The sequence below is a fragment of the Trichomycterus rosablanca genome, chromosome 5 (assembly GCF_030014385.1).
Source record: "Trichomycterus rosablanca isolate fTriRos1 chromosome 5, fTriRos1.hap1, whole genome shotgun sequence".
Classification (NCBI taxonomy): domain Eukaryota; kingdom Metazoa; phylum Chordata; class Actinopteri; order Siluriformes; family Trichomycteridae; genus Trichomycterus; species Trichomycterus rosablanca.
In genome coordinates this window covers 23,442-87,500 of record NC_085992.1, presented here as the reverse complement: position 1 = coordinate 87,500, position 64,059 = coordinate 23,442, and the positions used below count along the sequence as shown (strand labels likewise).

The 64,059-nt window shown below is 39.6% G+C and overlaps 4 protein-coding genes and 2 long non-coding RNA genes across 7 annotated transcripts in view; 5 read left to right on the top strand and 1 right to left on the bottom strand.

The window, feature by feature from the left end:
- Positions 1-2,118, top strand: part of ndufb6 (NADH:ubiquinone oxidoreductase subunit B) — a 10,567-nt gene extending 8,449 nt beyond the window's left edge. The window contains exons 3-4 of the mRNA XM_062995453.1: positions 994-1,038; positions 1,978-2,118. Coding sequence (XP_062851523.1) covers positions 994-1,038; positions 1,978-2,049 — 117 coding nt within the window. The 3' untranslated portion in view covers positions 2,050-2,118. The remainder of the gene's footprint in view (positions 1-993; positions 1,039-1,977) is intronic.
- Positions 2,119-3,331: 1,213 nt separating this feature from the next.
- toporsa (topoisomerase I binding, arginine/serine-rich a) lies at positions 3,332-7,878 on the top strand. Its single transcript, XM_062995452.1, has 3 exons — positions 3,332-3,373; positions 3,799-3,893; positions 4,338-7,878. The coding sequence occupies exon 3, from the start codon at positions 4,338-4,340 to the stop codon at positions 6,954-6,956; it is 2,619 nt and encodes an 872-aa protein (XP_062851522.1). The 5' UTR covers positions 3,332-3,373; positions 3,799-3,893; the 3' UTR covers positions 6,957-7,878.
- A 452-nt stretch (positions 7,879-8,330) lies between these two features.
- Positions 8,331-14,943, top strand: mtap (methylthioadenosine phosphorylase). Its single transcript, XM_062995451.1, has 8 exons — positions 8,331-8,420; positions 9,662-9,748; positions 10,724-10,782; positions 10,878-11,045; positions 11,466-11,568; positions 12,056-12,295; positions 12,545-12,667; positions 13,740-14,943. Exons 1-8 carry the CDS (start codon positions 8,397-8,399, stop codon positions 13,776-13,778), a joined length of 843 nt encoding a protein of 280 aa, XP_062851521.1. The 5' UTR covers positions 8,331-8,396; the 3' UTR covers positions 13,779-14,943.
- A 3,572-nt stretch (positions 14,944-18,515) lies between these two features.
- cxxc4 (CXXC finger 4) lies at positions 18,516-21,735 on the bottom strand. The gene is made up of 2 exons (XM_062994734.1): positions 20,953-21,735; positions 18,516-18,772 (listed from the first exon to the last, which is right to left on the bottom strand). The coding sequence occupies exons 1-2, from the start codon at positions 21,733-21,735 to the stop codon at positions 18,587-18,589; spliced, it is 969 nt and encodes a 322-aa protein (XP_062850804.1). The 3' UTR covers positions 18,516-18,586.
- A 4,001-nt stretch (positions 21,736-25,736) lies between these two features.
- Positions 25,737-36,323, top strand: LOC134314190 (uncharacterized). Of its 2 annotated transcripts, none has more exons than XR_010012350.1 (3): positions 25,737-25,827; positions 33,401-33,451; positions 36,280-36,323. It is a non-coding gene; the product is annotated as an uncharacterized LOC134314190 (long non-coding RNA). The 2 variants fall into 2 exon arrangements; XR_010012351.1 differs by having other exon boundaries at positions 36,277-36,323.
- On the top strand, positions 29,909-30,451 carry LOC134314189 (uncharacterized). Its single transcript, XR_010012349.1, has 3 exons — positions 29,909-29,958; positions 30,049-30,116; positions 30,260-30,451. It is a non-coding gene; the product is annotated as an uncharacterized LOC134314189 (long non-coding RNA).
- Positions 36,324-64,059: the final 27,736 nt, after the last annotated feature.

The window sequence follows — 64,059 nt, the reverse complement described above, 5'->3', positions numbered from 1 at the left end:
TGACACACACACACACACACACACCCAACACCCTGATACACACACACACACACCCAACACCCTGACACACACACACACACACACACACACACCCAACACCCTGATACACACACACACACACACACACCCAACACCCTGACACACACACACACACCCCCAACACCCTGACACACACACACACACACACACCCAACACCCTGATACACACACACACACACCCAACACCCTGACACACACACACACACACCCAACACCCTGATACACACACACACAACCTGAAACTATCATAGGAGATCAGAAACTGTAGCTGCCAGACGTGGATAAATCATTGTTTAAAGTATCAGACTCAGTGGCGGCGCTTCCTTCAGGATCGGAGTGTCGCTGGAATAAAACGATCAGATCTATCTACTTACAAGATGCTGGAGAAGAAATCATCAGCATTTAAACTCTACTGACTGTAGATCATAACGGTGGATCTGTTACACCGTGGACTCTTGTGGCAGCCGGTGACACTGGAAACATTGTACTGGGAGATAAAAGCATTCCAACCAACATCCACCTTCTGGAAGTGAACGTGACTCAGTCAGTCAAACGTAAACGAGGCTGCAGCTACAACTCATCCACAAACCCAGGAGTTTCAGTATTAACTTTATATTAATGCTCACAGAATGGCATCCCCAACACGGCCACATTCATCGAAGTCAAGCAACTCCTGGACTCCAGCATTAGAAAGAACATTCTAACAACTGTGAAACGTGGTGGTGGTGCTAGTGTGAGGGCGTGGAGGTGCTGTGCTGTATCAGGACCTCAGTGATCTGCTGAGGAGCTGAAAGATTCAGAACATGTTCAGTTACAGCAGAGATTAAATTTGTGGTCACTTGTGTTTCTCTCGGTGATAAAAATATTCCTTAAAATAAAATATTTGAAATCTTTTGCTTTGATGAATTAATCAGAAAGGGTGTGAAAACTTAATCTGTGATGACTGTGTTACAGAAAACCCCGTACAGTGTGGTGGAGCTCAAACCTCGACTCTTCCCAGTAAGTACCACACTCACACACCCACACACACACCCACACTCACACACCCACACTCACACTCACACACCCACACTCACACTCACACACCCACACACACACACACACACACACACCCACACTCACACACCCACACCCACACACACACACACACCCACACACCCACACCCACACTCACACTCACACACCCACACCCACACACACACACACACCCACAAACACACACAGAGTTCCCTTCATTCACAGCAGGAAGTTTCAGTATCAAACATACCGACCGAAGGTCCTAAACACTTACAGGAACGATAGCGCACAGCAATATCAAAAACTGTGAATAAAAAAGTAACCCAGTCAAAATAAAACAATTATTAATTTCTTTAAAACATTTGGTCTAAAAGAACTCGTATAAAAAACAACACACTAAACATTTATTAATGGCTTAAAAAATCACCTCCTCTTCCTGCCGTGAATAAGCCGTTATGTAAACACGACGTAAATCATCTAAATAAATAATAATTTTTTAATTAGCTGAACCAGTTTCATTAAAACTTTGATGCCCTCCTGATTTTAACTTTTGGAGCAAATGATCGGGTGATCTGGAGGATTATTTAAATAAATGTACATTGAATTAAATAAACAGATCCTAGAATGAATAACATTTAAGAATTAATAAGTTAATAAAATCATAATAAAAGTTTCTGTTCCTGCAGTTCAGTCTGTAGTAGAAAACAGAATATTTAAGATTCTTCACCACACAGAGAACGAGAGAAATGAAGCAACAGATCGAGCACAAGAATGAAGTACCAAAACACTCAACCAGTTCAGCTCTGATTACACTGGAAACAAACCATTAACAAAGTAAACATGCTGGAATAAACCTGGGAAAACCACGAGGATCTGGTTTATCTGATCTGTTGTGTGTGTGTGTGTGTGTGTGATTTGCAGGGTGATACCATCCTGGAGACGGGCGAGGTGGTTCCTGATCTTCCTGAGACCCACGACCACGCCCACCATTAAATATACCAGCTGTAGCTTTCAGACCTCTGTGTTTATACTCCTCAATCTAATAAAGACCTGAAACATTCACACTGTAGTCACCTCATGTTTATACATCACTCATCCATACAGTGCTCAGTTTGTGTGGATCAGATTTACTGTCAGGTGTCCAGTTCTATCTGATCAGTGTAGGAGCTTTAGAAGGTGGACAGGAGATGCATGGGGACTCTGACTGGTACAGAAGGGTTTGATGCTCTGTGTGTCACCAGGATTAAAATCATCTGCAGTTTGATCCACAGTGGATCTTCTGTTGGTTCGTACCGGACACCACCCGTCCCTCCTCGGACCGCCGTGGGTGGGGACTTGCCACGCCCACCTGTGACACATCTGATCATAACGATCTGGTCCTGAGCAAAGTTCCTCAGGTCGTTATGCTAATCAGATCAACACAAGAACTACGAGGAACCTCCATCAGATCCCTCACCTGCACCAGAGCTAGAAATTAGGCGCGGCACTGTGCACGTTTTGTGCGAGTCGTCATGTTTTGGTTCATCAGTGTATATTAGGAACAGACTGATCCTGGATCTGTATCGGTACAGAACAGGATCAGTGACAAAAGCAAATTAGTTTTAGTTTCTGTTCTAATGGTGAAACAATTTAATAACACTAGAGAAAACCCCCAATTTATTACATTTATTTTATTATTAATCAATAAATCAACAATCCAAACTCTTGTATCTCCACAGGCTTATACAATAATGAACTCCGTCTGTAATGAACCCACTATAGGTGTGTCACTCACCTGATGGAGTTCAGGTTGAGTTTAATGAAGAGTTGAAGTTCCACTCAGTGTTAATCACCTCAAACACAAACTTCTGGATTGGAACTTTAGAACAGCTCGTACCCTGCACCGCCCCCTAGTGTTGGGCATGTAAACAGTAGGATTGAAATTCAGTGGTTGTAGCTTCACGTTCACATTTAGTCTGAATTTTCATAACATGATTTTAATAGTATTACTTTTATGTTAATTATTATGAAAATGACCGTAGTCATTTATTTTTATTAATATTTTAACAGATCATTTATGTGACTCCTTTAGACAGTAAAACAGTAACCGGTCATAATGATTTTTTTTTAATCTAAAAATATCCACATGTAGTTGTAATCAGATCACCTTCAATTGTATTTGTTTAAAAAAAGCAACAAAATTCCGGCTATAAATAAGAATAAAGAAATTAAGTGAAACCCCAAAACTGATCTGATGTATCGATACTAAAGGACTTTTATTTTGACAGTTTGTAGCGGAAGTAGCAGTGGTATGTTTAGCCTCAACACTTCGGATACAGTAAGATTACTTTATAAGTTGTAATAACAGAGTAGTTAATATTATAATGTGTAGTTTATAAAATATTTATTAAATAGAACTTTAGTAATCTGTTATCTAATAAAGATGTAGTTTTATCTCGGAATGTTTTAACCGCACTAGCTAACTCTCCATGTTATCTAACAACAGTGAGTCACAGTGTTCCGTACAGCTGATTATAAACACCGCTGTGATCATGCAGAAGGTGGATTAATCCTCCAGTTACAACATTTAAACAGTCTAAGAGCTTTTACTACAGTACAGTTAACTTTAACATTTTTGATCAATCTAATAAAAAGTCTGATATAAACGACCTAAGTGTGGAACAGTGTGGAACAGTGTTCCGTACAGAGCCGCCGGTTAGAAGCAATCAGAATCATTCATAATGATTTTAATTCTGTTTTCAGTGTTTGCTGATGGCTGTATAAATGAGGCTTTATATGGAATGTGTGTCTGAATGATCCTCTGTTGGATGTAGAAGAACTTTAGGAGAGCTGATGAGGTAAAGTACAGAGGTTCTGACGTCATAAAAGGATTATAGCACCAACATAAAGAATCTGAGGAGGGTTTGAGTCTACATGATCAGAATAATCCTGCTGGCTGTAGTTTTATGCAGTGTTGCATTTTAAGAAATCTCAACATCCTGTAAGATTTATAAAATGTTATAATCACAATTATTTACAAAAACCAAAATCCTGAGTAACTGACAAAGAAAAAGCGCTTACACTTCACTGTAGTGCTCGAGCATTTAGCGCATTTTTTTATCTGCTCGCAGATTTAAAGAAAATGATGTTGTTTGGAATAGTTTGGGGAAGGCCCTTTCCTGTTATGAAGAGACATCAGTGACCTCAACAGCATTAAACCCCTGTGGGATGAATTGGAATATCAGTATAATAACTGTGCTCCATGATGTTCTGACCATGTGATGTCCGTGTGTGTTTTGTAGATGGCGTCAGTGATGGACGTAGACGTTCTGGCTCTCAGCCCCGTCTCTGCAGCGGCGGAGTCTCCTCGTAAAGAGTTGTCCCCGGACTCCAAGTGTCCGATCTGTCTGGACCGGTTCAGAAACGTCTCGTACGCTGATAAATGTTTCCACCGGTTCTGTTTCTGCTGCATCCTGGAGTGGTCCAAGAACAAAGCCGAGTGTCCGCTGTGCAAGCAGCCCTTCAGCTCCATCTACCACTCGGTCCGCGCCCAGGACGACTTCCTGCACTACCAGCTGCGCCCGGGGGACGCCGGCTCCTTCGGGAGCGTGGACGGACGGAGGTTCCGGTACCGGACCACGCTCACGGTCGAGCGGCGCAGAGAGACCTGGAGAGTGGGGAACCAGCGGCAGCAGGAAGTGATGCGTTTCCGCCGCTGGTTGTACCGGCGCGGGGTGCGGGTGCGAGGGGTTCGGGACGGCGGCCGGTCTCGAGAAACGTCGGCCGAGTTTTTCCGGAAGAATCCGGCGTGTGTGCACAGGTTAGTTCCGTGGTTGAAGCGCGAGTTAACGGTGCTGTTCGGGCCGCGCGATTCGCTGGCGGATGTCGTCCGTCACGTCGTTTTGTCGTTGATCGTGCGACACGACGTTCAGGGTGAGGTGGTGAAGCAGGAGCTCCGCCCCTTCCTTCGCTCACGGACCGAACACTTCCTGCACGAGTTTCTGAGCTTTGCTAAGTCGCCCTTTAACATGGAGGCTTATGATCGATTCGCCGTCTACGACTGCCCCGCCCCCACACACCTGACCTCTGTTTCCGAGGACGATGAAGATTTAAGCTCCGCCCCTTATCCCTGGGATGATGAAACTCCAGGTCCGTCATATTCCAGCGTGACGCAGAGCGTGGTGACCGTCGCTATCAGCGACTCGGACCTGGACAGCGACGCCGAAGAGGAGGAGGCGATAAACGCTAACACAAACGCTAATGCTAGTTTAAACGAGGAAGATGAAAGCAGTGATGATGACTGCATTGTTATCGGCGTCGTTAAACCCACGGCTGAGAGAACACCGGAACTCATCCAGCTCTCGTCTGATTCTGAATCTAAACCCTCCACCTCTAACCAATCAGCACTCAGGCTGCCGACCAATCAGAAACTACAGAAATCAGGTGACACGCCCGCTCACGGCTACAGGATGCGCTCTCACTCACCGAGCAGAAGAACTGAACCGACCAATCACAGTTCTTCATCCGACACACCCTTAAAATCACACCCACATACACGCTCAAGGTCGAGGTCACACCGCCGTGCACGCTCAAGGTCGAGGTCACACCCACGTGCACACTCAAGGTCACACCGCAGTGCACGCTCAAGGTCGAGGTCACACCCACGTGCACGCTCAAGGTCGAGGTCACACCCACGTGCACGCTCAAGGTCGAGGTCACACCCACGTGCACACTCAAGGTCACACCGCAGTGCACGCTCAAGGTCGAGGTCACACCCACGTGCACGCTCAAGGTCGAGGTCACACCCACGTGCACACTCAAGGTCGAGGTCACACCCACGTGCACACTCAAGGTCGAGGTCACACCCACGTGCACACTCAAGGTCGAGGTCACACCCACGTGCACACTTAAGGTCGAGGTCACACCGCCGTGCACGCTCAAGGTCACACCGCAGTGCACGCTCAAGGTCGAGGTCACACCGCCGTGCACGCTCAAGGTCGAGGTCACACCCACGTGCACGCTTAAGGTCGAGGTCACACCGCCGTACACGCTCAAGGTCACACCGCAGTGCACGCTCAAGGTCGAGGTCACACCCACGTGCACACTTAAGGTCGAAGTCACACCGCCGTGCACGCTCAAGGTCACACCGCAGTGCACGCTCAAGGTCGGGATTCAGTCCTTATTCACAATCTCGCTCTCGTTCATGCTCCCACAGTCACAGTTGGAAAACCCACAGCAGGTCTAAGAAAGACTTACAGGACTGGAGTGTAAGCCCCGCCCCTTCCTCCAACAGAAGGTCCCACCATAACCAGACCAGTGAGAAGAGGAACCACAGATCAGCTCATGAGAGGGTGGCGCCTCCAGCTGGTGAGAGAAGCAGGAGCAAAGAGAGACGCCACAAGAAGAAGAGGAAGAAGAGGATGAGGAGTCGGAGCCACAGTGGGGAGATCAGGAAACACCACAGGAAACACAAACACAAGAAAAAAAAAAGCAGAAGAAAGAGGAGTGAACAGAGACCAGGACCGGCCACGCCCTCCATCATCACCATCGACACCGACACAGACTCCGAACAGGACCGGACCCCCCCGACTCTTTTATCTCATACTGGAACAGACCTGGATGGTGCAGCACCATATGGTGACTCTCCAAATTCTGCACCCTCAGTTAGTGCCATGACCAGTGATCCCTCACCGAACAGGGTCCCTGTGCACACTGCACCATCAAACACTGCAGCCCCGAATCTTTTACCCTCACCAACTGAAGCACCAGAAAACGTTTCAGACCCAAAAACTGCAGCAACAACGATCGAACCCCAAACTAGTGCAATCACAGAGTGTACACCACCACCATCTTCATACAGTCCAACAGCAGACTGTGGTTCCTCAGATGGTGCTCCATCAACAGTTAGGGACTCCAGCTGAGATGTTCTACATGGATTCTTCTTCTGTAATGCAGATGTGGTAACAGCTGTAAAGATGTGGGATCAGAATCTGGGGTCTTTAATCTGGATTAAGCTGATGATGATGATGATGATGATGATGATGATGATGATGATGATGATGTATGCTTCTAAAATCATAAATATGTGGACAGGTTAACAGCTCTTGGTTTCTCTGCATGTTTTTATGTTTTATTTACTCTTTGTTTTATCACATGAATCCGATGCTTTGATCTGATTGGACAGAATGTATTTTAATAACAATCTGATAAAGTTTTTGTCTGGAATCATTGAACCCGAACATCACTCGGGTCTCCGTGTGTCAATGTGAGCAGCTTTTGAGTTTATATTCACTGTGAAGATCAAAGCTTTGGTTCGGCTGAGTAATAAAAACACGCTTCTGTTCTCTTGATTTAAAAAAGACAAAATCTGCAATCAAAAATATATAAACATCACATTTTATATTTAGTATGATTTTAATGTAAAAGAAACACGAGTGAACACAACATACATCTTTAAATAATTCTTTTATTTATTACAGATAATGATTCAACAACTACATCCCCCATGTGAAAAAGTAATCACCCCACTGAACCTAATAACCCTCAGCAGTAATGTGATGAGTTTTACCATCTCTGTGGAGGTTTTTATGCCGGATATTCTTAGTGATCTAATCCTATCTGGGCCTTGGACCAGTACTGAGAGCAACTAACCCAGTCCCCCCCCCCCCCCCCCCCTTACATTGCCTGTCATGTCTGTGTAGACGCCCGACTTGTTACTAGCACAGCTGAGATTCAGAGCTGGTGTGATTTACCGCTCTGAGAGCTTTTTCTCTTTTGTTGTTTTTAATTTTTTATTATTTCTTAAAATAAAGATTGCTTTGCAGTGGAAGAGTGAGAGGTGAAGAGTGAGAGATGTAGTTGATGTTGTGTTAACTTTAGTCTTTTCATAACAAAAGGAAACCTAGTTTTTTATAATTTTTTAGGGAATTGTTAAATAAAATAGTTTCTTATTAAAAACAAAATATTATTTAAAATGTTGCTGTTTTTTATCACAGTACAAAATAAAACTGTAAAGTTTTTATTAAATTATAAAAATAATTTAAACGTGTAGAATAATATATAATATGATCATATAATTATTTCTTATAAATAATTTAATATTTTTGTAGTTGCGGTTGGAGAGCAGGGGATTATGGGAAATGTAGGTTTGTAGCGTCACTACTCTAGAATCAGAACACAAACGCAGTTGAATACAGTTTAAAGGCAAAAAAAATACAGCCGCGACTGCTCATTAATAAATTTATAAATAAATTAATATAAAGTTTTAAAATATGTACTCAGTCTGAAGCGGTACCCACCCGGTCAGATGTGCGCATGCGCGGAAGCAGGAGCAGCACGCTGCAGGAGCTGGTTGGATTAAGATGGCAGATAAACCGCAGATAAAGGTTTAGTAACATTTATTACATTTATAATGTTTATTACTTAATGTTTAACACTTTATATTTATATTAATATCGCGTTTAATACGAATTATGTACAAACACACACACAACGTGCACTTTATTAGGAACAGCTCGTTAATGGTGGTTAGAATCTGATTTGGTTGCATTTTAATGGCATCAGTTTCATATTGTGTCTTAATTCTAAACACTCAGAACTTTATTCACACTTTATTCTTTATAGTTTCCTTTTATACCTGAAGGTGAGGAGAGAAGAGTAAAAAGAAAAAAGATTTAAAATATAATTAAAATAAACTAATGATGGAACACTGTGTCACGTGATATTATATTACTATAATAATATTTTACCAGCATTTTTAAACCCAGCATGATGGATCAGCACCATAAACCAGTACTGAACCTCAGCAGCGGTGAATCGAACAGGATCATGCAGTGGAATCTTATTTCAGAACCAAAGCTGGAATTCACTGATACCCCTTTTCCACCAAAAAAACACCCTGGTTCTTGAACCGGTTCTGTTCAGGTTTCTCTGAACCTTGGTGTTCTGTAGAGAACCGACGCGCGTTTCCACCAGTTTTTGTGAACCAAGCAGCGTCATCATCGGTGGGCGTTACATAACGAAGTTAAGAGCAGTAACATGATGGTGGATCATGTGCGAGCATTTGTGCTGCTGTTACAGATGTTTGTTTTTATGTAAAAAGCAGCGATGTAACTATCAGTGATAAGAAGATGTGACGTGTTTGTCTCAGTTGTTGTTTTCTTTAGTTCATTAACGTGAGAGGAGTTTTGCGCTTCGCTTTCACCGCGACTCTCGGCATAAATAGAGATCTTTAGAACCAAATGTTTGTAGACTTCACGACTCGGTGCTTGATTTTACATTTTATTAAAATTTTCAGCAATTTAACAGACACTTTTATCCAAAGCGACTTACAGTACTGTGAAGTATATAGTCTAACAAATTGAGGGTTAAGGGCCTTGCTCAATGGCTCAACCTTCTGATTACTAGTCCAGTACCTTACTAACCTTCTGATTACTAGTCCAGTACCTTACTAACCTTCTGATTACTAGTCCAGTACCTAACCGCTAGGCTACAACTGCCCTTATGGCAATGGGACTGAATGAAATGCCTAAATTCAATCACTAAGAGGTGTGTCCTCATACTTTTGACCATAAAGTGTGTGTATGTGTAAGGGGAATCTGTCTGATTATCAGTGCTGTGAGTTTAGATCGGGATTATCGGAGGTTCTGGTCTGGATGATCCTGACATCCTGGAGGGTCGAACCGAACGCTTTGTGGACACCCCGTTTGGTAAGGTGAGTGTCTGCATCTGAACGAACAGTGAACCTTCATTAAAATATAATACAGTGGACCCTTGCGTTACAAACGGTTTACCATACAAACATTTTGGTTACGAGCGATCTTTTTCAACTTCATGTACAAACAAATTTCGGATTACAAACAGAAATTCGCGAAACACGTGACAACACGAACAAGTATACTCCGACCGTCTCTCTCGCTCTCTCTCTCTATATATATATATATACAGTGAGCGGACGGGGTTTTTACTGTGTTTTCTTTATTTCTTTGTTTTCTTTTATTTTGTAAAATTATATATTAAAATTACCCCAGAGAATCTGCAGAGGAAGCGTAGTGTTGAGAAAATGAACAAATCACTATTTGTTGTTGTATAATTACTCCTGCCAGTAGGTGTCACTGTGTATCAGACAGAGGGGACAGTGAGTGAGAGAGAAGAATGAACTCGGCTCAGTAAAGTATTCTTTCTTTCGTGCAATTACACCTACAAAATACAACACTACTGAAATAAAGAAGGAAATAATAGAGAAATATGAGAGTTATTGTTGTTTCTGGTAGATATATTTTATAAAAGAAGGAAATGTATTATGGTGTATGGTGCAGCACACGTACTGTACTGAAATGTGATGTGTGTTCATGTACAGTACTACTGTGTATTATTGTTTATTATTGTTTATTACAGGAATGCCTATTCTATAATTTAAGGTTTAAGGGAGAATATACTTGTATTTATAACAAAAAAGAGCATTTAAGACATTAGAGAGGTTAGGTAAGGGGGGTTTGGGGGGTCTGGCATGAATTAATTCTATTTACATTATTTCTTATGAGAAACATAGTTTTAACTAACGAACATTTTGATTTAAGAACAGCCCTTCAGAACCAATTAAGTTCGTAAGTCAAGGGTCCACTGTATTAATAATAATAATAATAATAATAATAATAATAATAATGCCTTTATTCTGATGATGTCACAGCCATCAGACGCTTTGATTCTGGGTCGGATCAGAGATGTGGACTGTGTTCTGCTCGCTAGGTAAACTCACCTGTCCCATCACATTTAGCGTCCGGGTCTGAATATGTTAATAATGATCAACACTTGAGGATCATGAGTTGTTCGTATATATTTAGACATGGTAGGAAACACAGCATCATGCCATCCAACGTGAACTACAGAGCTAATATTTGGGCCCTGAAGGAGGAGGGCTGTACCCACATCATCGTCACCACGGCCTGCGGGTCCCTGCGAGAGGAAATCAAACCGGGAGACATCGTCATCATCGACCAGTTCATCGACAGGTAACACACACTGAGCATTAGCTTATATTAACACACAAGAAATCTGGTTCTAACCATCAGTGTGTCTCTGGTTTCATATGCAGTACACAGACAATGTACATATAATTTACAGAAAATATAAAATATACTCAGCATACAAGTAATATACAGACCATAATATAATAAAAATAATAATAAAAATAATGTAAAGCCAAAAACACAATATACAAGTAACACAGATTATATATAAGCACAACGTTTATACATGATACGCAACTCTTTTGGTCTTTGGTGCTTTTTTTTACATATTTTTTTGTCTATATAGAATAAATAAATAAAAATATGAATCCGTTTGATTCCATCAGGGGCCAAAAAACTTCACCAGAAACTAAATCATAATACAAAACGAACAAAAACAGATTTATAATGATTTCTCTGCAGGACGACTAAACGAGCTCAGACGTTTTTTGATGGGGGGTGTGAGAGTCCTGCAGGGGTGTGCCACATCCCCATGGCTGAACCTTTCTGCTCCAAAACCAGACAGGTAACATCAAACTTCTCTTCTCAATATACCAGTAAAACATTCACACACCTGACCAAGGAGAATTACGTTTACTGCGCTTATCAGACACTTGCTTGTCAGAATACAGTGACAGAAGGTTAAGGGCCTTGCTCAAGGGCCCAACAGTGGCAGTCTGGCTCTATAGAACCTGTGACCTTCTGATAACTGCTCCAGGAAATAGAAATTATTTTAATCAATGAATTGGACGTTTATTTCTGCTGGAACTTTAGACAGGAGATGTTTCAGTAATAGAATCCTAGACTCAGTCCTCCACTGAGATGATGGTGCTGACTGCAAAAGGTTTCCTGAAGGAGGAACTATTGTTGGTACTGATTTTGCTTCTAATAAAAAGTTTTTAATAAAGAAACCCCCTGTAGATCTGCGCACCTCTGGATTTCTGACTGTGTATCTGCATGGATCGATGGTGTAGGTGGTGCTAATGTTTTCAACCTCTGTTGTTTCCTCTCAGGTCCTGACTCAGGCTGTGAAGTCACTGGGCGTGGCCTTTCACCCCCGTGGTACCATGGTGTGTGTAGACGGACCCAGGTTCTCCTCTAGGGCCGAGTCTCTCATGTTCCGTCAGTGGGGGGCCGACGTCATTAACATGACCACCGTACCTGAGGTGGTGCTCGCCAAAGAGCTGGGGCTCTGTTACGCTGCCATGGCCCTGGCGACCGACTACGACTGCTGGAAGGAGCACGAGGAGCCCGTAAGTTAAAAAATCGAGTATTATTTATAATCCAGCTCGGAAAATCTTAACAATCCCACTAAATTTTGGAAACAGATAAAATCATGTTTATGGTCCACCTGTAGCCTGTTTTAAACATTTTATTTTTGTTATGCTTGATTTAATGATAACGATGAGTGTTACCCTGGCCTGGTCTCCCTGCAAAACATGTACAGTGTTAATGTTGTGTGTGTGTATAACATGTATAGTGTAAATGGTGTGTGTGTGTAGGTGTCTGTAGATAACGTGTTGAAGACGATGAAGGAGAACGCTAATAAAGCCAGCAGTATTTTGCTGACCACAATTCCACTCATCAACCAGCATAACTGGGACCAAACCATCACCCAGCACAAGGTGAGAACCAGTTACATTCATCCGTTCATAACCCAGCTAAGATTTGAGGATGTTTCAGGAGGAAATGACCCTAACCCTTCTACTCACTGTTGGTTTAGCTTTTTATGTGACCTAATGAAATGTCACCCTTGTAACAATCCCAGTCACCTAAATCGTTCTGATCACCTTGAATAATTAAAAGTTGATCTTTATGAAATTATTTTGATTGATCTGCTGGGAATTAGTACTCAGTCACACCCACATTACCATATATGGGTGTTCTGTCAGACCTGTAAAATAAAATTTATTTTTTCTCAAAGCGTCTTTACAGATTTCAGAACCAAAGACCCCCTGATGAGCAACCGATGGTGACAGTGGCAAGAAAAACTCCACAAATATTACAAGGAAGAAACCTTGAGAAGATCAGGGACCTTCATTCTCTTTGGGTGGCTTTGAGGATCATTTGGAAACATGAGATTAAATAAACCAGAAATATACAAATAAAATAGAAAAATAGAACAAATGAAATTATATTAAATATGATTAGAGTTCATCATCCTTTAGTTGTCTGTGGTAGAATAAAGTCTGTTGGCGAGTTCTGGACAGTCCAGCAAGAATATCCTGGTTGGGATGTCCGCTCCAAATCTGTGGGCTTCAGCCTCAAGTGGGTAAAAAGGTTCACGTCAGAACCACCTCAGAAAAAAAACCAGAAGATGTTAAAATATGAACAAAATTAATAATGAGACGTCACTTGTGCAGAGAACAGCATGAAACTCTGGCACCACTAACATTTACAGCCTAACTAAACATGTACCCCAGCCGAGAGGACTCTCACGGGACATCAACACCCACCTCTCCCACACTCAACAAACCTGAGTGATTGTATGTGAAAGGCACAATAACAGCAACTCAACATCCCCTAGAGGGGCTAAGTAAGAGTACCTTCTTCCCCCCTGTGTGTTTTTTTTTATTTTAGGAACTGTAAATAACCTGGCAATCGATTAAACGATTCGATTAGGATTTAAACCAGCAGAGTGCTTTGTGTTTGTGTTTTAGAAATAATCTGAAGAGATTGTTTTATTTCTGTGTACAGGGGATGGCGCTGTCCTCTGTTATGCTGCCCAAGCACTGATACCGCTGCACCACCTTCCTGTACCCGCCTGCGCCTTGCTGCGCCTTACAGTACAGCTTGCTAATCTCTACCTGTGTATTATTATCTCTTTATTAAAGTGCCTTCCACAGAGACACAGCCTTTTAAAATAATCCAGAACTTAATCACACAATAATTTAGTCATCAGCTCTTCCAGATCATTGTTCATTCTGTGCAGGTTTCTGTCGGACCCACAGCAGTTAAAATAAAAGCATTTTGGGTAATTATAAACAAATTATAAACAAGGATGCTAATTCTTACCATTTATTTAATTGTATTTGTAGCGGTGGGTCAGTGATTCTTAGTATATAGGGCCTAACCCAACCCATTTATTACTCAGTAATGAATCATAAATTGTAAATGTTTTAGGTGCTGTATGTATCTGGTGTTCAGGTTCTCCAGCAATGTCTGATAATAAACTGATTAGATCTGATGATTAGATCTTTTATATTAATACCGAAACATTAGGATGCTTTGTTGCTGCTCCATGACTTGAATGATGTGTTATTGAGGAATGTGAGATCCTCTGTCTGTGAGGTTTGAAACTACAGGAGCAATTCACATCTGAATCTATAAAGAAGGCCCCCGGATTCAGATAAAAGGGTTTGTGAAATGCCATGAATGTAAATGTAAACAGATCTGAACTGTTATTATCCGTCTAAATTTGCTTAAATAAACTGAAAATCCTGAATCTTCTCCATTTTGCATGAGCGAAAGCATTTAGATTCATTTCTGGCAAAAAAAAAAAAAAGAAAAGAAAAAAACAATGCAGGAATATATATATAAAACTCGCTGAAGAAGATGAGGTGAGAGCAGCAGTTTCAAAGCTTTACTTCTGCTGCAAACAGACATTTGGTGCCAGTGCCTAGAGAGAAAGCACCAACCAGAGGGCACGAAGCGGACGTCTACCTGTAACACATCCTCTGTGCCCCAAACAGAGCTGTTCACAGTACGTCTGGTCTCTGGAGAAAGCCTACACTTCATTATCAAATCATTAGAATTTACCATGGCCGTACATGATTTACCTTCATGGGTTTTTTTTTTGGTGGTTTTGTTGTTTATCAGTTTGTGTCGACCGATTTGCTTATGAGGCTTAGCATCTGTTTTCCTTAATTTTTTTTGCCATAATAAAAAGCAGTCTCATTAACGGCGTTGTTAACTTCTCTTTTTAAAAAGCCTTACCTACATTTACACGTTCTAAAAAACTTTAGACCAATTTTAAAAATAGCTTTCCAGTTAATTTTTGGAGGATTTCTTTTGTCAATTTTCTTCATTTTAAAGCATTAAAACATATGTAACATTTGAAGATGCACATCACTCAGGTACCAGAACCATCTTACTGGATCACATGAAGTGTAATGCTGGTATCCAGCATTTTATCATAAAGGGTTTCTAATAATTCAGTTATTTCAGGTAAATATCATTAAAATAAATGTAAGGAGTTTAAAGAGTTAATGGAGCAGAGCAGGCGTTGGGTTTGGGTGGAGATGGATGGAGGATAAATTAGGGACTGACTGAGCACGTGCAGAACACTTTGCAGGAAGTAAGCAGTGTGGTGCAGACAGGAATTGATTTCATGGTTTGTGGTCCTCTTTGAAGGATACAGGGGCATGGGGGGGGGGTGAAGGGGGTGAGGTGTGTGTCAGATTTTAATTAAATGATGAAACGTTCTCACGTTATTAATTACGCTTCAACCCTGAAACCCCCTCCAGTCTCCAGCAGAATAATTATGAGGAGCAGAAAACTGAGCGCTGGTGGGCAAGAAAAAAATCATAACGTGATTTTATTACAATTTATTTACAATTATTTTAAACTAACTATTTAAAACTAATCAGATCTGATTTACAGAGAACATCACAATCATATTAATTACATAAATCATTTATCTACTGTTTACATTTATGTATTATTCACTTAAATAAAGGTGCTAAATATTATGCAAAATTATTAAATGTTATTTAATTTAATTATAAAATGAAAGTTATGTTTTGGTCTTATTGAAACATTTAAAGTCAGATAAATATTTTAGATTTATTAAAAATGTGACGCCTTATTAACATAATTTACAAATTTATCCTTTAATCATTTAAACACTTAAATATTACTGAAATTATCGCTGGTGTTGGGCTAGCTGTGTACCTAATATGGCCACATGCTTAAAATTTACCAATCATTCAGCCATTAGATGTTCAAATTTTTCAGTAGCAATGAAAGTACATCTATCTTCCCTCCCTCAGGCATGGCCAGTTGTGCTATATAAATCTTATTTCTGAAAATGAAAATGAGCTCCAAGGTTTTACTGACTTATTGTAGTTTGTAAACACACTGAGAATTTAACGTCTGCAAAATAAAGTTGGGATGGAGTCGTTTCCTCCTGGGTTCCATCAACATTCCTAATAATGAGACTTTTTAATGGTTTGGGAACTGAGGAGTTGAGTGTTGCAGTTTTCGAGAGGGGTGTGAGTAATTTGGGGCACTAGTTGATGTGTAAGTAAGAATTGTAGGTATTAACTGATAGGCTGTGAGTGTAAGTAATTGTGGGTATAAATTGATGTGAGTGTGAGTGATAATTGTAGATATTGATTGATGTGGTATTAGCATTAATCCGCTGGCTGGTTCAGCAGCTCAGGCGTCGTTATTGAAAGGTTAAGTGCAGCTGAGGCATTTAATTGCTGATCTTCACCCCCCTTAAGCGTGGGTAATAAATTCAGCTGCTGCTCCAGAGGTTTAAGCTTCGTTCCTCCCTGGCGCTGATGAGGTGCCGCTGCACGCCTGTCATCACCCCCCTCCCACCCCACCCACTAAGATGGATTTCTCTCGGATGGAAGCTTATCCGGTGCTTTATTATCAGGCACTGACAGTCTGCGCTTCCTGCCACGCTCATGTTGAATCCTCTCGGGGACGTGCCGCTCAACCCAATCACCCAGCGCTAACCGTGCTGCGCCGCCAGCATGCTAATGTAGGGTAGCATGGGGGAGGTGAGAGGAGTAGAAGGATGGGGGGTTATGGGTTCTACTGCAGTGAATCAGACTGAAGTGTTTCCTGTACGAGGTTTCATTTAAGCTTGTCAATAAAAACGTCTGACCAGCATCATATCTCCAAACGAACACAACCACTTACCTACCGTACCATCTTCACAACTACACAACACACAACTACACACTTCTACACTTCAACAATATACTCACTAATACCAAGCAATAACACACACACTGAAAACTACACAACAAAAACATACACACGACTCTGCAGTAACTAAATCAGTAGAATGAAAGAAGCTGGTTTATTCTGATGGAACTGATCTGTACTCATTTACATTAATGCTATTTAACAGATGCTTTTACACAAACTGACAGTGCAAGCCAGGGTTAATTGGGGGCCTTGCACAGGGCCCCATCTTGGTGGTGGTGAGGCTTATAACCACTGAGAGTTACCTCTGCCCTGGTGGCTCAGATAATGTCTGGAGCAATGTCTGTTTACATTTTTATTTAAACTTTAGAACTATTGTTATTTTATAAATTCATAAAACAAATGGTCTTCATTACAACATTTTGTGTGACTGATCATGTAAAAAAAGGGTCTACCATGAATAAGAAGCTGCTGAAACACAGGTGTAACTGTCCACATTCAAGCAAGCTTTGGGCTGCAGTGCAAAATAAATAAATAAATAAACCAGTTGATACTGGTACGTGACTGCTGTTGTCACTAGGGCTGAAATTATAGGTGAACATCCACCACAACGCTGCTCCTCTCACATCACATCAAAAAATATGATAAAAAATAAAAATCTTTGAGAAACGAAACAAAAAGAATCAGTTCATAACAAACACTGAAACACAGATCTACAGTTTTGTATAAAAAGCTTCATTTTTATTGTTGTTTTATTATTTTTAATTATTTGTCTAATTTATTAATCATTTAAACACAAAATCATCAAAACAATATTTAACCTATTATTATTATAAACCAAATTACAGTTACAGCATTAGAACAAACCAATATGATAAAACTTATGTAAATGTAATGTTTTATATTTATACTGATCTGGTCTGTATGTGATAAAACTTTTCTTTATTTGCTCATATAAACTGAGTCTAGAGAAGAACTGCAGAACTGGGGTTCAGACAGGATAAAGATGCATGTACCACCCCATAATGGCCTGTACATATCATTTATAATTAAATTTGGTCTATATAATTTAATCTATTTAATACATTAATTCTGTTACTGTGTAGCATGACATCTATAGAATTTAGGATTTGGTAAAATTGTCATTTTAGATTTTTAGAATTTCAGATACTAGATAAATGTAGATTTTCCCAGAATGGTTTGTGGATGTAATTTACTATTTAATAGAATAGATTTGACTAATTTAACTCATCTTTATTCTCACAGTTTTACTAATAAACTGTTTTTGTTTATGATTTTATGCTCCTAAAAGTTACAAACATTAATAATCAGAATAAACATAAAATATTTTTGTTTATTAAATGCCTTGTTTATAATGTTTATTGTGCCTTAATTAATTCAACATCGATTACTAAAATCAGATTTATTGTAGATAAAAACATGTAAAGGTTTATAATTCTGATCTGGTTTTTGCTGGTGTGCAGTTCAAGTCTAAACATAAAAAATAAAATCAGATTCAAACCCACTAAACTACTGATGAATAAATAATCTGATCAGAACCATCAGGATCGCAAAGCATTGTGGGAAATCATTTATGGACAGTGAGGTAGATATCTAATCACCTTCTTAAACACACACACACACACTTTCAGTTCTGATCCCTATATTGATCTGTATTCATCTGTTTTTGTCGTGTTTCTGCTCCAGCACTGAGGTTTGGTTTCTGGTTCTGGTTCCAGTGTGCTTTTACAGTAAATTATGGGACAATTACACATGATGTCTTGTTGTTTTGGACTCGAAATGCCAAAACAACATCGAAATGCCTTCCCACTGCTCATCAGCGTTCTCTACAGGAAGAACAGGGCAAACAAGAAGTTCAATTAGAAAGTAAATCTAAAACATTAACATCTTTATTTAATAAAAGTGTTCATAAAAATGACACTAAATATCATTCATGAGTCCAGAAGTGAGGGGCCAATCAAGTTTCTGTCAAACCTTTCAAAGCACTTCATCATGACCGATGTTAGTGCTACTAGGAGATAGTCATCGAGGCAGGTTGGCTAGGATTTCTGCTGAATATTAATGGATTGTTTGGAGCACTTTGGAACAATGCACTGGGTCAGAAAGAGTTTTAAAGGACTTGTGAACATGGGTGCAAACTGGTTTGTGCAGGCTTGGCGGTGGACTCGACCTGCTGTGCTGGTGTTCATTCCCTGAAATCTTTTCGTACATCACTCCATGATGATGAAAGCTCTATGTGCTTTGACTGGTTTTTTTGGATCCAATCGTCCACCAGGTTCCCAACAAATCCCAGGACCACTTCGGTAAACACGCTGAGCTCTGTCAGAACATCCCAGTCTGCATCATCCAGATTGTCCTGACGGTCATCAACCGCTCTATCAAATGCGTGAGCTCTCTCTGAACCGGAACCTTCTGTTTCTACTTTTGTTTATATTGCAGCACGAGTCAGCGGCGTGGTCGGACTTTCCAAATGGTGAATGAGACTGTAATTGAAGGAAGAATAGCAGTGATCCAGTGTCCTGTTGATCCTGGTAGCATTGTTAAAGCATGAGCGCAGTGTCCTGGTGATAAATCTGAGACTGTGTAAGAGCTTTATGAAATTCACACACAGTAGTGAATATGTTTGCTTGGGTTAGGGTTAGTGGGTTAGGGTTAGTGGGTTTATAAACACGGGTTAGTGCTCCCTCAGGATCTCACTTGGCTAGGATGGATCAGGAGTTAAAAATGGTGAGTGTGCAAAAAAGTCTGAATACTTTTTGAATTTGCTGCCTATAAAAATGATAGAAATAATTGAATATTTTTGATATTTTTTCATATAATTGAGGGTAAAACTAAAAAATCATTTTCAGTCTCTGTGCTAAAACGGTAAATGAATTAATTCAGGTGATTTTTATCAACACTTTTCTTTTCCTTGCACTTGATTTCTTAAAACCCCCTTCCACACACACACACACACACACACACACACACACACACACACAGAGCCATATCCCCCCCTGTTAAGAGAGATTGGTTGCTGGCATTTAGCATTATCTCTAGGGAAGTAAAGGTTTGGGAAGGGGGTGGGGAATGTTCACACATTACTGCTTTTCTATGCTGTGCACGTCTAAAACAAATTAGCACTGCCCGTGAACGTCTGTGCCGCCTATTCACCTCCTCCACTTTCATTACACCTACAGAGCTTCAATATTCTGCTACCATCCAACTTTAAGCTGGCAAAGGGGCAAGGGTGATACACCAAGGGTTGTTGTACAACGGCAGCATGATGTTACAGCGTGTCTCAACATGGACCATTCTTCACTTGACACCACCAACTTGCTCCGCTCTGTCTTTATTTTAGCAGTTCAGTTTTTATTTCTTAACATCATAATAACCCTTTTACCCCTTCCTGCCCCAGTACAGCTATGATGCCCCACTCACACAAATCTGAGTATGTACTTCTCCTCACATTGTTTCACAACTGACTGAGCCAGAAATTCTGTCAATCACATGTAATCAGCATTAATTACAGCAATAAAGGAGGTGTAGTGTTTTTAGAGATCCATTAGTAGGGGGTCTAAATTAGTTGTGAAGGGTTTAGTGTTGTGGGTTATGGGAGAATGGGTTAGTTAGAGGTCTGCATGGGTAAAGAAGAAATCGAGAGGGGTATGGGTGGTTCAGAAGGGCATCAGTAGGGGTCAGGAAATATCATATCATTGTAGGTTGGGATGGGTCAGATGGGGGTAAAGATAGGGTCATGGGGGTCTGAATAGGTCAGATGGTAGCCTGGATGAGTTTGGTGGGGGTCAGCATAGTGTCAAGAGCGGTCAGTATAAGAAAACTGGAACACCTGGTGGAAACCCATGTGGACATATGAAAAACATGCAAACTCCACACAGCACAGATCCCGGCCCTCTGTCCAGGGAATCAAACCAATACCCTTTCTTGAGGTGACCCAGTGCACCACCGTGTCGACCACAAAACCACAGTCACTGAATAAAAAGCATTTATAATAGCTTCAACTTACCTCGAGTGATGACCCTGGCTTCTTCTTAAGTTCCTCACACTTGCGAAATTTGCAAATCTGATGGCCAGTCTTGCGGTTTCTGCAGTTGGTGCAGACTCCACAGTTGATAAATCTCCTGCAGGGGGAGCAGACACCACACCTCTTTCTCTTTCTCTTGGTGTTTCCACCAGACATTGATGAGGAAGCACGATTACTTTGATTACTGCTTCGGCGTTGACAGTCTGTCAGGTTGGCAATCTGAAAAGCACAGCCTGTTACAGCAGAGGCGGCAGAGTGCAGCGTCGTCATGACAATAACCCCAGGGGGTAATGAGATGCCCCCTAGTGCTGGAAGAGCAGAAAGGACTGGGCTCAGTATCTCTTGTTCAGCAGCAGTGGTGCCACATTTGAGCTTGTTCATACAGTCTTCTGTTATTGACCTGCAGTGCTCGGGTGCTAATGTGGACAGGAAGTTATTGTTCATTTGCAACAATTCGGGTTTTTCAGGTGTCTGGGAGTCGTTCTGGTTTCTGTTCAGGTGTACTGGTGCTGATTTGCGCCCCCACAGTACATTATCACAGGTCCAGGGTGAAACTCCAATCCGAGTGTTGGGGTAGATAGGTGTTGTGATGCGGGCAATCTTAGCGCTCTGCTGAAACGCTCTGTTGGTTTTGTAGAAGTTTGCAAAAGACTGATAGTGCTGTAATTCTGCATTATAATCCAACAGCTGGTTTAATCCAGAGTCCTGTAGCACATCCACATTGATACCACTTTCCATACACAGCGCACTGTTTGTATTCGACATGGCAGATCGCATGTATCTGCACCACAGAGATGGTGCCCTATGGGGTGAATGTGCCCTGATTTAAATCCAAACTTGTTATAGATGATAAGCTGCCATTATTCATTTATTCCTCTGACCTAGTGAAAAAAAACAATATAAACAGAGACTGAAACACAGTATACATACTGTCAGTTGTAACCATAATTAATTTTTCATTATAGTTAATTTTATTTATACTACATGGCTATGCTAATGAATGTTAGCAATGTAATCCAAGGTGAATTGACTTGACCTGAGTGATTATGACATTTAATAATATGGAGACCAATATGGGAGCCCTGAACTCAACCCAATCACTTCCTGTTGAGAGTACACTGAACACATTGTTGCTGCCATTTCTCTCTCCTCCTTTTTTATCCATACTGGAATTTTTTTGGATCTTTGGCTCTTGGACTTTTTTGGATTTGGACACCCAATTGCAGCACAGGTAAGTTGCTTTTTATGATTTTGCTTGTTGGGTAGACTAACCCTAACCCTAACCCCTTCCCTGAACCCAATTTTGTTGTGTTATTTCTGGTGTTCAGTTATTTTGGCACATGGTTTGAGGTTGTGGTGTAACTGCATTGTGGTGATTCTTTTAGATATGAATCAATAAAATGCTTATGATGTGACACTTTGGACCACGTTTGCTCATTTGTTCTGTTATTCGGATCAGTAGTTTTTGGTGTGGTTTCATTGTCCTTTAGTGTGCATCACATACTTGGCAAGTAAATTAAAAAGCTTGAATATGTGTGTGACCGTCTTGAATCTTTGACATCGAAATTATTTTGTTTAGCTAAAATTGCGCATCAGCGAAGGTCCTCATGCTTTACCTCTGCTTACTATGCCTCGGAGGCTTGTACCCCCATTATCTGGACTCACACTTATTGGGATGGCAAAAGCCCTGCAATGAATTGGTGTCCTGTCGGGGGTGTGTTGCTACATTGTGTCCAGTGATCATCTATATATCACATCCACCACAACCTGGACCAGGATAAAGCTAAAACATGAAAATAATGATAATGATGTTACTATGGTTATGTGCTATAACTTAAATAGTTCAACATACTTAGTAGAGTATAAATATGGACTCCAGTATTTTTATCTTAAAATGCTACTTAAAGCTGCTTATTAATTATTATAAAATATTGGATGAACTTTCTCTCTCCTATTTTTCACAAATGTAATCCCATTAAAACAGTGTGTATATAAAAAATGTCAGAATTCATTAAATCATTTATGAGAAAGACTACATGACTTATTTATTAAACAATTAAATAAATCTCTTCGTCCAAAGTTTTTCAATACAAAGAAAAGTAATTTTTAATATCTACATTCAGCCTTCAATACTAGATGAAATCTCGTTTGCACACGTATGTTTTTTAAACAAAATCTTTAAAATAAAATCAATACCAAACTAGAAAATGTTGGTAATTATTGTATAAAAATATACAAAATCTCTGAAGTCTAAAGAGAACAAGAACATTACAGTAGTACACAGACTCACATCTGCAGCTATTTTAGTAAAAAAAATACAAACAGATTAACATCAGATTCATAACTGGAACTGACTAACACTCAGATCTGATTTTAGAGAGAATAAAATTCTCACAAGCATCACTCACCTACAGCATCCATTAGATATACAGAAAGCTGAAGAAAGACGGATCTGATTTTTCTGCTATTGGATCAGGATGATCAAATAATGAAGATTAAAAAAAAGATTTAATGATCAGCCGTAAAGCTTGATGATTCCTTACAGAGAAACACGATCAGCAGGAACTGAACCATCAACAGTACAAAGTAAAACAGTTCAGCATTGAGAGCATCAGTACATCTGCACGACAGCACAGTGCGAGAGGGAGTGAGAAAGAATATGAGAGAGGGAGAGAGAGAATGGGTGGTGGGGGGTAAGAGAGAGCAAGATATAGTGAGGGAGAGAGAGAGGGAGAGAGAATGAAAGCAAACGAAATAGGTAATGTGTGTGTAATTTGTGTGATATGTGTGTGTAATTTGTGTGGTGTGTGTATTTTGTATTTATGTGGTGTGTATAATTTGTGTATATGTATATAATGTGTGTAATGTATGTGTACATAATTTATGTATAAAGTGTGTGCAATGTGTTTGTATATGAGCTGTGTATAATGTGTGTATACATAAATTAGATTGTATAGTGTGCACTGATGTCAGTAACGCGTTACTCTAATCTGACCACATTTTTCAGTAACAAGTAATCTAACGAGTTACTATTTCCAATCCAGTAATCAGATTAAAGTTACTTATCCAAGTTACTGTGCGTTACTATTTTTGCGTCTCGGAGAGTGACGTCTGGCCTATGCGACAATTAAGTCACGAGCTGCGTCCGGAATCGCATACTTAAAGAGTACGTACTAGATTGGAGGAAGTATGCACTACTCGGCCGGTAAAAAACTACATACTTTCAGTACAGAAGTATGCAGTATGCACGTAACACCGCTACGTACTACGTCCGCCATTTTACCAACGTCAAGTGATGACGTGATGACGTAATATCACCATAGTTACAGACTCATTATAAATCCCACTCGCCAAAATGTTGGATATTTATCGTCTTTTTGTTATTTATTTGTCTTGGGTTAAAAAAAATTATTTTATTTATCTTACTTACACTTGTGAACAGAGGACTCCGCTATATTTCTTGTTTCTTATTCCGCTTCAATCGCCTACCCAGTTCCAGTTGCATTATGGGATACATTAGCGGACCGCAAGTGTGCATCATTTGCATACTCAAACATGGCTGCCCAATAAGTACGTCATCCGGGTACTTCTCGCGTACCTCTTTATTTATACTATGTATTCGGACATACTAACCGCGTCCTCATTTCGCGTACTATTGAGTATGGAAGTATGCGATTCCGGACGCAGCTTATGCACTAGATTGGAGGAAGTATGCACTACTTGGCCGGTAAAGAAGTACATACTTTCAGTACAGAAGTGTGCAGTATGCACACAACACCGCTACGTACTACACACACTAAAAAACAGAGGTACGATATAAGTACTGTCTTGTACTCAGAGGTACACTTTTCACAAATGTACCCTTAAAGGTATAATATTGTACTTTTTAGGGTCACATGTGAACCTTTTGGTTTTCTGATAAGATACAAAGTCTTTCATTACAGCAAAAGGTACAGATTTGTACCTTTTAACCACCAACTAAAGGTACTTTCAGGATAGACTGCAGCATTAGCACAGAATTAAGACACTGCAGCAAATTATCCCACAAGATATATTTAACGATTGTATAGGTTTGAAGTCATGTTTATTAATATTTTGTATTTTATAATATTTATATAATTAGCAGTATATAAATTAATTAGGAAGATGTGTTATATATACTTATTTCTCTGTACTTTTAGCCCTATTTATCCCACTGTTCTTCTTTGATCAGGTCAGCCACAGGACCACCACAGCTATTATTTGGGTGTCAGATCATTGTCAGTAATAATCAACTTATTACCATCCCATGACCTTTGCTGTGTCAGTGCATACACAATGGTCAGGGCCCAGTTGCACAAAACACCTTAAATTAAGATTTTCCTTAAGGCTTATTTTTAAACTTACTTAAAATGAAATCAGAAAACAACATTAAGTTTTCTCTTTAAGGTTTCTTTATGCTTTAAAATAAGCCCTAATGAAAACAGCCCTCCCCTGTGTTGCCAGATTGGGTGGTTTTTGACCAAACAATAATAAATACATTAACAACCTAATACGTTGTACATGTTTAAGATATCAGCAGTTTATTATCAGGCCATATTGTTTTAACTTGTTTAATACTGTTGAAATACTGAACATCGGTAGTTTTATGTGTATTTTTTGGGCATTTTTAATTCACCTCTGCATTTTCGCTAGAAACCACTGTAGCACTCTGGCAACCCTGACCTTCCACTTCAAATTTTAATTTTTAACGGTCGCTCACCTGCGCGAGAGGTTAATTAAGAACGGCGTTGAGGGAACTTACAACAGAGGATCTTTTGAAAAAGCTGGTGGAAGCAGACATTAATATAACATCGGGGGAAGCGCAGAAATTTAGAGGTAAGTGCTCTATACTGTTCATAAATTACTTTAATATTGGCCAGCTAATCCAATGGTAGTGAATTAGTTAACTTTAACGTTAGCTAATTTACCTCATCAGTGAAGGTTTAGAGATAATTGGTAGCACCGTCAATTTTAATCAAATTCTCTTTACTTAATACGTAAGCTTATTGTAACACACAAAGACAGAATTGTTCATATAACGTGTGTAGTCACATTAGTCTGCTCCCATGTTCTAAATACTGTGGTAACGTGGTAAATACTGATGTGAGTTAGGAAGAAATGTATCGGCCGTTGAACAGCGAACGCTGACTGGCTGGCTAACGTAGTAACGTAACCTAGTTAGTGTTGTGCACCTGTGAATGGTAAGCCTCATTAACGTTATAGAATTCGCGCAAGTGAACATGGATTGTGTTTTACATTTCCATAACTTGTATGCCAGTAACATACAACACACATGGTGTTAAGGTGCTTTATAGCTGTCTTGCTACTTTGAGTGCTGGAGTAGCTAACTTTAGTTAAATATGTGCAATGTGTAAACATTGTGCAGCGATGAAAAGATTCATTTGATTGAATCGGTTCTGTTTTAATGTCCGGTTCACCGAATTCATTTTGTTGTGGAATCACTGTTACCGATTCGAATCTTTGTGAACTCAAAAGAATCGAATCAAAGAAAGTTTAGCGATGGTTCATCAGACCTTTGATTTAACACAATATTTTAATTTACTTGCATATGATGTTACATGTCTTGCTGTAATGTCCACTTTAGTGTAAGTTAACCTAATTTAAGCTGCAAGAGTAAACCAAAAAACAGACTGTATTATATACCTTCTGTGACTGGTCTAATTTAAACCTGTTTTATCAGAAAAGTAAAGTGTTATCATGCCAGTATTCAGAGGCAGGATTTAAAAATATTCCTCTTTGAAAATTGCTGAACTATAGCCCTTTATTTTAGCGTATTTGCTTGCTTCGTGTTTACTCAGTGTTTTATTGGTTTAAAAAATATTTAAGGTCTAAAATTAAACACACAAGCCGTACTCGATGAACAGTCGAATTTTTGGATCCAGCCCTTGTACTGTAAAATGTTTTGAGTTGCAAAAGTACTATAGTTTTGTATGACGTGATGACGTAATATCACCATAGTTACAGACTCATTATAAATCCCACTCGCCAAAATTTTGGATATTTATCGTCTTTTTGTTATTTATTTGTCTTGGGTTAAAAAAAATTATTTTATTTATCTTACTTACACTTGTGAACAGAGGACTCTGCTATATTTCTTGTTTCTTATTCCGCTTCAATCGCCTACCCAGTTCCAGTTGCATTATGGGATACATTAGCGGACCGCAAGAACACAGGGGGGGAACACATTTACCTGGAGACCTGGGGAATATGGTTCCCCACATGTATATTACTGTGTGATGATTCTTTTCTTTTTTTTAATGCAAACTACAGGCACACACACATTTTAAGAACAAAATATCTGTATTAGAAATTAGTGTTAAACTAAATTATGCATATATTACAATTATGCAAATATATAAAAAAGAAATCCAACCTCAATGCAAATTAAAACTTAAATACTTGAAAAACTAACATATTTATAGCTTAATAAAAATATATATTTTTTAAACTAAATAAAATAAAATCTGACGTGCAAATTTATTTGGGGATGGTGCCCTGAGATTGACTAGCATCACATCCATAGTGCACTCCTGCCGTACGTACAGTTTCCCCAGGAACAGTTCTGGATCCTCCACGGCCATGACCAGGATAAAGCAGTTACTAAACAGAAATGAATGATTAATGTACTATCTACTTTTTAAATAAACTAAAAGAGCAACATAAAATAAAATACAGCAACAAGCAAACTTTTTAGAAATAACGTCCCAGTTAACCTTGGTCTAATCTTCAGTACATGCCGGACAATGAAGATCTTCCTCTACTGGTGGGTTGCCACTCCAGTTCATTTTTAAAAATAAAAGTATTTGTGAGATGATACAAAGTTGTACTCAGTGATAGATATGAGGACTTCTGTGATGGAAGCTACTTTAAAAGTCATCCTTTATTTTCATCGAATAAGTTTGCCCTTCAAATCCAAATCTACTATGATGAATTTGAGTGTGCGAATCCTCTAGGTTCAAAAAAAGGTATACATAAAATTGGCTGCATTTATTTCATCCTTAGAAATCTTTCCCCCATTGTAAGTTCTGCCCTATTGAACATTCATCTGGTATCACTGTTTCATGCACAAGATGCAAAGAAATATGGAATTGATGAAATACTCCAACCCTTAGTAAAGGACTTAAAAATATTAGAGACCACTGGAGTTACTGTTCCATTTGCTGATGTTTCTTGACGTGGCACTCTCGCACAAATTACCGGTGATAACTTGGGTATGCATAGCATTCTTGGGTTCCTGGAGTCATTTAATGCAAATTATTTCTGTAGATTTTGCTTAATTGATAAATCTTCAGCTCAGTTAGTTTTCTCAGAAGATGACCAACGTTTGACATTAAGATCACCAGCTCTTAATGATCAACATTATACTAGTTTGGTAGATGATCCGACATTAACTTCCTCATTTGGCATTAAACGAAATAGCATACTTAACACTCTGCAATATTTTAATATTGCAGAAAATTATGCGGTTGACATCATGCATGATATTTTGGAAGGGGTTGGTCAATATGAGGTCAGATTGCTATTTGTATATTTAATGAAGCATTTTATTTCTAGAAAAAGCTTATTAAATAGGGTGTATGCTTTTAATTATGGCAAAGAAAAACAAGCCAACAAATATTAACCTTGACTGTGGAGGACATGGAATTGGATTAAATGCATCACAACATCTGTGTTTGATCACAAACATACCTTTGATATTTGGTGACCTGGTACTTATGGCTGATCAGTGTATATGGACCCTTGTTTTAATTTTTATGTACTGTAAGCACCATACATGAACAAAGACCTGCATAACAGAGAAGTTTGGGATCTTATTGATTTCAAGGTTGTTAAGACTATGTTTGCTTTGCTGAGCCAATTTACCAGCAAGAACTCCTTGCAAAGTCCCGTTGTTAAGAAAAAGACGTGTCCTGAATGGGGTAAAATTTGCCAAGGAACACATTGACTGGTCCAAAGAGAACTGGCTCAACATTTTGTGGACTTGTGAAAGCAAAATTGTTCTTTTTGGGTCTAGTGGCCGTAGAGAGTATGTCAGACGACCCCCAAGCACTGAATTCAAGCCAGAGTACACTGTGAAGACAGTAAAGCATGGTGGTACAAAATGATGATATGGGGATGTTTTTCATATCATGGTGTTACGCCTATTTATCACATACAAGGGATCATGGATCAATTTAAATATATCAGAATACTTGAGGAGATTGTGTTGCCCTATGCTGAAGAAGAAATGCCCTTAAAATGGGTGTTTCAACATGACAATGACAAAAAACATCTTGGTTACAGACAAACCAGATTGAGGTAATAGAGTGGCCAGCACAATCCCCTGACTTCAATCCCATAGAGAACTTGTGGGCTGATATGTGAAACATGTTTTTTTGAGGCAAAACCCAAAAATGCAGAAGAACTGTGGAATGTAGTCTAATCATCCTGGACTGGAATACCTGTTCAGAGGTGCCAGAGGTTGGTTGACTCCATGCAACACAGATCTAGGAAACAATTGTAATGCCACTAAATATTAGTTCAGTAATTTAAAGTAAAGTGAAACCTTAAACATCTTCAGTTTATAGATACATTTTTGGAGTTTTTAAAGAAAATGCTGCCACTGCTATTTTTTTGAACTGCCTAATATTAGTTTTTCTTAACTTTCTGTAAAGGATGAACACAAACTGGCTAAATGTTGTTAATGTTTTGGTTTATAATTAATAGTGTAGTATTTTCAGTGCACTTGTATTTATGGAAATAAAAGTTATTATAATGATTTTGTGTTTTATTCACTTTTTTAAAATCACTGCTATTTTTTTAAACACTACTGTATATGTTGAACATAGAGCAAGGCATTTCATTTGATCTACCATGATAATGTGTGTGACTGTCCTCTAACAGAATGTGATGGGCAGTTCCAAATCAAATGAGGGACCATCCACCTCCAAAGCTCAGCTTAGAACAGTAAAAATGTCTTACCAAATATCTGAAATATTTTGAACACATTAAGCTACGTTTGATCATAACTTGCTATTTTTGTCTCTTTCTTTCAAGTTGGGTGTAAATAAGATGGACTATACAAGGTCCATCTGGAGAAACAAACTGCAAAGTGTGATCCTCAGGTGGAGCATATAAAACAGACAAGGCTATAAATTCAGTTGCTTGAATTTAAGATGGGTGTCGGTGCGGAGGGTGTATAAATATGAATGTTCTTACTAAAGAATAAGGACAAGGAAATGAAGTTGTTGAATTGTTTTATTTTCAGTGATCATGCACAGAGCCTGACCATTTGGCTTCAATAATGTGGGGAGCATCACATAAGATCTTAATGAAAGCATCTCCATAAGATGGAGAACAGTAGGTTGCAGAACATGTATTAAATGTTTGACTGTTTTATTTGACATTTGTTAATTTTTGAAGATAATGGTCACTACCTGTATGTGGAGGGATATTCTGTCTGCTGTTCAAATAATAAAAGAGAACATTTTAATAAAATAAAATCCACATCTGTCAGCTACCCACCCACACACAGCTGTAACATAACATATATGCATATGATATGTGTAAAAAAAAAATACTTGAACTGACCCATAACAGGGCAGTTGCAAAATTCATTGATATTTAGTAAAATCATTCTTTTACATAATTTTGCAAAGACTTTTTTTTTTGTACAGATAACCCTAACCCTAGAGTTTTCACTCATTAATGTGGCTGTAAAAATACTACTACCAGTAAAATGATATACATTTAAACCACAAATGATTTTAGCTTACTAAACTGTGTGTGTGTGTGTGTGTGTGTGTGTGTGTGTGTGTGTGTGTGTGTGTGTGTGTGTGTGTGTGTGTGTGTGTGTGTGTGTTTACACGGTATTCTATATTAATCCATAACATTCCATCCATAATATTATAATTAATGTTGTAACAAGCCTTTTTATTATTATTGTGATTAATAATGTTGTAGCTGCCCCTTGTGGTAACCGTCCCCACTCTCCCCGAGCTGACTGATAAAAACGGAAAGGTTTGCGAATAAATCCATCGGGAAATGATTAATCTGAGTTTAATGACTCGTTCCCAACTAAGATCTGTTCGAATATTTGGCGCGTCTGTATCCACTGGATCCTGGAGTAAAGGACCCCCCGGGTTTACATGAGAGAAGTGTGAGTAACCCCGGGTTAGGTTTAAGAGTAACCCCGGGTTAGGTTTAAGTTCACCTGCCAGCGAGCAGGTTAGCTTTAGAGTGTAAGTAACTGACACAGGTTGTCTTTAATCTCGGTTTCTGGAACGGAAAACCTGGAGTTTTCATGAATTCTGAGTGAACTTACCCGGTTTAATCACTTAACCTGCTTTCTGGAATAACCCCCCCCCCCCCCCCCCCCCAAGATGTTATTTTGAATACACAAGCATAAATTGTGTTTTTCTCTGAATATAAAGTTTTATAAAATGAAACTGCCCAGCGTGTTCAGGGATGAGATTGATGAAGAATGTACTGAGCACTGATTGCTGATGCTTTTTATCAGCTTGTATGTTTTCTTATTATTAGTTGTTGATGTATTTGTCAGGTTTGTGTAATGAATGATTTGCTTGATTCTATTGTGTGAGTGGGTTGAGTGTGCATCGTAAATAAGAAGGTATTTTTTGTAAAGATGACTATAATATAGTGAAATAAAACGAGTCGGTTGGGGCGCACAGATAGCTGAGCGGGTTTTTCCACAGTTAGCGCAGTGGAGCTGTGAGATGTGAACCTACCGGGTTCGAAACTCGGCTCTGCTGTCTACTGCTCGACTGTGCGCCCCCTGGCAGGGGGGTTGCCCCCTGCCGGCGATCACTTTACAACAAAAGTAAATCCATGAAAGATTTGAAGAAAACCCCTAAAATAAATACATAAAAGATTTGTCAGCAATAATAGTAGATGATGTATTTATATGTGTGTACTATATATGATGATAACAAGTACGAAGTGAATGGATAAACATGAAGATGTAATATGTGTGAGGGTTTTCTGAATGAGTGCTGTGAATGGTTGTTGACTTATTACAATATGTGATGAAGATTTAGATTATTGTATGCAAACAGAAACATACTAGTTAATGAAATGTAAATGTTAATTAGAGCTGCGTGTGCGTGCACGCACTGAGATGCATATGAATATCAGTAAATTTTAAGGACAATGGCGCACTCAGGTGTTCATTTTGTGTAATTACATGAAGAATTTTTTTTGAATTAGTGTTTTTTGTCGTACTAGTTTGTTTTGTTTAAGCCCTTGGCAGTCCAGCCTATTTTTGTGCATTTTTCGCCTGAAAGACATACCTAATTTCTAAGGCTTCTCATTCATAAAGTTTAAAAGATAACCCAAAAGTTGTACTTCAGTGTTCTAGAAAACCCTTTAAAGTATCATAAAAACACAGCCAAATGGCATGATTATATTTTACCATGCTTAAATGATGATTAAAAAACCAAAAATGTAGGCGCTTTTTAATTTTTTTTGAAAATCCAAAGTTTCAGTGAGTATAAGTAGGACTGCAGGTGTGTATATTACCTAAACAACACTATAGAGTTGTGCTCAAGGGTATTTTCTAACATCCTCTCACATTTTAAGCCTCTACACTGTAAGCCCGGATAAGTTCAATGTACTTAAAAAAACCTAGGGTTAGGGTTAGGGTTAGGGTTAGGGTTAGGTTAGGGAAATATTGGATTTATATTCAGTCTTTGACTTTTCATGGGCACTGGCTCACTGATTAGAAGGAATCTCTTAATAAAACTGGTCCCTCTTAACAGGTAGGTATTCTTCTTTTCTTCGGATATTACCGTTTAGGAATTCTTAAAGTATATGTTGTATTTGTCCCCTTTCCCATTTGTGTGTACCTTATAAGTCCACCCTTATCCATACAATGATACGTGTTAATAAAAGGTAAGTATTTATTTTAAAGGTAAATTTTTGTTTTGATTTATTCTTATTGTTATAAACTACTTTAATGGTTACATATTTTAATTATTTATTAATTTATGTATTTCTTTCTATTTCTACAGCTTACCCCCAAAATCTAATGTATATTGTAACTAGGGTTAGGGTTAGGGTTAGGGTTAGGGTTAGGGTTAGGGTTAGGTTAAGAGTTAAAACCAGAGGCGGCATTCAAATTAGTGGCATTGAAATGAGACGTATGCTAATCTTTGCTCTCCTATTGGCTGGAGGTAGCAGTATGCAAATGTCTGCTCTCCTATTGGCCGTATGCAAATGTTTGGAATCCCATTGGTTGAAACTCAAACATGTCCTTTTTGCTGGTTTGTAATGTCAATGATGTGTGTTGTATTGTACCACAGGGACTTTTATTTCCTTGGGGATCAGTAAAGCATCCATCAATCCATGTGTATGTCTAACTATTTGCCTACCTTTTATTTATTTATTTCAGCAGGACATGATCCGAGTCAGACTTGGAGCAGAAGATCCGTCCGTGGCCGAGGTGGGCAGCACACGACCCACACATCCACGAGACCACGAACCTATGACACACAACACACACACAAAAAAAACAAAACAAAACATATGATAAGCACAAAAATGCAATAATCGTTCAAGAACACGAATGGTAACCCCTGGTATCAGAATGAGATTCATGGGCCGAGTACGTGGACACACACACACACACACACACACACAGACACAGACACAGACACACACACACACACACACACACACACACACACAGGCAATTGGCAGTGTGTGTAATGTTAAAAAATAACAATAAAAAATAAAGGAACAGAACAGTAAAGTACCTGAATCGATTGAACAAGATGTGAACAGTTCGGTTGACATTCTTCTGACTTATCAGGTAGCCAAGGTTTGGTATTTTTTGGAATACGAGCTGTTGAAAAACCTGAAATCATACTAAGTGATGTGGCATGACTATTCCAAAAGATGGCAGCAGAGGATCAAAAATGAGCGGTGCCTTAGGATTCCGTCAAGCCGGGAAGTCGAGGCTTCCCAGCTTAAGAGAGAGTACGCACCGAATAGGCCCAATTTAACCCTAGTCTATTCATATGTCACTCATTAATTTGTTAATGTATACATATCATTAATTCATCAATAATTCATGATGCACTCACTATCAGTCGATGTATTAATTCATTGTTAATAAACTGGTAGTTAGGTGTTAGTATATGTTTAGTTATGTACACATGTTGTAAAGTGTTTACCGTCGTGTTCTCAGCGCGCTTGGCTCTTTAAACTTCTCTACGGTGTGTATTCTTGGTTTGCTTGTGGCAAAAAATATTACACAAACGTCCATATCCATACCCAAACATCCTCGAGGACTTCATGTTGACTGTGGCGCCCTCAGGTGTCCCTCTTGTGGTATAACCTTTTTTTCCTTATTCCTTTTTTATTTCATTAATATTACATAGGATATCGATTTATTTTGGGGGTTTCCATTTTAAATTATGTTTTAGGTCAATCAATTATATTGTATAATTTATGGTCAAGGTGGTTAAGGTAGGTCAGGGTTAGAAATATATCTATTGAGGTCGAAGTTGAATTAATTGTAGGTAGGGTGGGTTGTAGTCAGTCTAGTTTTAATCTAAATTGGGGTTAGGATGATGGGTGATTAGATTGCGGTTAAAATTCAGTTTATTTGGGGTCAGGGCTAGGATGATCAAAGATTAGGTTGTAGTAGAGCTTCAGTGTATTGAATTTAAAGTACTTGGAAATTGGGTTGAAGTTGTAATTAGGTTTATTAAGGTTAGAGTTGATATAATTATGGACTGAACTATAATTGAAATTTCATTTATTGTGATTGGGGACAGTGTAAATGAAGGTTAGGTTCTAGTTGGAAGGTTTATTAGGATTAGGGTTAGAATAATTGGGAGTTGGGTTATGGTTGAAATGGAGTTTATTGTGGTTGGGGTTGGAATAATTGGGAATTGGGTTGAAATTAGGTTTATTAAGCTTAGGGTTAGAGTAATTAGGGGTTGGGTTATGGTAAATAATTGGGGTAAGGTCATCGTTGAGATGAGTCTATTGAGGTTGGGGTTAGAGTAATTAGGGATTAGGTTATGGTTAAGATTAGGCTTATTGAGGTTGGGGTTGGAATAATTAGGAATGAGGTTATGGTTAAGATTAGGTTTATTGAGGTTGGGGTTAGAGTAATTAGGGATTAGGTGATGGTTAAGATTAGGTTTATTGAGGTTGGGGTTAGAGTAATTAGGGATTAGGTGATGGTTAAGATTAGGTTTATTGAGGTTGGGGTTAGAGTAATTAGGGATTAGGTTATGGTTAAGATTAGGCTTATTGAGGTTGGGGTTGGAATAATTAGGAATGAGGTTATGGTTAAGATTAGGTTTATTGAGGTTGGGGTTAGAGTAATTAGGGATTAGGTGATGGTTAAGATTAGGTTTATTGAGGTTGGGGTTAGAGTAATTAGGGATTAGGTGATGGTTAAGATTAAGGAAACGTGGAACATAAAGGACAAGAGAACTGTCTGCAGCTACATAAACAGGCCCTAATTCAAACTTGGATCGATTTCTCAGCTCCTAAAGCTTGCTACAGAGATGTAGCCATGATTGGTTACAAGGGTTACAAGCTGTGCAATTATGCAGAAAATGTGCCCTTTCATTTGGGTTTCTTAATTTCATGTGGGGTTAGATGCAGTTCCTAACCTAAACAGCAGGTGCCAGCTTTCAGTAAGTCTGGGGTTAGCTTGGGGTTAGATGCAGTTCCTAACCTAAACAGCAGGTGCCAGCTTTCAGTAAGTCTGGGGTTAGCTTGGGGTTAGATGCAGTTCCTAACCTAAACAGCAGGTGCCAGCTTTCAGTAAGTCTGGGGTTAGCTTGGGGTTAGATGCAGTTCCTAACCTAAACAGCAGGTGCCAGCTTTCAGTAAGTCTGGGGTTAGCTTGGGGTTAGGCCTTGGATTGGGGGCGTGGTTAGGGTTAGGGTTAGGGTTAGGGTTAGGGTTAGGGTTAGGGTTAGGGTTAGGGTTAGGGTTAGGGTTAGAGTTAAAACCAGAGGCGGCATTCAAATTAGTGGCATTGAAATGAGACGTATGCTAATCTTTGCTCTCCTATTGGCTGGAGGTAGCAGTATGCAAATGTCTGCTCTCCTATTGGCCGTATGCAAATGTTTGGAATCCCATTGGTTGAAACTCAAACATGTCCTTTTTGCTGGTTTGTAATGTCAATGATGTGTGTTGTATTGTACCACAGGGACTTTTATTTCCTTGGGGATCAGTAAAGCATCCATCAATCCATGTGTATGTCTAACTATTTGCCTACCTTTTATTTATTTATTTCAGCAGGACATGATCCGAGTCAGACTTGGAGCAGAAGATCCGTCCGTGGCCGAGGTGGGCAGCACACGACCCACACATCCACGAGACCACGAACCTATGACACACAACACACACACAAAAAAAACAAAACAAAACATATGATAAGCACAAAAATGCAATAATCGTTCAAGAACACGAATGGTAACCCCTGGTATCAGAATGAGATTCATGGGCCGAGTACGTGGACACACACACACACACACACACACACAGACACAGACACAGACACACACACACACACACACACACACACACACACAGGCAATTGGCAGTGTGTGTAATGTTAAAAAATAACAATAAAAAATAAAGGAACAGAACAGTAAAGTACCTGAATCGATTGAACAAGATGTGAACAGTTCGGTTGACATTCTTCTGACTTATCAGGTAGCCAAGGTTTGGTATTTTTTGGAATACGAGCTGTTGAAAAACCTGAAATCATACTAAGTGATGTGGCATGACTATTCCAAAAGATGGCAGCAGAGGATCAAAAATGAGCGGTGCCTTAGGATTCCGTCAAGCCGGGAAGTCGAGGCTTCCCAGCTTAAGAGAGAGTACGCACCGAATAGGCCCAATTTAACCCTAGTCTATTCATATGTCACTCATTAATTTGTTAATGTATACATATCATTAATTCATCAATAATTCATGATGCACTCACTATCAGTCGATGTATTAATTCATTGTTAATAAACTGGTAGTTAGGTGTTAGTATATGTTTAGTTATGTACACATGTTGTAAAGTGTTTACCGTCGTGTTCTCAGCGCGCTTGGCTCTTTAAACTTCTCTACGGTGTGTATTCTTGGTTTGCTTGTGGCAAAAAATATTACACAAACGTCCATATCCATACCCAAACATCCTCGAGGACTTCATGTTGACTGTGGCGCCCTCAGGTGTCCCTCTTGTGGTATAACCTTTTTTTCCTTATTCCTTTTTTATTTCATTAATATTACATAGGATATCGATTTATTTTGGGGGTTTCCATTTTAAATTATGTTTTAGGTCAATCAATTATATTGTATAATTTATGGTCAAGGTGGTTAAGGTAGGTCAGGGTTAGAAATATATCTATTGAGGTCGAAGTTGAATTAATTGTAGGTAGGGTGGGTTGTAGTCAGTCTAGTTTTAATCTAAATTGGGGTTAGGATGATGGGTGATTAGATTGCGGTTAAAATTCAGTTTATTTGGGGTCAGGGCTAGGATGATCAAAGATTAGGTTGTAGTAGAGCTTCAGTGTATTGAATTTAAAGTACTTGGAAATTGGGTTGAAGTTGTAATTAGGTTTATTAAGGTTAGAGTTGATATAATTATGGACTGAACTATAATTGAAATTTCATTTATTGTGATTGGGGACAGTGTAAATGAAGGTTAGGTTCTAGTTGGAAGGTTTATTAGGATTAGGGTTAGAATAATTGGGAGTTGGGTTATGGTTGAAATGGAGTTTATTGTGGTTGGGGTTGGAATAATTGGGAATTGGGTTGAAATTAGGTTTATTAAGCTTAGGGTTAGAGTAATTAGGGGTTGGGTTATGGTAAATAATTGGGGTAAGGTCATCGTTGAGATGAGTCTATTGAGGTTGGGGTTAGAGTAATTAGGGATTAGGTTATGGTTAAGATTAGGCTTATTGAGGTTGGGGTTGGAATAATTAGGAATGAGGTTATGGTTAAGATTAGGTTTATTGAGGTTGGGGTTAGAGTAATTAGGGATTAGGTGATGGTTAAGATTAGGTTTATTGAGGTTGGGGTTAGAGTAATTAGGGATTAGGTGATGGTTAAGATTAGGTTTATTGAGGTTGGGGTTAGAGTAATTAGGGATTAGGTTATGGTTAAGATTAGGCTTATTGAGGTTGGGGTTGGAATAATTAGGAATGAGGTTATGGTTAAGATTAGGTTTATTGAGGTTGGGGTTAGAGTAATTAGGGATTAGGTGATGGTTAAGATTAGGTTTATTGAGGTTGGGGTTAGAGTAATTAGGGATTAGGTGATGGTTAAGATTAAGGAAACGTGGAACATAAAGGACAAGAGAACTGTCTGCAGCTACATAAACAGGCCCTAATTCAAACTTGGATCGATTTCTCAGCTCCTAAAGCTTGCTACAGAGATGTAGCCATGATTGGTTACAAGGGTTACAAGCTGTGCAATTATGCAGAAAATGTGCCCTTTCATTTGGGTTTCTTAATTTCATGTGGGGTTAGATGCAGTTCCTAACCTAAACAGCAGGTGCCAGCTTTCAGTAAGTCTGGGGTTAGCTTGGGGTTAGATGCAGTTCCTAACCTAAACAGCAGGTGCCAGCTTTCAGTAAGTCTGGGGTTAGCTTGGGGTTAGATGCAGTTCCTAACCTAAACAGCAGGTGCCAGCTTTCAGTAAGTCTGGGGTTAGCTTGGGGTTAGATGCAGTTCCTAACCTAAACAGCAGGTGCCAGCTTTCAGTAAGTCTGGGGTTAGCTTGGGGTTAGATGCAGTTCCTAACCTAAACAGCAGGTGCCAGCTTTCAGTAAGTCTGGGGTTAGCTTGGGGTTAGGCCTTGGATTGGGGGCGTGGTTAGGGTTTTGCTCATAGGTTAAGAGTTAAAACCAGAGGCGGCATTCAAATTAGTGGCATTGAAATGAGACGTATGCTAATCTTTGCTCTCCTATTGGCTGGAGGTAGCAGTATGCAAATGTCTGCTCTCCTATTGGCCGTATGCAAATGTTTGGAATCCCATTGGTTGAAACTCAAACATGTCCTTTTTGCTGGTTTGTAATGTCAATGATGTGTGTTGTATTGTACCACAGGGACTTTTATTTCCTTGGGGATCAGTAAAGCATCCATCAATCCATGTGTATGTCTAACTATTTGCCTACCTTTTATTTATTTATTTCAGCAGGACATGATCCGAGTCAGACTTGGAGCAGAAGATCCGTCCGTGGCCGAGGTGGGCAGCACACGACCCACACATCCACGAGACCACGAACCTATGACACACAACACACACACAAAAAAAACAAAACAAAACATATGATAAGCACAAAAATGCAATAATCGTTCAAGAACACGAATGGTAACCCCTGGTATCAGAATGAGATTCATGGGCCGAGTACGTGGACACACACACACACACACACACACACAGACACAGACACAGACACACACACACACACACACACACACACACACACAGGCAATTGGCAGTGTGTGTAATGTTAAAAAATAACAATAAAAAATAAAGGAACAGAACAGTAAAGTACCTGAATCGATTGAACAAGATGTGAACAGTTCGGTTGACATTCTTCTGACTTATCAGGTAGCCAAGGTTTGGTATTTTTTGGAATACGAGCTGTTGAAAAACCTGAAATCATACTAAGTGATGTGGCATGACTATTCCAAAAGATGGCAGCAGAGGATCAAAAATGAGCGGTGCCTTAGGATTCCGTCAAGCCGGGAAGTCGAGGCTTCCCAGCTTAAGAGAGAGTACGCACCGAATAGGCCCAATTTAACCCTAGTCTATTCATATGTCACTCATTAATTTGTTAATGTATACATATCATTAATTCATCAATAATTCATGATGCACTCACTATCAGTCGATGTATTAATTCATTGTTAATAAACTGGTAGTTAGGTGTTAGTATATGTTTAGTTATGTACACATGTTGTAAAGTGTTTACCGTCGTGTTCTCAGCGCGCTTGGCTCTTTAAACTTCTCTACGGTGTGTATTCTTGGTTTGCTTGTGGCAAAAAATATTACACAAACGTCCATATCCATACCCAAACATCCTCGAGGACTTCATGTTGACTGTGGCGCCCTCAGGTGTCCCTCTTGTGGTATAACCTTTTTTTCCTTATTCCTTTTTTATTTCATTAATATTACATAGGATATCGATTTATTTTGGGGGTTTCCATTTTAAATTATGTTTTAGGTCAATCAATTATATTGTATAATTTATGGTCAAGGTGGTTAAGGTAGGTCAGGGTTAGAAATATATCTATTGAGGTCGAAGTTGAATTAATTGTAGGTAGGGTGGGTTGTAGTCAGTCTAGTTTTAATCTAAATTGGGGTTAGGATGATGGGTGATTAGATTGCGGTTAAAATTCAGTTTATTTGGGGTCAGGGCTAGGATGATCAAAGATTAGGTTGTAGTAGAGCTTCAGTGTATTGAATTTAAAGTACTTGGAAATTGGGTTGAAGTTGTAATTAGGTTTATTAAGGTTAGAGTTGATATAATTATGGACTGAACTATAATTGAAATTTCATTTATTGTGATTGGGGACAGTGTAAATGAAGGTTAGGTTCTAGTTGGAAGGTTTATTAGGATTAGGGTTAGAATAATTGGGAGTTGGGTTATGGTTGAAATGGAGTTTATTGTGGTTGGGGTTGGAATAATTGGGAATTGGGTTGAAATTAGGTTTATTAAGCTTAGGGTTAGAGTAATTAGGGGTTGGGTTATGGTAAATAATTGGGGTAAGGTCATCGTTGAGATGAGTCTATTGAGGTTGGGGTTAGAGTAATTAGGGATTAGGTTATGGTTAAGATTAGGCTTATTGAGGTTGGGGTTGGAATAATTAGGAATGAGGTTATGGTTAAGATTAGGTTTATTGAGGTTGGGGTTAGAGTAATTAGGGATTAGGTGATGGTTAAGATTAGGTTTATTGAGGTTGGGGTTAGAGTAATTAGGGATTAGGTGATGGTTAAGATTAGGTTTATTGAGGTTGGGGTTAGAGTAATTAGGGATTAGGTTATGGTTAAGATTAGGCTTATTGAGGTTGGGGTTGGAATAATTAGGAATGAGGTTATGGTTAAGATTAGGTTTATTGAGGTTGGGGTTAGAGTAATTAGGGATTAGGTGATGGTTAAGATTAGGTTTATTGAGGTTGGGGTTAGAGTAATTAGGGATTAGGTGATGGTTAAGATTAAGGAAACGTGGAACATAAAGGACAAGAGAACTGTCTGCAGCTACATAAACAGGCCCTAATTCAAACTTGGATCGATTTCTCAGCTCCTAAAGCTTGCTACAGAGATGTAGCCATGATTGGTTACAAGGGTTACAAGCTGTGCAATTATGCAGAAAATGTGCCCTTTCATTTGGGTTTCTTAATTTCATGTGGGGTTAGATGCAGTTCCTAACCTAAACAGCAGGTGCCAGCTTTCAGTAAGTCTGGGGTTAGCTTGGGGTTAGATGCAGTTCCTAACCTAAACAGCAGGTGCCAGCTTTCAGTAAGTCTGGGGTTAGCTTGGGGTTAGATGCAGTTCCTAACCTAAACAGCAGGTGCCAGCTTTCAGTAAGTCTGGGGTTAGCTTGGGGTTAGATGCAGTTCCTAACCTAAACAGCAGGTGCCAGCTTTCAGTAAGTCTGGGGTTAGCTTGGGGTTAGGCCTTGGATTGGGGGCGTGGTTAGGGTTTTGCTCATAGGTTAAGAGTTAAAACCAGAGGCGGCATTCAAATTAGTGGCATTGAAATGAGACGTATGCTAATCTTTGCTCTCCTATTGGCTGGAGGTAGCAGTATGCAAATGTCTGCTCTCCTATTGGCCGTATGCAAATGTTTGGAATCCCATTGGTTGAAACTCAAACATGTCCTTTTTGCTGGTTTGTAATGTCAATGATGTGTGTTGTATTGTACCACAGGGACTTTTATTTCCTTGGGGATCAGTAAAGCATCCATCAATCCATGTGTATGTCTAACTATTTGCCTACCTTTTATTTATTTATTTCAGCAGGACATGATCCGAGTCAGACTTGGAGCAGAAGATCCGTCCGTGGCCGAGGTGGGCAGCACACGACCCACACATCCACGAGACCACGAACCTATGACACACAACACACACACAAAAAAAACAAAACAAAACATATGATAAGCACAAAAATGCAATAATCGTTCAAGAACACGAATGGTAACCCCTGGTATCAGAATGAGATTCATGGGCCGAGTACGTGGACACACACACACACACACACACACACAGACACAGACACAGACACACACACACACACACACACACACACACACACAGGCAATTGGCAGTGTGTGTAATGTTAAAAAATAACAATAAAAAATAAAGGAACAGAACAGTAAAGTACCTGAATCGATTGAACAAGATGTGAACAGTTCGGTTGACATTCTTCTGACTTATCAGGTAGCCAAGGTTTGGTATTTTTTGGAATACGAGCTGTTGAAAAACCTGAAATCATACTAAGTGATGTGGCATGACTATTCCAAAAGATGGCAGCAGAGGATCAAAAATGAGCGGTGCCTTAGGATTCCGTCAAGCCGGGAAGTCGAGGCTTCCCAGCTTAAGAGAGAGTACGCACCGAATAGGCCCAATTTAACCCTAGTCTATTCATATGTCACTCATTAATTTGTTAATGTATACATATCATTAATTCATCAATAATTCATGATGCACTCACTATCAGTCGATGTATTAATTCATTGTTAATAAACTGGTAGTTAGGTGTTAGTATATGTTTAGTTATGTACACATGTTGTAAAGTGTTTACCGTCGTGTTCTCAGCGCGCTTGGCTCTTTAAACTTCTCTACGGTGTGTATTCTTGGTTTGCTTGTGGCAAAAAATATTACACAAACGTCCATATCCATACCCAAACATCCTCGAGGACTTCATGTTGACTGTGGCGCCCTCAGGTGTCCCTCTTGTGGTATAACCTTTTTTTCCTTATTCCTTTTTTATTTCATTAATATTACATAGGATATCGATTTATTTTGGGGGTTTCCATTTTAAATTATGTTTTAGGTCAATCAATTATATTGTATAATTTATGGTCAAGGTGGTTAAGGTAGGTCAGGGTTAGAAATATATCTATTGAGGTCGAAGTTGAATTAATTGTAGGTAGGGTGGGTTGTAGTCAGTCTAGTTTTAATCTAAATTGGGGTTAGGATGATGGGTGATTAGATTGCGGTTAAAATTCAGTTTATTTGGGGTCAGGGCTAGGATGATCAAAGATTAGGTTGTAGTAGAGCTTCAGTGTATTGAATTTAAAGTACTTGGAAATTGGGTTGAAGTTGTAATTAGGTTTATTAAGGTTAGAGTTGATATAATTATGGACTGAACTATAATTGAAATTTCATTTATTGTGATTGGGGACAGTGTAAATGAAGGTTAGGTTCTAGTTGGAAGGTTTATTAGGATTAGGGTTAGAATAATTGGGAGTTGGGTTATGGTTGAAATGGAGTTTATTGTGGTTGGGGTTGGAATAATTGGGAATTGGGTTGAAATTAGGTTTATTAAGCTTAGGGTTAGAGTAATTAGGGGTTGGGTTATGGTAAATAATTGGGGTAAGGTCATCGTTGAGATGAGTCTATTGAGGTTGGGGTTAGAGTAATTAGGGATTAGGTTATGGTTAAGATTAGGCTTATTGAGGTTGGGGTTGGAATAATTAGGAATGAGGTTATGGTTAAGATTAGGTTTATTGAGGTTGGGGTTAGAGTAATTAGGGATTAGGTGATGGTTAAGATTAGGTTTATTGAGGTTGGGGTTAGAGTAATTAGGGATTAGGTGATGGTTAAGATTAGGTTTATTGAGGTTGGGGTTAGAGTAATTAGGGATTAGGTTATGGTTAAGATTAGGCTTATTGAGGTTGGGGTTGGAATAATTAGGAATGAGGTTATGGTTAAGATTAGGTTTATTGAGGTTGGGGTTAGAGTAATTAGGGATTAGGTGATGGTTAAGATTAGGTTTATTGAGGTTGGGGTTAGAGTAATTAGGGATTAGGTGATGGTTAAGATTAAGGAAACGTGGAACATAAAGGACAAGAGAACTGTCTGCAGCTACATAAACAGGCCCTAATTCAAACTTGGATCGATTTCTCAGCTCCTAAAGCTTGCTACAGAGATGTAGCCATGATTGGTTACAAGGGTTACAAGCTGTGCAATTATGCAGAAAATGTGCCCTTTCATTTGGGTTTCTTAATTTCATGTGGGGTTAGATGCAGTTCCTAACCTAAACAGCAGGTGCCAGCTTTCAGTAAGTCTGGGGTTAGCTTGGGGTTAGATGCAGTTCCTAACCTAAACAGCAGGTGCCAGCTTTCAGTAAGTCTGGGGTTAGCTTGGGGTTAGATGCAGTTCCTAACCTAAACAGCAGGTGCCAGCTTTCAGTAAGTCTGGGGTTAGCTTGGGGTTAGATGCAGTTCCTAACCTAAACAGCAGGTGCCAGCTTTCAGTAAGTCTGGGGTTAGCTTGGGGTTAGATGCAGTTCCTAACCTAAACAGCAGGTGCCAGTTTTTGCAGTAAGTCTGGGGTTAGCTTGGGGTTTGTTTTGTAATGAGGTACAAAAATCGGTTGACATTCTTCTGACTTAAAGATTGGAGCCCAGTAAAAGTAATTAGGCAGTGGGGGTACAAAAAAAGATAGCTGGTGTCGTTGGGGGGGTACGAGGTGGTTCATTCTACCTTGAAAGTCCTACAAACTGGTGCAAAGTAGGACTGTTCTAAAAGTACATGAGGACGTTGTAACCGAAAACGTCCAGTAAGGCAAGGCAAGGCAAGGCAAGTTTATTTGTATAGCACCTTTCATACACAGTGGCAATTCAAAGTGCTTTACATAAGGAAAAATTAAAAATTAAAAGCATTAAAACATTCCTGAGATCTAGAACCTCAGAAAGACTTCTTGCAAACATTTAGTTACAATTAAAAACATGAAATTCAAACAAGAGAGATAAAAATTAAGAACTTGAAAAATTAAAAGAAAATATTGTAAAATATACCCTACAATTTGGTAAATACGAAATTAAAACAAGAGAAATAAGCAAATAAAACATAAAAACTAAAAGAAAATATAGTAAAATATACCTTACAGTTTAGAGAATATGGAATTAAAACAAGACTAAAAGAAATATGGTAAAATGAGGGTAATAGTAAAAATATCGAGCTCAATCATAGGCACAAGAAAAAATAAAAGTTTTTAACCTGGATTTAAAGATTTCTATGTTTGAGGAACATCTAATATCTCCTGGCAGTCTGTTCCAGTTATATGCAGCCCAACAACTAAATGCTGCTTCACCATGTTTAGTTTGGACTCTGGGCTCTACTAGCTGACCTGAGTCCATGGATCTAAGAGATCTACTGGGTTTATATTCTCTAAACATTTCTGAGATGTATTCTGGGCCGAACCCATTCAGTGATTTATAGACCAGTAGCAGCACTTTAAATTCTATTCTGTAACTAACCGGAAGCCAGTGTAGAGATTTTAGAACTGGAGTGATGTGCTCAGTTCTCTTTGTCTTGGTTAAAACTCTTGCAGCAGCGTTCTGAATGAGCTGTAACTGTTTAATGGTCTTTTTGGGAAGTCCAGTTAAGAGACCATTACAATAGTCCACCCTACTGGAGATAAAAGCATGGATCAGCTTCTCTAGGTCTTGTTGGCACACTAGACCCTTGATTTTGGCTATATTTCTAAGATGGTAGAAGGCTGTTTTGGTGATGGTTTTAATATGGCTGGTGAATGTAAGATCTGAGTCTATTAGAACGCCAAGATTTCGGACTTGGTCTTTGGTTTTTAGAGCCCGGGAACTGAGGTGTTCAATGACACTAGACCTCTTTTCTTTGTTGCCAAACACGACAATCTCTGTTTTGTCCTTATTTAACTGTAAAAAATTCTGGCTCATCCATTTATTGATGTCCTCTAAACACTGACACAGTGAATCTATTGGGCTGTAATCATCTGGTGAGAGAGCCAGATATATCTGTGTGTCATCTGCATAACTATGGTAATCAATGTTGTTAGCCTGTAGCATTTGGCCTAATGGCAGCATATAAAGATTGAACAGGAGAGGTCCGAGAACTGATCCCTGGGGGATTCCACATGTCATAGCCACTCTGTCAGATTCATAGCTGCCAATAGTGACAAAGTAACTGCAGTCTTTTAAGTAAGACCTGAACCAATTAAGGACTGTTCCGGAAAGTCCAACCCAGTTTTCCAACCTGTCCAGCAGTATTCTGTGATCTACAGTGTCGAAGGCTGCACTAAGATCCAGTAAAACCAGAACTGATATTTTACCTGAGTCACTATTCAGCCGTAGATCATTTACCACTTTTATGAGAGCCGTTTCAGTGCTGTAGTGAGCTCGAAAGCCTGACTGAAATTTGTCAAAAGAACCACTGGAATTCAAAAAACTGCTGACTTGATTGTAGACAACTTTCTCAATGATCTTAGCTGTGAAAGGAAGATTTGAGATCGGCCTGTAGTTGTTTAACACAGACGCATCCAGAGTTCTCTTTTTTAGGAGTGGTTTAATGGCAGCTGTTTTCAGTGACTTTGGGAAAACGCCTGATGATAGTGAGCCATTAACTATTTGTTGCAAATCAGTTTTTACAGAGTTAAAAATAGTTTTAAAAAATTCAGATGGCAGCATGTCGAGACAACATGTCGATGATTTAAGATGCTGAACTGTTTTCTCCAGAGTTTTTTGGTCTATTGTATTAAATTGTGACATAATAGTCATGTTATTTTTAGGTGTCTGTAGGGGCAGCATGGTTTTATTGTTTGACTGAGTGGAGTTAATGGTCAGTCTAATAGTTTTGATTTTTTCACAGAAGAAATGAGCAAACTCATTACATTTCTCTGTGGACAGAAGTTCTGGCGTGATCTGTTTTGGAGGATTTGCAAGCTTGTCGACCACGTTGAATAGAGTGCGGGTGTTGTTGATGTTCCTGTTAATGATCTTAGAGAAGTGCCATCTACTGATCTTAATGATCAGTAGATGGCAGCAGAGGGTTAAAAACGAGCGGTGCGTTTCCAGCTGTGAGCAGGGAGAAGTGGTCGGCTTGAAATGTAGTGTTTCCAATGCAAAGTGAAAGAGCTTTCCAAAATCTGTTCATAAAGTGTGTAAATAATTTCATGTAAAAAGCTCAATCCAGACAAACACAACATACAATGATATTATGTTCATGAAGGATATTCAGAGCTGGTGTCCGAACCCACTGGGATAGACGCCGATTGACTTTTAATTCATTCAAAATGGGATTTCTCAGCTCTTGAGGCTGCTACAGCATAGATGTAGCAACGATTGGTCAGAAGAACAAACTTCAAGCTGTGCACTAACACTGGAAAATGTGCCGTTTCATCGGGTTTCTTATTTCCTTTTCTTAATGTCGATGCAGTTCCGAACATGCCCTGCAGAGGTCAGATCCTTAAGCCGGGAAGCAGCGACCATATGGTGCAAGGTTCCCGGATTAAGAGAATGCGGCCCATCTGACCCTAGTCTACACTCAGTCAAATAATCGGGAAAATTCGAAGAAACGTCGTAGGACCTCCAAAATCGCACAGGGCGTGCAGGTCCAACCTACCAGCGACATATCGGAGCCCCGCGGTCCCGCGTGGAAAGACGGCCGAGATACGGGCCCCCGACGCGTACGCGAGTAGGCCCAAAAAACCACGTTTCGGGGTCCCGCGGCGGAACCGTAGGACGTAGGCGCACCGAAACCGAGCACGTCGGAGGGGGCCCGGCCACGAGCGACATATCGGAGCCCCGTCACCGTGGTCCGAAAGGCGGCCGAGACACGGGCCCCGACGCGTACGCGAGTAGTCGTCAGGCCCCAGACGACGTGCGGAGGTCCCGCGAGGGAACCGGATGTCGTAGGCCCACCGGACCAGAGTACGACGGACCGCGCGTAGGCACGAGCGACATATCGGAGCCCCGTGACCCTGGTCCTAAAGGCGTCCGAGATACGGGAATAATTGGGAATTGGGTTGAAATTAGGTTTATTAAGCTTAGGGTTAGAGTAATTAGGGGTTGGGTTATGGTAAATAATTGGGGTAAGGTCATCGTTGAGATGAGTCTATTGAGGTTGGGGTTAGAATAATTAGGGATTAGGTTATGGTTAAGATTAGGCTTATTGAGGTTGGGGTTGGAATAATTAGAAATGAGGTTATGGTTAAGATTAGGTTTATTGAGGTTGGGGTTAGAGTAATTAGGGATTAGGTGATGGTTAAGATTAGGTTTATTGAGGTTGGGGTTAGAGTAATTAGGGATTAGGTGATGGTTAAGATTAGGTTATGGTTAAGATTAGGTTTATTGAGGTTGGGGTTAGAGTAATTAGGGATTAGGTAATGGTTAAGATTAGGTTTATTGAGGTTGGGGTTAGAGTAATTAGGGATTAGGTTATGGTTAAGATTAGGCTTATTGAGGTTGGGGTTGGAATAATTAGGAATGAGGTTATGGTTAAGATTAGGTTTATTGAGGTTGGGGTTAGAGTAATTAGGGATTAGGTAATGGTTAAGATTAGGTTTATTGAGGTTGGGGTTAGAGTAATTAGGGATTAGGTAATGGTTAAGATTAGGTTTATTGAGGTTGGGGTTAGAATAATTAGGGATTAGGTAATGGTTAAGATTAGGTTTATTGAGGTTGGGGTTAGAGTAATTAGGGATTAGGTAATGGTTAAGATTAGGTTTATTGAGGTTGGGGTTAGAATAATTAGGGATTAGGTTATGGTTAAAATTAAGGAAACGTGGAACATAAAGGACAAGAGAACTGTCTGCAGCTACATAAACAGGCCCTAATTCAAACTTGGATCGATTTCTCAGCTCCTAAAGCTTGCTACAGAGATGTAGCCATGATTGGTTACAAGGGTTACAAGCTGTGCAATTATGGAGAAAATGTGCCCTTTCATTTGGGTTTCTTAATTTCATGTGGGGTTAGATGCAGTTCCTAACCTAAACAGCAGGTGCCAGCTTGCAGTAAGTCTGGGGTTAGCTTGGGGTTAGATGCAGTTCCTAACCTAAACAGCAGGTGCCAGCTTTCAGTAAGTCTGGGGTTAGCTTGGGGTTAGATGCAGTTCCTAACCTAAACAGCAGGTGCCAGCTTTCAGTAAGTCTGGGGTTAGCTTGGGGTTAGATGCAGTTCCTAACCTAAACAGCAGGTGCCACCTTGCAGTAAGTCTGGGGTTAGCTTGGGGTTAGGCCTTGGATTGGGGGCGTGGTTAGGGTTTTGCTCATAGGTTAAGAGTTAAAACCAGAGGCGGCATTCAAATTAGTGGCATTGAAATGAGACGTATGCTAATCTTTGCTCTCCTATTGGCTGGAGGTAGCAGTATGCAAATGTCTGCTCTCCTATTGGCCGTATGCAAATGTTTGGAATCCCATTGGTTGAAACTCAAACATGTCCTTTTTGCTGGTTTGTAATGTCAATGATGTGTGTTGTATTGTACCACAGGGACTTTTATTTCCTTGGGGATCAGTAAAGCATCCATCAATCCATGTGTATGTCTAACTATTTGCCTACCTTTTATTTATTTATTTCAGCAGGACATGATCCGAGTCAGACTTGGAGCAGAAGATCCGTCCGTGGCCGAGGTGGGCAGCACACGACCCACACATCCACGAGACCACGAACCTATGACCAGTGTTGTGCCAGTTCACAGCTTTTCTGAACTAGTTCAAGTTCAGTTCATACATGCTCAAAGTGAACAGTTCACGTTCAAAGTTCACAATTTTAATTCTGAACTAGTTCAAAGTTCAGTTCATTTTACTTTTTTCGTGAGATATTCAAATAAATACTTTTTTTCACACTACAAGCTAGAAATCACTATACGTTCTTTGAAACTGCTCATTGTAGACATTTCCTCATGACACTGCAATTGTGGGTTTCTTACCAGGTGATGAAACTTGCAGCAGTACAGACAAGGTAGACCAGTTCTATACTTAGTGCAATGAAATCTACCAGCATTTAATTAAAAAAAGAATATATAATATGAAATATGTATATATTATTTGATATATATGATATTATATATACATATGTGTGCGTATGAAATGAAACTCTTGAATGAAGGTAATGAAGGCAAAACTCAAAGGCACAAAAAACTTTATTTTTAAGGAAACTGCGATGCATTGCGCACACAATGTCAAAACCATTTCTGTCTGGTGATACATGATTTAAGCGGCACCAGCGAGAATACAGGAGGGAGGAACTTTCTCTCGTTGCGTTTCAAAAGAGAAAACAGATGTCACTCAGTTTTCAATGGAAAACAAATTCCAACGTTCATTTACAGTGATGTCTGCCGTTCATGACACATAATGTGAACTAATTCACGTTCAAGTTCTTTATTAAAAATGTGTTGCGTTCAGTTCAACGTTCACGAAAAAATGAGCGTGTTCAATGAACGCGTTCTTTTGAACTCGTTCACGCACAACACTGCCTATGACACACAACACACACACAAAAAAAACAAAACAAAACATATGATAAGCACAAAAATGCAATAATCGTTCAAGAACACGAATGGTAACCCCTGGTATCAGAATGAGATTCATGGGCCGAGTACGTGGACACACACACACACACACACACACACACAGACACAGACACAGACACACACACACACACACACACACACACACACAGGCAATTGGCAGTGTGTGTAATGTTAAAAAATAACAATAAAAAATAAAGGAACAGAACAGTAAAGTACCTGAATCGATTGAACAAGATGTGAACAGTTCGGTTGACATTCTTCTGACTTATCAGGTAGCCAAGGTTTGGTATTTTTTGGAATACGAGCTGTTGAAAAACCTGAAATCATACTAAGTGATGTGGCATGACTATTCCAAAAGATGGCAGCAGAGGATCAAAAATGAGCGGTGCCTTAGGATTCCGTCAAGCCGGGAAGTCGAGGCTTCCCAGCTTAAGAGAGAGTACGCACCGAATAGGCCCAATTTAACCCTAGTCTATTCATATGTCACTCATTAATTTGTTAATGTATACATATCATTAATTCATCAATAATTCATGATGCACTCACTATCAGTCGATGTATTAATTCATTGTTAATAAACTGGTAGTTAGGTGTTAGTATATGTTTAGTTATGTACACATGTTGTAAAGTGTTTACCGTCGTGTTCTCAGCGCGCTTGGCTCTTTAAACTTCTCTACGGTGTGTATTCTTGGTTTGCTTGTGGCAAAAAATATTACACAAACGTCCATATCCATACCCAAACATCCTCGAGGACTTCATGTTGACTGTGGCGCCCTCAGGTGTCCCTCTTGTGGTATAACCTTTTTTTCCTTATTCCTTTTTTATTTCATTAATATTACATAGGATATCGATTTATTTTGGGGGTTTCCATTTTAAATTATGTTTTAGGTCAATCAATTATATTGTATAATTTATGGTCAAGGTGGTTAAGGTAGGTCAGGGTTAGAAATATATCTATTGAGGTCGAAGTTGAATTAATTGTAGGTAGGGTGGGTTGTAGTCAGTCTAGTTTTAATCTAAATTGGGGTTAGGATGATGGGTGATTAGATTGCGGTTAAAATTCAGTTTATTTGGGGTCAGGGCTAGGATGATCAAAGATTAGGTTGTAGTAGAGCTTCAGTGTATTGAATTTAAAGTACTTGGAAATTGGGTTGAAGTTGTAATTAGGTTTATTAAGGTTAGAGTTGATATAATTATGGACTGAACTATAATTGAAATTTCATTTATTGTGATTGGGGACAGTGTAAATGAAGGTTAGGTTCTAGTTGGAAGGTTTATTAGGATTAGGGTTAGAATAATTGGGAGTTGGGTTATGGTTGAAATGGAGTTTATTGTGGTTGGGGTTGGAATAATTGGGAATTGGGTTGAAATTAGGTTTATTAAGCTTAGGGTTAGAGTAATTAGGGGTTGGGTTATGGTAAATAATTGGGGTAAGGTCATCGTTGAGATGAGTCTATTGAGGTTGGGGTTAGAGTAATTAGGGATTAGGTTATGGTTAAGATTAGGCTTATTGAGGTTGGGGTTGGAATAATTAGGAATGAGGTTATGGTTAAGATTAGGTTTATTGAGGTTGGGGTTAGAGTAATTAGGGATTAGGTGATGGTTAAGATTAGGTTTATTGAGGTTGGGGTTAGAGTAATTAGGGATTAGGTGATGGTTAAGATTAGGTTTATTGAGGTTGGGGTTAGAGTAATTAGGGATTAGGTTATGGTTAAGATTAGGCTTATTGAGGTTGGGGTTGGAATAATTAGGAATGAGGTTATGGTTAAGATTAGGTTTATTGAGGTTGGGGTTAGAGTAATTAGGGATTAGGTGATGGTTAAGATTAGGTTTATTGAGGTTGGGGTTAGAGTAATTAGGGATTAGGTGATGGTTAAGATTAAGGAAACGTGGAACATAAAGGACAAGAGAACTGTCTGCAGCTACATAAACAGGCCCTAATTCAAACTTGGATCGATTTCTCAGCTCCTAAAGCTTGCTACAGAGATGTAGCCATGATTGGTTACAAGGGTTACAAGCTGTGCAATTATGCAGAAAATGTGCCCTTTCATTTGGGTTTCTTAATTTCATGTGGGGTTAGATGCAGTTCCTAACCTAAACAGCAGGTGCCAGCTTTCAGTAAGTCTGGGGTTAGCTTGGGGTTAGATGCAGTTCCTAACCTAAACAGCAGGTGCCAGCTTTCAGTAAGTCTGGGGTTAGCTTGGGGTTAGATGCAGTTCCTAACCTAAACAGCAGGTGCCAGCTTTCAGTAAGTCTGGGGTTAGCTTGGGGTTAGATGCAGTTCCTAACCTAAACAGCAGGTGCCAGCTTTCAGTAAGTCTGGGGTTAGCTTGGGGTTAGGCCTTGGATTGGGGGCGTGGTTAGGGTTTTGCTCATAGGTTAAGAGTTAAAACCAGAGGCGGCATTCAAATTAGTGGCATTGAAATGAGACGTATGCTAATCTTTGCTCTCCTATTGGCTGGAGGTAGCAGTATGCAAATGTCTGCTCTCCTATTGGCCGTATGCAAATGTTTGGAATCCCATTGGTTGAAACTCAAACATGTCCTTTTTGCTGGTTTGTAATGTCAATGATGTGTGTTGTATTGTACCACAGGGACTTTTATTTCCTTGGGGATCAGTAAAGCATCCATCAATCCATGTGTATGTCTAACTATTTGCCTACCTTTTATTTATTTATTTCAGCAGGACATGATCCGAGTCAGACTTGGAGCAGAAGATCCGTCCGTGGCCGAGGTGGGCAGCACACGACCCACACATCCACGAGACCACGAACCTATGACACACAACACACACACAAAAAAAACAAAACAAAACATATGATAAGCACAAAAATGCAATAATCGTTCAAGAACACGAATGGTAACCCCTGGTATCAGAATGAGATTCATGGGCCGAGTACGTGGACACACACACACACACACACACACACAGACACAGACACAGACACACACACACACACACACACACACACACACACAGGCAATTGGCAGTGTGTGTAATGTTAAAAAATAACAATAAAAAATAAAGGAACAGAACAGTAAAGTACCTGAATCGATTGAACAAGATGTGAACAGTTCGGTTGACATTCTTCTGACTTATCAGGTAGCCAAGGTTTGGTATTTTTTGGAATACGAGCTGTTGAAAAACCTGAAATCATACTAAGTGATGTGGCATGACTATTCCAAAAGATGGCAGCAGAGGATCAAAAATGAGCGGTGCCTTAGGATTCCGTCAAGCCGGGAAGTCGAGGCTTCCCAGCTTAAGAGAGAGTACGCACCGAATAGGCCCAATTTAACCCTAGTCTATTCATATGTCACTCATTAATTTGTTAATGTATACATATCATTAATTCATCAATAATTCATGATGCACTCACTATCAGTCGATGTATTAATTCATTGTTAATAAACTGGTAGTTAGGTGTTAGTATATGTTTAGTTATGTACACATGTTGTAAAGTGTTTACCGTCGTGTTCTCAGCGCGCTTGGCTCTTTAAACTTCTCTACGGTGTGTATTCTTGGTTTGCTTGTGGCAAAAAATATTACACAAACGTCCATATCCATACCCAAACATCCTCGAGGACTTCATGTTGACTGTGGCGCCCTCAGGTGTCCCTCTTGTGGTATAACCTTTTTTTCCTTATTCCTTTTTTATTTCATTAATATTACATAGGATATCGATTTATTTTGGGGGTTTCCATTTTAAATTATGTTTTAGGTCAATCAATTATATTGTATAATTTATGGTCAAGGTGGTTAAGGTAGGTCAGGGTTAGAAATATATCTATTGAGGTCGAAGTTGAATTAATTGTAGGTAGGGTGGGTTGTAGTCAGTCTAGTTTTAATCTAAATTGGGGTTAGGATGATGGGTGATTAGATTGCGGTTAAAATTCAGTTTATTTGGGGTCAGGGCTAGGATGATCAAAGATTAGGTTGTAGTAGAGCTTCAGTGTATTGAATTTAAAGTACTTGGAAATTGGGTTGAAGTTGTAATTAGGTTTATTAAGGTTAGAGTTGATATAATTATGGACTGAACTATAATTGAAATTTCATTTATTGTGATTGGGGACAGTGTAAATGAAGGTTAGGTTCTAGTTGGAAGGTTTATTAGGATTAGGGTTAGAATAATTGGGAGTTGGGTTATGGTTGAAATGGAGTTTATTGTGGTTGGGGTTGGAATAATTGGGAATTGGGTTGAAATTAGGTTTATTAAGCTTAGGGTTAGAGTAATTAGGGGTTGGGTTATGGTAAATAATTGGGGTAAGGTCATCGTTGAGATGAGTCTATTGAGGTTGGGGTTAGAGTAATTAGGGATTAGGTTATGGTTAAGATTAGGCTTATTGAGGTTGGGGTTGGAATAATTAGGAATGAGGTTATGGTTAAGATTAGGTTTATTGAGGTTGGGGTTAGAGTAATTAGGGATTAGGTGATGGTTAAGATTAGGTTTATTGAGGTTGGGGTTAGAGTAATTAGGGATTAGGTGATGGTTAAGATTAGGTTTATTGAGGTTGGGGTTAGAGTAATTAGGGATTAGGTTATGGTTAAGATTAGGCTTATTGAGGTTGGGGTTGGAATAATTAGGAATGAGGTTATGGTTAAGATTAGGTTTATTGAGGTTGGGGTTAGAGTAATTAGGGATTAGGTGATGGTTAAGATTAGGTTTATTGAGGTTGGGGTTAGAGTAATTAGGGATTAGGTGATGGTTAAGATTAAGGAAACGTGGAACATAAAGGACAAGAGAACTGTCTGCAGCTACATAAACAGGCCCTAATTCAAACTTGGATCGATTTCTCAGCTCCTAAAGCTTGCTACAGAGATGTAGCCATGATTGGTTACAAGGGTTACAAGCTGTGCAATTATGCAGAAAATGTGCCCTTTCATTTGGGTTTCTTAATTTCATGTGGGGTTAGATGCAGTTCCTAACCTAAACAGCAGGTGCCAGCTTTCAGTAAGTCTGGGGTTAGCTTGGGGTTAGATGCAGTTCCTAACCTAAACAGCAGGTGCCAGCTTTCAGTAAGTCTGGGGTTAGCTTGGGGTTAGATGCAGTTCCTAACCTAAACAGCAGGTGCCAGCTTTCAGTAAGTCTGGGGTTAGCTTGGGGTTAGATGCAGTTCCTAACCTAAACAGCAGGTGCCAGCTTTCAGTAAGTCTGGGGTTAGCTTGGGGTTAGATGCAGTTCCTAACCTAAACAGCAGGTGCCAGCTTTCAGTAAGTCTGGGGTTAGCTTGGGGTTAGGCCTTGGATTGGGGGCGTGGTTAGGGTTTTGCTCATAGGTTAAGAGTTAAAACCAGAGGCGGCATTCAAATTAGTGGCATTGAAATGAGACGTATGCTAATCTTTGCTCTCCTATTGGCTGGAGGTAGCAGTATGCAAATGTCTGCTCTCCTATTGGCCGTATGCAAATGTTTGGAATCCCATTGGTTGAAACTCAAACATGTCCTTTTTGCTGGTTTGTAATGTCAATGATGTGTGTTGTATTGTACCACAGGGACTTTTATTTCCTTGGGGATCAGTAAAGCATCCATCAATCCATGTGTATGTCTAACTATTTGCCTACCTTTTATTTATTTATTTCAGCAGGACATGATCCGAGTCAGACTTGGAGCAGAAGATCCGTCCGTGGCCGAGGTGGGCAGCACACGACCCACACATCCACGAGACCACGAACCTATGACACACAACACACACACAAAAAAAACAAAACAAAACATATGATAAGCACAAAAATGCAATAATCGTTCAAGAACACGAATGGTAACCCCTGGTATCAGAATGAGATTCATGGGCCGAGTACGTGGACACACACACACACACACACACACACAGACACAGACACAGACACACACACACACACACACACACACACACACACAGGCAATTGGCAGTGTGTGTAATGTTAAAAAATAACAATAAAAAATAAAGGAACAGAACAGTAAAGTACCTGAATCGATTGAACAAGATGTGAACAGTTCGGTTGACATTCTTCTGACTTATCAGGTAGCCAAGGTTTGGTATTTTTTGGAATACGAGCTGTTGAAAAACCTGAAATCATACTAAGTGATGTGGCATGACTATTCCAAAAGATGGCAGCAGAGGATCAAAAATGAGCGGTGCCTTAGGATTCCGTCAAGCCGGGAAGTCGAGGCTTCCCAGCTTAAGAGAGAGTACGCACCGAATAGGCCCAATTTAACCCTAGTCTATTCATATGTCACTCATTAATTTGTTAATGTATACATATCATTAATTCATCAATAATTCATGATGCACTCACTATCAGTCGATGTATTAATTCATTGTTAATAAACTGGTAGTTAGGTGTTAGTATATGTTTAGTTATGTACACATGTTGTAAAGTGTTTACCGTCGTGTTCTCAGCGCGCTTGGCTCTTTAAACTTCTCTACGGTGTGTATTCTTGGTTTGCTTGTGGCAAAAAATATTACACAAACGTCCATATCCATACCCAAACATCCTCGAGGACTTCATGTTGACTGTGGCGCCCTCAGGTGTCCCTCTTGTGGTATAACCTTTTTTTCCTTATTCCTTTTTTATTTCATTAATATTACATAGGATATCGATTTATTTTGGGGGTTTCCATTTTAAATTATGTTTTAGGTCAATCAATTATATTGTATAATTTATGGTCAAGGTGGTTAAGGTAGGTCAGGGTTAGAAATATATCTATTGAGGTCGAAGTTGAATTAATTGTAGGTAGGGTGGGTTGTAGTCAGTCTAGTTTTAATCTAAATTGGGGTTAGGATGATGGGTGATTAGATTGCGGTTAAAATTCAGTTTATTTGGGGTCAGGGCTAGGATGATCAAAGATTAGGTTGTAGTAGAGCTTCAGTGTATTGAATTTAAAGTACTTGGAAATTGGGTTGAAGTTGTAATTAGGTTTATTAAGGTTAGAGTTGATATAATTATGGACTGAACTATAATTGAAATTTCATTTATTGTGATTGGGGACAGTGTAAATGAAGGTTAGGTTCTAGTTGGAAGGTTTATTAGGATTAGGGTTAGAATAATTGGGAGTTGGGTTATGGTTGAAATGGAGTTTATTGTGGTTGGGGTTGGAATAATTGGGAATTGGGTTGAAATTAGGTTTATTAAGCTTAGGGTTAGAGTAATTAGGGGTTGGGTTATGGTAAATAATTGGGGTAAGGTCATCGTTGAGATGAGTCTATTGAGGTTGGGGTTAGAGTAATTAGGGATTAGGTTATGGTTAAGATTAGGCTTATTGAGGTTGGGGTTGGAATAATTAGGAATGAGGTTATGGTTAAGATTAGGTTTATTGAGGTTGGGGTTAGAGTAATTAGGGATTAGGTGATGGTTAAGATTAGGTTTATTGAGGTTGGGGTTAGAGTAATTAGGGATTAGGTGATGGTTAAGATTAGGTTTATTGAGGTTGGGGTTAGAGTAATTAGGGATTAGGTTATGGTTAAGATTAGGCTTATTGAGGTTGGGGTTGGAATAATTAGGAATGAGGTTATGGTTAAGATTAGGTTTATTGAGGTTGGGGTTAGAGTAATTAGGGATTAGGTGATGGTTAAGATTAGGTTTATTGAGGTTGGGGTTAGAGTAATTAGGGATTAGGTGATGGTTAAGATTAAGGAAACGTGGAACATAAAGGACAAGAGAACTGTCTGCAGCTACATAAACAGGCCCTAATTCAAACTTGGATCGATTTCTCAGCTCCTAAAGCTTGCTACAGAGATGTAGCCATGATTGGTTACAAGGGTTACAAGCTGTGCAATTATGCAGAAAATGTGCCCTTTCATTTGGGTTTCTTAATTTCATGTGGGGTTAGATGCAGTTCCTAACCTAAACAGCAGGTGCCAGCTTTCAGTAAGTCTGGGGTTAGCTTGGGGTTAGATGCAGTTCCTAACCTAAACAGCAGGTGCCAGCTTTCAGTAAGTCTGGGGTTAGCTTGGGGTTAGATGCAGTTCCTAACCTAAACAGCAGGTGCCAGCTTTCAGTAAGTCTGGGGTTAGCTTGGGGTTAGATGCAGTTCCTAACCTAAACAGCAGGTGCCAGCTTTCAGTAAGTCTGGGGTTAGCTTGGGGTTAGATGCAGTTCCTAACCTAAACAGCAGGTGCCAGTTTTTGCAGTAAGTCTGGGGTTAGCTTGGGGTTTGTTTTGTAATGAGGTACAAAAATCGGTTGACATTCTTCTGACTTAAAGATTGGAGCCCAGTAAAAGTAATTAGGCAGTGGGGGTACAAAAAAAGATAGCTGGTGTCGTTGGGGGGGTACGAGGTGGTTCATTCTACCTTGAAAGTCCTACAAACTGGTGCAAAGTAGGACTGTTCTAAAAGTACATGAGGACGTTGTAACCGAAAACGTCCAGTAAGGCAAGGCAAGGCAAGGCAAGTTTATTTGTATAGCACCTTTCATACACAGTGGCAATTCAAAGTGCTTTACATAAGGAAAAATTAAAAATTAAAAGCATTAAAACATTCCTGAGATCTAGAACCTCAGAAAGACTTCTTGCAAACATTTAGTTACAATTAAAAACATGAAATTCAAACAAGAGAGATAAAAATTAAGAACTTGAAAAATTAAAAGAAAATATTGTAAAATATACCCTACAATTTGGTAAATACGAAATTAAAACAAGAGAAATAAGCAAATAAAACATAAAAACTAAAAGAAAATATAGTAAAATATACCTTACAGTTTAGAGAATATGGAATTAAAACAAGACTAAAAGAAATATGGTAAAATGAGGGTAATAGTAAAAATATCGAGCTCAATCATAGGCACAAGAAAAAATAAAAGTTTTTAACCTGGATTTAAAGATTTCTATGTTTGAGGAACATCTAATATCTCCTGGCAGTCTGTTCCAGTTATATGCAGCCCAACAACTAAATGCTGCTTCACCATGTTTAGTTTGGACTCTGGGCTCTACTAGCTGACCTGAGTCCATGGATCTAAGAGATCTACTGGGTTTATATTCTCTAAACATTTCTGAGATGTATTCTGGGCCGAACCCATTCAGTGATTTATAGACCAGTAGCAGCACTTTAAATTCTATTCTGTAACTAACCGGAAGCCAGTGTAGAGATTTTAGAACTGGAGTGATGTGCTCAGTTCTCTTTGTCTTGGTTAAAACTCTTGCAGCAGCGTTCTGAATGAGCTGTAACTGTTTAATGGTCTTTTTGGGAAGTCCAGTTAAGAGACCATTACAATAGTCCACCCTACTGGAGATAAAAGCATGGATCAGCTTCTCTAGGTCTTGTTGGCACACTAGACCCTTGATTTTGGCTATATTTCTAAGATGGTAGAAGGCTGTTTTGGTGATGGTTTTAATATGGCTGGTGAATGTAAGATCTGAGTCTATTAGAACGCCAAGATTTCGGACTTGGTCTTTGGTTTTTAGAGCCCGGGAACTGAGGTGTTCAATGACACTAGACCTCTTTTCTTTGTTGCCAAACACGACAATCTCTGTTTTGTCCTTATTTAACTGTAAAAAATTCTGGCTCATCCATTTATTGATGTCCTCTAAACACTGACACAGTGAATCTATTGGGCTGTAATCATCTGGTGAGAGAGCCAGATATATCTGTGTGTCATCTGCATAACTATGGTAATCAATGTTGTTAGCCTGTAGCATTTGGCCTAATGGCAGCATATAAAGATTGAACAGGAGAGGTCCGAGAACTGATCCCTGGGGGATTCCACATGTCATAGCCACTCTGTCAGATTCATAGCTGCCAATAGTGACAAAGTAACTGCAGTCTTTTAAGTAAGACCTGAACCAATTAAGGACTGTTCCGGAAAGTCCAACCCAGTTTTCCAACCTGTCCAGCAGTATTCTGTGATCTACAGTGTCGAAGGCTGCACTAAGATCCAGTAAAACCAGAACTGATATTTTACCTGAGTCACTATTCAGCCGTAGATCATTTACCACTTTTATGAGAGCCGTTTCAGTGCTGTAGTGAGCTCGAAAGCCTGACTGAAATTTGTCAAAAGAACCACTGGAATTCAAAAAACTGCTGACTTGATTGTAGACAACTTTCTCAATGATCTTAGCTGTGAAAGGAAGATTTGAGATCGGCCTGTAGTTGTTTAACACAGACGCATCCAGAGTTCTCTTTTTTAGGAGTGGTTTAATGGCAGCTGTTTTCAGTGACTTTGGGAAAACGCCTGATGATAGTGAGCCATTAACTATTTGTTGCAAATCAGTTTTTACAGAGTTAAAAATAGTTTTAAAAAATTCAGATGGCAGCATGTCGAGACAACATGTCGATGATTTAAGATGCTGAACTGTTTTCTCCAGAGTTTTTTGGTCTATTGTATTAAATTGTGACATAATAGTCATGTTATTTTTAGGTGTCTGTAGGGGCAGCATGGTTTTATTGTTTGACTGAGTGGAGTTAATGGTCAGTCTAATAGTTTTGATTTTTTCACAGAAGAAATGAGCAAACTCATTACATTTCTCTGTGGACAGAAGTTCTGGCGTGATCTGTTTTGGAGGATTTGCAAGCTTGTCGACCACGTTGAATAGAGTGCGGGTGTTGTTGATGTTCCTGTTAATGATCTTAGAGAAGTGCCATCTACTGATCTTAATGATCAGTAGATGGCAGCAGAGGGTTAAAAACGAGCGGTGCGTTTCCAGCTGTGAGCAGGGAGAAGTGGTCGGCTTGAAATGTAGTGTTTCCAATGCAAAGTGAAAGAGCTTTCCAAAATCTGTTCATAAAGTGTGTAAATAATTTCATGTAAAAAGCTCAATCCAGACAAACACAACATACAATGATATTATGTTCATGAAGGATATTCAGAGCTGGTGTCCGAACCCACTGGGATAGACGCCGATTGACTTTTAATTCATTCAAAATGGGATTTCTCAGCTCTTGAGGCTGCTACAGCATAGATGTAGCAACGATTGGTCAGAAGAACAAACTTCAAGCTGTGCACTAACACTGGAAAATGTGCCGTTTCATCGGGTTTCTTATTTCCTTTTCTTAATGTCGATGCAGTTCCGAACATGCCCTGCAGAGGTCAGATCCTTAAGCCGGGAAGCAGCGACCATATGGTGCAAGGTTCCCGGATTAAGAGAATGCGGCCCATCTGACCCTAGTCTACACTCAGTCAAATAATCGGGAAAATTCGAAGAAACGTCGTAGGACCTCCAAAATCGCACAGGGCGTGCAGGTCCAACCTACCAGCGACATATCGGAGCCCCGCGGTCCCGCGTGGAAAGACGGCCGAGATACGGGCCCCCGACGCGTACGCGAGTAGGCCCAAAAAACCACGTTTCGGGGTCCCGCGGCGGAACCGTAGGACGTAGGCGCACCGAAACCGAGCACGTCGGAGGGGGCCCGGCCACGAGCGACATATCGGAGCCCCGTCACCGTGGTCCGAAAGGCGGCCGAGACACGGGCCCCGACGCGTACGCGAGTAGTCGTCAGGCCCCAGACGACGTGCGGAGGTCCCGCGAGGGAACCGGATGTCGTAGGCCCACCGGACCAGAGTACGACGGACCGCGCGTAGGCACGAGCGACATATCGGAGCCCCGTGACCCTGGTCCTAAAGGCGTCCGAGATACGGGAATAATTGGGAATTGGGTTGAAATTAGGTTTATTAAGCTTAGGGTTAGAGTAATTAGGGGTTGGGTTATGGTAAATAATTGGGGTAAGGTCATCGTTGAGATGAGTCTATTGAGGTTGGGGTTAGAATAATTAGGGATTAGGTTATGGTTAAGATTAGGCTTATTGAGGTTGGGGTTGGAATAATTAGAAATGAGGTTATGGTTAAGATTAGGTTTATTGAGGTTGGGGTTAGAGTAATTAGGGATTAGGTGATGGTTAAGATTAGGTTTATTGAGGTTGGGGTTAGAGTAATTAGGGATTAGGTGATGGTTAAGATTAGGTTATGGTTAAGATTAGGTTTATTGAGGTTGGGGTTAGAGTAATTAGGGATTAGGTAATGGTTAAGATTAGGTTTATTGAGGTTGGGGTTAGAGTAATTAGGGATTAGGTTATGGTTAAGATTAGGCTTATTGAGGTTGGGGTTGGAATAATTAGGAATGAGGTTATGGTTAAGATTAGGTTTATTGAGGTTGGGGTTAGAGTAATTAGGGATTAGGTAATGGTTAAGATTAGGTTTATTGAGGTTGGGGTTAGAGTAATTAGGGATTAGGTAATGGTTAAGATTAGGTTTATTGAGGTTGGGGTTAGAATAATTAGGGATTAGGTAATGGTTAAGATTAGGTTTATTGAGGTTGGGGTTAGAGTAATTAGGGATTAGGTAATGGTTAAGATTAGGTTTATTGAGGTTGGGGTTAGAATAATTAGGGATTAGGTTATGGTTAAAATTAAGGAAACGTGGAACATAAAGGACAAGAGAACTGTCTGCAGCTACATAAACAGGCCCTAATTCAAACTTGGATCGATTTCTCAGCTCCTAAAGCTTGCTACAGAGATGTAGCCATGATTGGTTACAAGGGTTACAAGCTGTGCAATTATGGAGAAAATGTGCCCTTTCATTTGGGTTTCTTAATTTCATGTGGGGTTAGATGCAGTTCCTAACCTAAACAGCAGGTGCCAGCTTGCAGTAAGTCTGGGGTTAGCTTGGGGTTAGATGCAGTTCCTAACCTAAACAGCAGGTGCCAGCTTTCAGTAAGTCTGGGGTTAGCTTGGGGTTAGATGCAGTTCCTAACCTAAACAGCAGGTGCCAGCTTTCAGTAAGTCTGGGGTTAGCTTGGGGTTAGATGCAGTTCCTAACCTAAACAGCAGGTGCCACCTTGCAGTAAGTCTGGGGTTAGCTTGGGGTTAGGCCTTGGATTGGGGGCGTGGTTAGGGTTTTGCTCATAGGTTAAGAGTTAAAACCAGAGGCGGCATTCAAATTAGTGGCATTGAAATGAGACGTATGCTAATCTTTGCTCTCCTATTGGCTGGAGGTAGCAGTATGCAAATGTCTGCTCTCCTATTGGCCGTATGCAAATGTTTGGAATCCCATTGGTTGAAACTCAAACATGTCCTTTTTGCTGGTTTGTAATGTCAATGATGTGTGTTGTATTGTACCACAGGGACTTTTATTTCCTTGGGGATCAGTAAAGCATCCATCAATCCATGTGTATGTCTAACTATTTGCCTACCTTTTATTTATTTATTTCAGCAGGACATGATCCGAGTCAGACTTGGAGCAGAAGATCCGTCCGTGGCCGAGGTGGGCAGCACACGACCCACACATCCACGAGACCACGAACCTATGACCAGTGTTGTGCCAGTTCACAGCTTTTCTGAACTAGTTCAAGTTCAGTTCATACATGCTCAAAGTGAACAGTTCACGTTCAAAGTTCACAATTTTAATTCTGAACTAGTTCAAAGTTCAGTTCATTTTACTTTTTTCGTGAGATATTCAAATAAATACTTTTTTTCACACTACAAGCTAGAAATCACTATACGTTCTTTGAAACTGCTCATTGTAGACATTTCCTCATGACACTGCAATTGTGGGTTTCTTACCAGGTGATGAAACTTGCAGCAGTACAGACAAGGTAGACCAGTTCTATACTTAGTGCAATGAAATCTACCAGCATTTAATTAAAAAAAGAATATATAATAT

Excerpts from the sequence above, each read along its gene's own strand:
- cxxc4 (XM_062994734.1), bottom strand. The coding sequence starts at position 21,735 with ATGTCGAATACAAACAGTGCGCTGTGTATGGAAAGTGGTATCAATGTG. Across the intron at positions 18,773-20,952 it reads AGCCAGGGTCATCACTCGAG|AGAACGCTGATGAGCAGTGG; the intron begins GTAAGTTGAAGC and ends TTCTTCCTGTAG.
- toporsa (XM_062995452.1), top strand. The coding sequence starts at position 4,338 with ATGGCGTCAGTGATGGACGTAGACGTTCTGGCTCTCAGCCCCGTCTCT.
- mtap (XM_062995451.1), top strand. The coding sequence starts at position 8,397 with ATGGCAGATAAACCGCAGATAAAG. Across the intron at positions 9,749-10,723 it reads TGGACACCCCGTTTGGTAAG|CCATCAGACGCTTTGATTCT; the intron begins GTGAGTGTCTGC and ends ATGATGTCACAG. Across the intron at positions 11,569-12,055 it reads TCTGCTCCAAAACCAGACAG|GTCCTGACTCAGGCTGTGAA; the intron begins GTAACATCAAAC and ends GTTTCCTCTCAG.